The 72,089-nt window shown below is 45.0% G+C and overlaps 1 protein-coding gene across 1 annotated transcript; it reads left to right on the forward strand.

Moving 5' to 3' along the window:
• The first annotated feature begins 31,555 nt into the window (after nucleotides 1–31,555).
• Nucleotides 31,556–55,702, forward strand: LOC120978132 (olfactomedin-like). Its single transcript, XM_040406360.1, has 7 exons — nucleotides 31,556–31,751; nucleotides 31,968–32,094; nucleotides 50,745–50,871; nucleotides 52,759–52,911; nucleotides 53,272–53,487; nucleotides 53,569–53,719; nucleotides 54,879–55,702. The coding sequence occupies exons 1-7, from the start codon at nucleotides 31,556–31,558 to the stop codon at nucleotides 55,700–55,702; spliced, it is 1,794 nt and encodes a 597-aa protein (XP_040262294.1).
• Nucleotides 55,703–72,089: the final 16,387 nt, after the last annotated feature.

Raw genomic sequence — 72,089 nt, forward strand, 5'->3', positions numbered from 1 at the left:
AGACTGTTAGAATTTGTATTATGGCAAGAAAAAAGCAGCTAAGTAAAGAAAAACAAGTGGCCATCATTACTTTAAGAAATGAAGGTCAGTCAGCCGAAAAATTAGGAAAACTTTGAAAGTAAGGGCTATTTGACCATGAAGGAGAGTGATGGGGTGCTGTGCCAGATGACCTGGCCTCCACAGTCACCGGACCTGAACCCAATCAAGATGGTTTGGGGTGAGCTGGACCGCAGAGTGAAGGCAAAAGGGCCAACAAATGCTAAGCATCTCTGGGAACTCCTTCAAGACTGTTGGAAGACCATTTCAGGGGACTACCTCTTGAAGCTCATCAAGAGAATGCCAAGAGTGTGCAAAGCAGTAATCAAAACAAAAGATGGCTACTTTGAAGAACCTAGAATATGACATATTTTCAGTTGTTTCACACTTGTTTGTTATGTATATAATTCCACATGTGTTAATTCATAGTTTTGATGCCTTCATAGTCATGAAAATACAGGGAGTGCAGAATTATTAGGCAAGTTGTATTTTTGAGGATTAATTTTATTATTGAACAACAACCATGTTCTCAATAAACCCAAAAAACTCATTAATATCAAAGCTGAATATTTTTGGAAGTATTTTTTAGTTTGTTTTTAGTTTTAGCTATTTTAGGGGGATATCTGTGTGTGCAGGTGACTATTACTGTGCATAATTATTAGGCAACTTAACAAAAAACAAATATATACCCATTTCAATTATTTATTTTTACCAGTGAAACCAATATAACATCTCAACGTTCACAAATATACATTTCTGACATTCAAAAACAAAACAAAAACAAATCAGTGACCAATATAGCCACCTTTCTTTGCAAGGACACTCAAAAGCCTGCCATCCATGGATTCTGTCAGTGTTTTGATCTGTTCACCATCAACATTGCGTGCAGCAGCAACCACAGCCTCCCAGACACTGTTCAGAGAGGTGTACTGTTTTCCCTCCTTGTAAATCTCACATTTGATGATGGACCACAGGTTCTCAATGGGGTTCAGATCAGGTGAACAAGGAGGCCATGTCATTAGATTTTCTTCTTTTATACCCTTTCTTGCCAGCCACGCTGTGGAGTACTTGGACGCGTGTTGGAGCATTGTCCTGCATGAAAATCATGTTTTTCTTGAAGGATGCAGACTTCTTCCTGTACCACTGCTTGAAGAAGGTGTCTTCCAGAAACTGGCAGTAGGACTGGGAGTTGAGCTTGACTCCATCCTCAACCCGAAAAGGCCCCACAAGCTCATCTTTGATGATACCAGCCCAAACCAGTACTCCACCTCCACCTTGCTTGCGTCTGAGTCGGACTGGAGCTCTCTGCCCTTTACCAATCCAGCCACGGGCCCATCCATCTGTCCCATCAAGACTCACTCTCATTTCATCAGTCCATAAAACCTTAGAAAAATCAGTCTTGAGATATTTCTTGGCCCAGTCTTGACGTTTCAGCTTGTGTGTCTTGTTCAGTGGTGGTCGTCTTTCAGCCTTTCTTACCTTGGCCATGTCTCTGAGTATTGCACACCTTGTGCTTTTGGGCACTCCAGTGATGTTGCAGCTCTGAAATATGGCCAAACTGGTGGCAAGTGGCATCTTGGCAGCTGCACGCTTGACTTTTCTCAGTTCATGGGCAGTTATTTTGCGCCTTGGTTTTTCCACACGCTTCTTGTGACCCTGTTGACTATTTTGAATGAAACGCTTGATTGTTCGATGATCACGCTTCAGAGGCTTTGCAATTTTAAGAGTGCTGCATCCCTCTGCAAGATATCTCACTATTTTTGACTTTTCTGAGCCTGTCAAGTCCTTCTTTTGACCCATTTTGCCAAAGGAAAGGAAGTTGCCTAATAATTATGCACACCTAATATAGGGTGTTGATGTCATTAGACCACACCCCTTCTCATTACAGAGATGCACATCACCTAATATGCTTAATTGGTAGTAGACTTTCGAGCCTATACAGCTTGGAGTAAGACAACATGCATAAAGAGGATGATGTGGTCAAAATACTCATTTGCCTAATAATTCTGCACGCAGTGTAAAGAAAACTCTTTGAATGAGAAGGTGTGTCCAAACTTTTGGTCTGTACTGTATATACATTTTTATTTAATTTATTCACCTCATCTATCTAATTCACCTCATCAATTATATGAGCCCCTTATATTATACTTCATATAATACATTCCATTTGGGTTCCTTCTTACTATATTTGAGAATGATTTTATGTGCTATGGAGGATCCATCCCATGTTTTCAGTGTCACCTTTGTCTTTTATGGGGATACCCCTCCCCTGGGAAGTGTAATTCCTCTATATAAGCTCTATAGAAGTCATATACTGCCGGCCACTGAGGAAGAGGCATTGAGCCTCGAAACGCGTATGGTTATCCTGCAGTATTACAGTTTTGTGCAGCATCGAGCGAACCTGGGAAAACGACTGAAGAGATACCGCCGGTCATTCCAATACACACACCGCCCGATAACCTGCATCTCGGATCGTTTTATCTAAAGATTGAACAGCACGCAGCAGCTCCCGCCCACGTGGGACGCCACGCAACGGGCAGGTAGAGCTCGGCCGACAATCATTCCATCTTCCCAACATCGGGACGGGTAACGTAACCAACAATCTGTTATCTGCATAAGCTACTTGCTCCGATTTATTAAATATATCTCCTTACTCCTGGAGCGGCATACCACCCTTACAGTGGATATTAGTTTTCTAACATACAAGACAGCGCAAGTAACATCTAGTGTAATACAACTATAAGATAAAGAGCGCTTCTAACGTGGTATTGCCACCTAACAACAAGATCAATCGGAACATTCTCCTTTTCTTCCCCGTTATAGGGAAATATATATATATAGTCACCATCCGGTCCAAAATAGCCTTTCAAAACTAAAAGCAGGCTTTCTGTTGTACCAAATATACACAGAGCCGCCGATACACCACAACTCTGCACTGCCTCCTACTATTTATGAATGAATCTGGATTATTAATAACTTTGATGTAAATTGCTCCCCCTACTGGACACTAACAAGAACTATTTCTTGGATGTTTTACCAACAGTGAACAATCTATATATTGTAAACTTATTATCTTTTAATTAAATTTTTTATTTTTTAATTCTATTACCATTTTTAACCTTTTTCTTCCTTTTTAGTACCTTTCTTACACTGATTTGTGAATTTTAGCAGATCAACTATAACTTTTTTTTTAATTATGAGTGCCTCCCACATTTAAAATTTATTATAATTTACTATAATCAATATATTATAATCTATCTCCTTCTGCGACACATGGGTTAGTCGCTGGGTAGAGCACCTATTCAGATTTATTTCAGTTTGGAGCAGCCACTGACTCAGTTCATATATTGCGATTCATATACATGACCCCATCTATTTTGAGTGCCTTCCAGATTCAAGACTTTATCACAGTAGTCTATACAATGACTTTACTGACCCTCACAGAGCACCAGCCCTGACAAAGAAGGGTGTATGGCCTGTCCCTATTGAACCCTAGTCTGCACCCTATCCATGACTCCCAGTTTCAGCTGATGTGACGCCAGACTCATCAGAGGGAATACAAAAGGGTTCAAGCTAAACCATGAACTAAATCATCTAAGAAGGCATGGTAACCATATTTAACATGTAGCCCCTGCTAAGTTTACCATGAGTTTTACTTCAAACCAAAGAACTACAAAAAAAAGAATGGCTGAATTGATTTCTTTGCCATTCCATAAAAAACTAAATTGCATAAGGTAAACGCTAAATGGCAAAAACGAAACATACTCTACATCCTCGGGTCCAAAATGAGACATATCCTTGAAGGGTCACTTACTTTTTTAAAAACTTTCGATATGTTATACAGACATATCAAAAGTTTACATCGGCGGGGGTCTGATCTCTGAGGCCCCCATCAATCTCTAGAAGGAGGGGAGAAAAGCGCAGACACACTGCACTCTCTGCCTTTGCGGCAGAGAAGTGAATTGAGGCGGACCATAGAATTCTATGAAGGGGAGGAGCGAGAGCACAATATGCATGTGCTTCTCTACCTTCGTTCTAGAGATCAGTAGAGGTTTCAGCACTCAGACCCCCACTGATCTAAATTATGACAAGAAGAGAGCCAGGGTTTGATGGTACTCTGGGTCATTCAGGAGGGGAGGGATGGGTTGGGCAAAGGGTACTTCCTCAGCTGCTTTTTTTTTCTCTCCCCCGGTGTTCCTCGTGTCCCCCCCTTCCGCCTCCCCTCTCCGCTGGTAATTAATCTAGGCGATGGGTAGTGAATATTAACAGGTTTTTCTTTTATGAGAATAATCTCATTGAATATTTGGGGATTGAGTAGGGGGATAAAGAGGGTGGCAGTTTTTGACGCAATACAAAGGTCTCTCCCCGCTATAGTCTGCTTGCAAGAGACGCATCTGACAAGCGAGATTGTAGGTGGGGTGAGTAGACCTTTGATGCAGTATTCCTTTCATTCAGTTTACTCATCATATGTGAGAGGTGTCAGTATACTAATACATCGAGATATAGATATTAAAGTAGTAAGAACTGAGATAGATAAGGAAGGCTGTTAAATTTTTTGGGATTGTATACTAGAAGGGAAAGCATGGGTAATAGCAAACGTTTACATACCGCCACCCTTTAACCCCTTAGGGACGCATGACGTACCGGTACGGCATGTTTCCCAAGTCCTTAAGGACCCATGACGTACCGGTACGTCATGAGTTTAAAATGAGATTGCGGCGCTGCTGGGGTTAATCCGCACAGGATGCCGGCTGAAATAATTCAGCCGGCATCCTGTCACAACGCCGGGGGGGGTCATATGACCCCCCCCCCCCCCCCCCCGTATCGGCGATCGCAGCAAACCGCAGGTCAATTCAGACCTGCGGTTTTCTGCGCTTTTGGCTGATTCTGATCCCCGCGGTCCCTGACCTGACCGCGGGGATCAAACTTAAAAATGCTGCATATACATTTTTTTACACCCCCCCTGCACCCCTGAATGGTTTTATGGCGGCGGGTGGTGCAGGGGGGGTGTTGCGGGCGGTGCAGGAGGCAGGTGGTGCGGCAGGCGGGATCGCGATCCCCCGCCCGCCTCCCCTTGAATAATCGTTGGTGTACAGTGGTATACCAGAGTGTCAGCACATTGCTGACACTCTGGTATAAACGGCTGACATCTGTGATGCGATGTCAGCCGTTTAACCCTTTCCATACAGCGGTCCGTACGGACCGCTGTATGGAAAAAGTTAACAGTAAGAGGGAGCTCCCTCCCTCTCCCATCGGGGGGCTGCTGTGCCTTTGCAGCCCCCCGATGGAGAGGGAGAGAGCCCCCAGACAGCCCCCAGAGAGCCCCGTCCTTACCCTTCCCCGTCTGCGAAGTTCTGACAACTACTGAGCAGACGGGGAAGGTTCCTATGGCAACAGGACGCCGTCTCAGGCATCCTGCTGTCCATGGTGCTGAACAGATCTGTGCTAAAGGCATAGATCTGTTCAGACAAAGTGTAAATAAAATACAGTACAGTACAATATATAGTGTACTGTACTGTATTATACAGACATCAGACCCACTGGATCTTCAAGAACCAAGTAAGTTTGGGTCAAAAAAAAGTGAAAAAAAGTGAAAACAAAGTAAAAATCAAAAAACACATTTATCACTGATTAAAAATGAAAAAAAGAAAATTCCTTACACATGTTTGGTATCGCCGCTTCCGTAACGACCTGATCTATAAAACGGTCATGTTACTTTACCCGAACGGTGAACGCCATAAAAATAAAAAATAAAAAACTATGATGAAATTGAAATTTTGCCCACCTTACTTCCCAAAAAAGGTAATAAAAGTGATCAAAAAAGTCGCATGTACGCCAAAATTGTAACAATCAAACCGTCATCTTATCCCGCAAAAATCATACCCTACCCAAGATAATCGCCAAAAAACTGAAAAAACTATGGCTCTTAGACTATGGAAACACTAAAACATGATTTTTTTTGTTTCAAAAAAGAAATCATTGTGTAAAACTTACATAAATAAAAAAAAAGTATACATATTAGGTATCGCCGCGTCCGTATCGACCGGCTCTATAAAAATATCACATTATTTAACAGGTGACCACCGTAAAAAAATAAAAATAAAAACAGTGTAAAAAAAGCCATTTTTTGTCATCTTACGTCACGAAAAGTGTAAAAGCAAGCGATCAAAAAGTCATATGCACCCCAAAAGAGTGCCACTAAAAGAGCCATCTCATCCCGCAAAAAATGAGACCCTACTTAAGATAATCGCCCAACAACTGAAAAAACTATGGCTCTTAGGCTATGGAGACACTAAAACTTTTTTTGTTTTAAAAATGAAATCCTTGTGTAAAACTTACATAAATAAAAAAAATTGTATACATATTAGGTATCTTTTAATTCAAATAGCCTAGTTGCCTAGACTAGTAGACTCCCGTTTCTGGTCAAATTAAAACGGAGCATTTATTTCATTTTATTTATAAGAAAGTAACATAACGGGAGAACAAGGAATAGTTTAAAATTCTAGGTGTGGTAGGGTACTAGTGGCTGGGATAGGGGTTACTTCACCCTTATAATCAACCTCATGGCATCCGTTTGTCCCACTTTTCCCTTTTTCCTAAGCAGTAGTTTTACTTTTATTTGTCTAGGTGGGCATGATGCTAAGAGTGCACTTGTTCATTCACCCTGAGTCTCTAGGGTCTAGTGTTTCTCTTTTGTGCAATTCACAGCCACTGGTGTTCAGGCACGATCGAGTCTGCAGTTACTCCGTGCTGCAACACTTGGTCCTACCTACTCCTAATCTAAAAACTAACATAAGAGCTCCCCCAACATGTTTCACCACCGAATGTGGCTTCTTCAGGGGATGGAGCTACTGTCAACAAGAACGCTTTACCACTACACCCTTTTAAACATTAGGGGAGGGTCATAACTTATTCCATGGCCAAACATTGCCTTGCATTCCTGTCTGACAGTCCGGTAACCCAATCCATTACCTTCGTGATGTTTTGCAGTCGTTCCGTCACTTCCTTTATTCATGTGATGGCTCTGCGCTTGCGTGAGACCTCTAAACCCCGATCCGAGAAGCCGTTAGGGTATACGCATGCGCAAGGTCTTTGACTTTTTCCTGTATATCGTCCCTGCGCTTGCGCAGGAACTTTAACTTTTTAGCTCAAGGAGGTGTATCAAAGCGCATGCGTTAGAACTTAGATTTTATTCTACTCGCAGTATGTTATCTTGCGCATGCGCCCGATCTTTAACATTCCGATCCGAACCCGCAGGAATATGCGCTTGCGCAAAATCTTTAACTTTTTCCGGTATATCATCCCTACGCATGCGTAAAGAGTCTAACTTTAAGTTAAAGGGTTACATTACAGCGCATGCGTTGGATCTTGGATTTCCTTCTGCTCGCAGTATATAGTATTGCGCATGCGTGGAATCTTTAACATTCCGGTCTGGAGTATCACATAAAAATACTTATATCTAGACCTGCCTCCTAAGAGGTATAATGGTTTAGACCTTAGTGTGGAATTTAGTTTTTAGACTGAGAATATAAAGATACGGCTCATATATTGGGGTTCAAAGTTCATTTGGCGACGTTTCTCTATTGCCATTATATATGTACATACCTCTTGCCTTCAAATTATGAGGATAATATCATTGTTCTATATATGAATTAAATATTCTTATCATTTTATTACTTCCTTCATAATATATATGTATTTTCATTAGATGACTACACTTGCATGTAACCTGGGGTGATATTGTTTCCCAGCTCTTCATCTCTTTATACCATTCTTTTTACATTATCAGTTCTTATGTACATATATAATTCCCATGAGCCCCATCTCCATACATTTGCCTTTTATAGTTATTATTTTTTGTTTTTATTTGGGAGTTCACTGATATTTTCATCTTTTATCCCTGTTTTGATAGTGAGGAATACGACTGAATCTAATTCCATGGACTGAGGGTTACTATCTTTCTTCTACCAGATATATATTTCTCTTAATTCCTTCTTTTTTTCTTTTTTCCTTTGTAATATTATTTACTTTTTTGAGGTGTACCTCCTAATATCTAGATAAAGGCTGTGAAGGAAAATCCTTCATTAAGGCCCTGTGGGCTCATTGTCCCCAGCCTATGTATCCAACGAGCCTCACTTTGTAATAATTTTTTGTCAAGGTTGCCACCCAAGGGGAGATCATGTCAAACAAATCTTATAGATTTTTTTGACTGGGTGAATAAAATAATAGACGGTGGAGGTGCAGTAGACATCGCATATCTAGATTTTAGTAAGGCTTTTGACACTGTCCCACATAGAAGACTTATCAGTAAACTGCAGTCATTGAGCATGGACTCCCATATTGTTGAGTGGATTAGGCAGTGGCTGAGTGACAGACAGCAGAGGGTTGTAGTCAATGGAGAACATTCAAAACAAGGTCATGTTACCAGTGGGGTTCCACAGGGATCTGTACTGGGACCGATTTTGTTTAATATCTTCATAAGTGATATTGCAAAAGGCCTCGCTGGTAAGGTTTGTCTTTTTGCTGATGACACAAAGATATGTAACAGGGTTGATGTTCCTGGAGGGAAACGCCAAATGGAAAAGGATTTAGGAAAACTAGAAGAATGGTCAGAACTCTGGAAACTGAAATTTAATGTGGATAAGTGCAAGATAATGCACCTGGGGCGTAAAAACCCAAGGGCAGAATATAGAATATTTGACACAGTCCTGACCTCAGTATCTGAGGAAAGGGATTTAGGAGTAATTATTTCAGAAGACTTAAAGGTGGGAAGACAATGTAATAGAGCAGCACGAAATGCCAGCAGAATGCTTGGATGTATAGGGAGAGGTATAAGCAGTAGAAAGAGTGAAGTGCTTATGCCGCTGTACAGAACACTGGTGAGACCTCACTTGGAGTATTGTGCGCAGTACTGGAGGCCATATCTCCAGAAGGATATAGATACTCTAGAGAGAGTTCAGAGAAGAGCTACTAAACTAGTACATGGATTGCAGGATAAAACTTACCAGGAAAGGTTAAAGGACCTTAATATGTATAGCTTGGAAGAAAGAAGAGACAGAGGGGATATGATAGAAACTTTTAAATACATAAAGGGAATCAACTCGGTAAAGGAGGAGAGCATATTTAAAAGAAGAAAAACTACCACAAGAGGACACAGTTTTAAATTAGAGGGGCAAAGGTTTAAAAGTAATATAAGGAAGTATTACTTTACTGAGAGAGTAGTGGATGCATGGAATAGCCTTCCTGCAGAAGTGGTAGCTGCAAATACAGTGAAGGCGTTTAAGCATGCATGGGATAGGCATAAGGCCATCCTTCATATAAGATAGGGCCGGGGGCTATCCATAGTATTCAGTATATTGGGCAGACTAGATGGGCCAAATGGTTCTTATCTGCCGACACATTCTATGTTTCTATGTTTCTATGCGCAATACTATATACTGCGAGCAGAAGGAAATCCAAGATCCAACGCATGCGCTGTAATGTAACCCTTTAACTTAAAGTTAGACTCTTTACGCATGCGTAGGGATGATATACCGGAAAAAGTTAAAGATTTTGCGCAAGCGCATATTCCTGCGGGTTCGGATCGGAATGTTAAAGATCGGGCGCATGCGCAAGATAACATACTGCGAGTAGAATAAAATCTAAGTTCTAACGCATGCGCTTTGATACACCTCCTTGAGCTAAAAAGTTAAAGTTCCTGCGCAAGCGCAGGGACGATATACAGGAAAAAGTCAAAGACCTTGCGCATGCGTATACCCTAACGGCTTCTCGGATCGGGGTTTAGAGGTCTCACGCAAGCGTAGAGCCATCACATGAATAAAGGAAGTGACGGAACGACTGCAAAACATCACGAAGGTAATGGATTGGGTTACCGGACTGTCAGACAGGAATGCAAGGCAATGTTTGGCCATGGAATAAGCTATGACCCTCCCCTAATGTTTAAAAGGGTGTAGTGGTAAAGCGTTCTTGTTGACAGTAGCTCCATCCCCTGAAGAAGCCACATTCGGTGGTGAAACATGTTGGGGGAGCTCTTATGTTAGTTTTTAGATTAGGAGTAGGTAGGACCAAGTGTTGCAGCACGGAGTAACTGCAGACTCGATCGTGCCTGAACACCAGTGGCTGTGAATTGCACAAAAGAGAAACACTAGACCCTAGAGACTCAGGGTGAATGAACAAGTGCACTCTTAGCATCATGCCCACCTAGACAAATAAAAGTAAAACTACTGCTAGGAAAAAGGGAAAAGTGGGACAAACGGATGCCATGAGGTTGATTATAAGGGTGAAGTAACCCCTATCCCAGCCACTAGTACCCTACCACACCTAGAATTTTAAACTATTCCTTGTTCTCCCGTTATGTTACTTTCTTATAAATAAAATTAAATAAATGCTACGTTTTAATTTGACCAGAAACGGGAGTCTACTAGTCTAGGCAACTAGGCTATTTGAATTAAAATATAAGTTGTTTATTCCGGGTCTAAAGGGTCTTTGAAAATTACATATTAGGTATCACCGCGTCCGTGACAACCTGCTCTATAAAATTACCACATGATCTAACCTTTCAGATGAATGTTTTAAATAACAAAAAAAAACGTGCCAAAAAAGCTATTTCTTGTTACCTTGCCGCACAAAAAGTGTAATATAGAGCAACCAAAAATCATATGTACCCTAAACTAGTACCAACAAAACTGCCACCCTATCCCGTAGTTTCTAAAATGGGGTCACTTTTTTGGAGTTTCTACTCTAGAGGTGCATCAGGGGGCTTCAAATGGGACATGGTGTCAAAAAAACCAGTCCAGCAAAATCTGCCTTCCAAAAACCATATGGCATTCCTTTCCTTCTGCGCCCTGCCGTGTGACCGTACAGCGGTTTACAACCACATATGGGGTGTTTCTGTAAACTACAGAATCCGGGCAATAAATATTTAGTTTTGTTTGGCTGTTAACCCTTGCTTTGTTACTTGAAAAAAAATATTAAAATGGAAAATCTGCCAAAAAAGTAAAATTTTGAAATTGTATCTCTATTTTCCATTAAATCTTGTGCAACACCTAAAGGGTTAACAAAGTTTGTAAAATCAGTTTTGAATACCTTGAGGGGTGTAGTTTCTTAGATGGGGTCACTTTTATGGAGTTTCTACTCTAGGGGTGCATCAGGGGGCTTCAAATGTGACATGGTGTAAATAAACTAGTCCAGCAAAATCTGCCTTCCAAAAACCAAACGGCGCACCTTTCACTCTACGCCCCGCTGTGTGGCCGTACAGTAGTTTACGGCCATATATGGGGTGTTTCTGTAAATGGCAGAGTCAGGGCAATAAAGATACAGTCTTGTTTGGCTGTTAGCCCTTGCTTTGTTAGTGGAAAAAATGGGTTAAAATGCTAAATTAGGCAAAAAAATCAAATTCTCAAATTTCATCCCCATTTGCCAATAACTCTTGTGCAACACCTAAAGGGTTAACGAAGTTTGTAAAATCACTTTTGAATACCTTGAGGGGTGTAGTTTATAGAATGGGGTCATTTTTGGGTGGTTTCTATTATGTAAGCCTCGCAAAGTGACTTCAGAGCTGTAGTGGTCCCTAAAAATTGGGTTTTTGTAAATTTCTGAAAAATTTCAAGATTTGCTTCTAAACTTCTAAGCCTTGTAACATCCCCAAAAAATAAAATATCATTCCCAAAATAATTCAAACATGAAGTAGACATATGGGGAATGTAAAGTCATCACAATTTTTGGGGGTATTACTATGTATTACAGAAGTAGAGAAACTGAAACTTTGAAATTTGCAAATTTTTCAAAATTTTTGGTAAATTAGGTATTTTTTTATGCAAAAAAAATATTTTTTTATGCAAAAAAAATATTTTTTTTTACTTCATTTTACCAGTGTCATGAAGTACAATATGTGACGAAAATGACACTGGTAAATGGCCTGGATAAGTCAAAGCGTTTTAAAGTTATCACCACTTAAAGTGACACTGGTCAGATTTGCAAAAAATAGGGCTGAGTCCTTAAGGGGTTAAAACAGAGGTCCTACTTAAAATTCACGACCTTGCCCTTAAGGCGGGGGAAAAATCACTTTTGGTAATGGGAGATTTTAATAATGCAATGGGTGGTGAATTAGATAGATGTAGATTAGGGAATATGCAGGGGAAATGCACCGATCTAAATTAAAAACTATTACAGAAGAACTGGGTTGGATCGATATTTGGAGAGTAATAAATCCAAGTTTAAAGAGATATTCATGTTTTTCTAAAACGCACAGGAGTTTATCACGGATTGATTTAGTTTTCACAAATAATAAAGGTTCATTGGATATTGAACGAGTTAGGTATGGACAACGGGGCATTTCGGATCACAACCCCATTATTACTAGTTTAAAAAAGGGTAGAAGGGAAAGAAAAAGAGGGATGAAAATAAGTAAACATCTCGAGAGAGATTAGGGAATATTTTGACACAAATGAGGGCTCTGCCGAAACTAAGGTGGTCTGGGAGGCTGCAAAGGCCTTCATTACAGGGATTTTCACAAAATATACAATAATACATAAGAAGGGCATAAGGAAGAAAATATTGGAATTAGAACAAGAGGTGGAGAGGTAGGAAAAAAAATATGTTAAAGACCCCACAGAACAAAATTATAAAGAATGGCTAGATAAAGCAACCAAAATGGAAGATGAATTGTTTTTGATGGCAGAACAACAAAAGGAAAATTACGTTAGGGATAATTACATCTACGCACATATTCCCGGCAAAAAGCTAGCTGCCCTCGTAGCAGCCCAGACACAAAAAAATAAATATATACATTGTCTAGTAAACAATCAGGGGCAGAAATTTGTGGAGCAAACAGCCAAGTTAGATCTACTTAAGGAATATTTTGCAGATATATATAGTAGCAAGATAAAAGAAAATATGGTGCAAATACAGCAGTTTTTGGATAAAACCGTTATTACCTCATTAACCCCAGAACAAAGGGAAGATTTGGAAACCCCCCTGGAACCCATAGGCAGGGGCGGACTGACCGGTCGGGCACTTCGGGCATGGTCCGAGGGCCCGGGCGGGATGGGGGCCCGCCGCAGAATAACATTATGTGTTAATGTTATCCCCCAGGGCTCCATTTGCGACTAGAGCCGCACCGCAGCTCTGAATACAGCGGCGGGCACAGACAGAAGCTGAACTATCATGTTCACTTCTTATCAGCAGCGCAGTGGAAGAGTCTCTCCCTCCCCCTGTGCTGCCGCGGCCAATAAGTAGAGGGACAGGGGGAGGGGCTGTGGCCACTGCGCCACCAATGAATATAACTGAGCTGTTAATACAAATACAGGAGGCGGGTGCCGGAATCAAATAGCGGCACCCGATCTCTATGACAGGGAGCGGCACCTGAGGGGTTAACTGCCGCTGATCGCAGCTCCCTGTCATAGAGGGCGGGTGCCGCTATTTGATTCCGGCACCCGCCTCCTGTATTTGTATTAACAGCTCAGTTATCTTCATTGGTGGCACAGTGCGCCCCCCCCCCCCAGTATAATAAACATTGAGTGCGCCCCCCCCCAGTATAATAAACATTGAGTGCGGCCCCCCCAGTATAATAAACATTGAGTGCGGCGCCCCCCCCAGTATAATAAACATTGAGTGCGGCGCCCCCCCGCAGTATAATAAACATTGAGTGCGGTGCCCCCCCCCCCAAGTATAATAAACATTGAGTGCGGCGCCCCCCCAGTATAATAAACATTGAGTGCGGCGCCCCCCCCCCAGTATAATAAACATTGAGTGCGCTCCCCCCGTATAATAAACATTGGTGGCGCAGTGGGCAGTGCCAATGAGGGTTAAAATAAATAAATAAAAATTAACTCACCTCCTCCAATTGATCGCGCAGCTGCCGATCTCCTGTTCTTTCTTCAGGACCTGTGGTGACGTCACTGAGCTCCATCACATGGTCCATTACCATGGTGATGGATCATGTGATGTATCATGTGATGAGCACAGTGATGTCACCACAGGTCCTTTGACAGGTCCTGAAGAAAGAACAGGAGACTGGCTGCTACACGATCAATTGGAGGAGGTGAGTTAATTTTTATTTATTTTTTTAACCCTCATTGGCACTGCCCACCAATGTTTATATATTTATTATACTAGGGAGGGGGGCGCACTGCGCCACCAATGTTTATATGTTTATTATACTAGGGAGGGGGGGGGGCGCACTGCGCCACCAATGTTTATATGTTTATTATACTAGGGAGTAGGGAGGGGGGGCGCACTGCGCCACCAATGTTTATTATGTTGGGGGGGGGATGCACTGCGCCACCAATGTTTATATGTTTATTATACTAGGGAGGGGGGGCGCACTGCACCACCAATGTTTATTATGTTTATTATACTAGGGAGGGGGGGCGCACTGCGCCACCAATGTTTATATGTTTATTATACTAGGGAGTAGGGAGGGGGGGCGCACTGCGCCACCAATGTTTATTATGTTGGGGGGGGACGCACTGCGCCACCAATGTTTATATGTTTATTATACTAGGGAGGGGGGGCGCACTGCGCCACCAATGTTTATTATGTGGGGGGGGGCGCACTGCGCCACCAATGTTTATTATACTGGGGTGTTGGCGGGGGCGCACTGCGCCACCAATGTTTATATGTTTATTATACTAGGGAGTAGTATAGGAGGTTTTTTTCTCCCAGGCTGTGAGCTGTGCGCTGTGATTGGCCAGCGCTGCAGCCTAGGAGAAGGAGACGCCCACAGGACAAGGGAAGACCCGCCTACTATAACTTAAAAAGCAAAGGTACCGGAGCCTATAACGGGAGAACGGAGCGGCGCCCGGGGATAATAGTAAGTGCAGTGAGATCCCTGGGAGCCGCTCTATATGGCAGCATACTCAGTTCACATAGTTTATACAGGTGAAAGGTCCTCTTTAAGTTTAAATCCCCCCTTTCCCAATTTTACATATAAAATATATAAACAATAAATAAACATATTACATAGCGCTGTGTCCGAAAAGTCCAAACTATTAAATTATTAAAAAATATCTCCTATGCGGTGAGCATTCGCCATTTTTAGTCACCTTGTCACCCCAAAAAATAGGATAGGACTGTTCTATTATGGGCCGAACGTTTCATAAAATGCAAAATGCACGCGGCTTTTTTTGGTGTTTTTTTTTTTGCACGGTATTGAGTATCGCAATACTTTTTTATGGTGACGAAAGCGAATCAAAACTTTGGTATCGAAACAACCCTACGCCAATCTGATCGGCGTAGCGTTGTCACGATACCAAAATTTTGATTCAGTTTTGATTTGGCGACTAAAAATGTAATTTGGCTCCTAAATTTTTCAGTTCAGGAGCCAATGGCTACTAGGTATTTTTTTTAGTCTGGAGCACTATGCCCAGCACCCCGATTTCGAATGTTATGCTGGCCTGGTAATGGCAGCGGGGCCCGGTGCAGTCACTGTATTCTATTACACCGGGCCCCGCTCACTGTAATACTAATATTCATATGTGAACAACTTGAAATCCTCTGCGATCCTCTCCCTCTCTGTACTCACAAACTCAGTAGCAGGCCGGGCGGCATCGCAACTCACTGACGTCACGCGCCTGCTCCTCCCACTATGAATTAAGTAGGAGGAGCAGGCGTGTGACGTCAGTGAGTTGCGCTGCCGCCCGGCCAGCTACACCAGATGCCGGCCCCCAGACCCTGTATTGGGGGTCATTCACTCACAGCGACACTGTTATGGGGGGATCTGTGGATGACACATATATAGCATAAGGTGCTATATATGTGTCACTCACAGAACCCCCCACAACAGTGTCACCCACAGAGCCCCCACAACAGTGCCATCCACAGAGCCCCCACAACAGTGCCATCCACAGAGCCCCCATAACAGTGCCATCCACAGAGCCCCCATAACAGTGCCATCCACAAAGCCCCCATAACAGTGCCATCCACAGAGCCCCCATAACAGTGCCATCCACAGAGCCCCCATAACAGTGCCATCCACAGAGCCCCCATAACAGTGCCATCCACAGAGCCCCCATAACACCTTTTGGTTCAAAATATTTTATAATTTGGCTATTCCCCACCCCTCTTGTAATTGTTCCACTACTTGTGGGCTGCGCAGGAATGAGTTCAGTCACTTCGGTGCGCAATCCCGTCCTGCAGCGCGTGATCCCGCAAGACCCGCCGCTGTAGGTCACGGGTCTCGTGGGATCACGCGCCGCAGGATGGGATTGCGCACCGAAGTGACTAAACTCATGCCCATGTAGCCCGCAAGTAGCGGATCAGTGGAACAAGTACAAGGTGGGTGGGGGGATGATCTGTGGGGTTGCTCAGACGGCTAGGCCCTTCACAGTAGTTATTAACCCCTTTCAGCAGTCCCCCATTCACTGAAGGGGGGACTGCTGAAAGGGGTTAATAACTACTGTGAAGGGCCATCCCCCTTTCACAGTAGTTATGCCCAGATATGTGCCCCCTTCACAGTAGTTATGCCCACACTGCTTCTAACAGAGGCTCACTAATGGACGCTGAGATTAGATCACCCCATACGAAAGCATTGAATCAATGCTTTCCTATGGGGAAAAATCTGACCCTGGAGGTCATCATGTAGAGTGTGAGGACGTCCAGTGTCAGATACCGGACCAAAGGTCTGTTTTACTCCAGGAAGCCCTCAGGTGGCTGCCAGCGACTAGAGGCCGACTTATTGCTGGGACGTTAACATTGCAGTTTCTCTAGAACATTGCAGCTCGATTTGCAAAAGGGACACTGTACCCAGACCACATCAATGAGCTGAAGTGGTCTGGGTGCCTCTTGTGTCGCTTTAACTTTGAAATCTTATTAAAGATTGTGTAGGGTGTGGCTGGAGGCAGGACAAGGGTGGGGCTTGCAGCAGAACATGGGTGGGGCCTGTAAGGGGGCCCTTGATTTATTTTGCCCGGGGGCCCTGAGGGTTCTCAGTCCGCCCCTGCCCATAGAAGTGGATAAGAAGTAATATCAAGAATAACTAAAAACAAGATCCCCGGACAAGACGGCATTCCATTTGAAATTTATGCTCAATATAGAGAAATACTGATCCCAAAATTGCTAACAATGTGGGCAGCCTCCAGGGAGACGGGGAGATTGCCCGATTCCCTGAGGGAAGCCCTCATTACACTCATTTTGAAACCAGGGAAGGACCCTACCTTCCCGGATTCATATCGCCCAATTAGTCCATGAGGATCAGTCGGGCTTCATGTCCGGGAAAACTACATCTGAAAATATCATCAGATATTTTATGAATGTCCAATTGGCAGGGGCGGACTGACCGGTCGGGCACTTCGGGCATGGTCCGAGGGCCCGGGCGGGATGGGGGCCCGCCGCAGAATAATATTATTTATTATCAGCAGCGCAGTGGAAGAGTCTCTCCCTCCCCCTGTGCTGCTGCTGCCGCGGCCAATAAGAAGAGGGACAGGGGGAGGGGCTGTGGCCAATGAAGATAACTGAGCTGTTAATACAAATGCAGGAGGCGGGTGCCGGAATCAAATAGCCGGCACCCGACCTCTATGACAGGGAGCTGCACCGAAGGGGTTAACTGCCGCAGGTCGCAGCTCCCTGTCATAGAGGTCGGGTGCCGCTATTTGATTCAGGCACCCGCCTCCTGCATTTGTATTAACAGCTCAGTTATCTTCATTGGTGGCGCCCCCCCACCCCTCAGTATAATAAACATTGAGTGCGCCCCCCCCCCAGTATAATAAACATTGAGTGCGGCGCCCCTGCCCCCAGTATAATAAACATTGAGTGCGCCCCCCCCAGTATAATAAACATTAATTGCGCCCCCCCCCCCCCCCAGTATAATTAACATTGGTGGCGCAGTGGGAAGTGCCAATGAGGGTTAAAATAAATAAATAAAAATTAACTCACCTCCTCCAATTGGTCGCGTAGCTGCCGGTCTCCTGTTTTCTTCAGGACCTGTGGTGACGTCACTGAGCTCCATCACATGGTCCATTACCATGGTGATGGATCATGTGATGTATCATGTGATGAGCACAATGATGTCACCACAGGTCCTGCGTCCTGAAGAAAGTACAGAAGACCGGCTGCTACGCGATCAATTGGAGGAGGTGAGTTAATTTTTATTAATTTTTTTAACCCTCATTGGCACTGCCCACCAATGTTTATATATTTATTATACTAGGGAGGGGGGGGCGCACTGCCCACCAATGTTTATATATTTATTATACTAGGGAGGGGGGGGGGCGCACTGCCCACCAATGTTTATATATTTATTATACTAGGGAGGGGGGGGCGCACTGCCCACCAATGTTTATATATTTATTATACTAGGGGGGGGGCGCACTGCCCACCAATGTTTATATATTTATTATACTAGGGGGGCGCACTGCCCACCAATGTTTATATATTTATTATACTAGGGAGGGGGGGGGGCGCACTGCGCCACCAATGTTTATATGTTTATTATACTAGGGAGGGGGGGCGCACTGCGCCACCAATGTTTATTATACTGGGGTGTTGGGGGGGCGCACTGCGCCACCAATGTTTATTATATTGACCTTCTACTACACATTCTGCATTAAAGAATGCTATTATTTTCCCTTATAACCATGTTGTTATAAGGGAGAGTAATACAGTGAATAGACTTTCATCCTAGCAACCATGCGTGAAAATCGCACGGTTCAACCGGAAGGATGGATCCGGCATTCAGGCAAATCTTCAGTTTTTTTCGCCAGAGATAAAACCGTAGAATGCTGCGGTTTTATCTTTTGCCTGATCAGTCAAAAAGACTGACCTGAAGACATCTTTTCCGGTATAGAGCCCCTGTGACGGAACTCTATGCCGGAAATGAAAAACGCTAGTGTGAAAGAACCCTAAAATTTTAAGTTTAAATGCCCCCCTTTCCCAATTTTACATATAAAATATATAAACAATAAATAAACATATTACATAGCGCTGCGTCCGAAAAGTCCAAACTATTAAATTATTAAAAAATATCTCCTATGCGGTGAGCATTTGCTTTTTTTGGTGTTTTTTTTTGCACGGTATTGAGTATCGCAATACTTTTTTATGGTGACGAAAGCGAATCAAAACTTTGGTATCGAAACAACCCTACGCCAATCTGATCGGCGTAGCGTTGTCACGATACCAAAATTTTGATTCAGTTTTGATTTGGCGACTAAAAATGTAATTTGGCTCCTAAATTTTTCAGTTCAGGAGCCAATGGCTACTAGGTATTTTTTTTAGTCTGGAGCACTGTGCCCAGCACCCCGATTCCGAATGTTATGCTGGCCTGGTAATGGCAGCGGGGCCCGGTGCAGTCACTGTATTCTATTACACCGGGCCCCGCTCACTGTAATACTAATATTCATATGTGAACAACTTGAAATCCTCTGCGATCCTCTCCCTCTCTGTACTCACAAACTCAGTAGCAGACCGGGCGGCAGCGCAACTCACTGACGTCACACGCCTGCTCCTCCTACTTTATGAATGAAGCAGGAGGAGCAGGCGCGTGACGTCAGTGAGTTGCGCTGCCGCCCGGTCTGCCTGCTACTGAGTTTGTGAGTACAGAGAGGGAGAGGATCGCAGGGGATTTCAAGTTGTTCACATATGAATATTAGTATTACAGTGAGCGGGGCCCGGTGTAATAGAATACAGTGACTGCACCGGGCCCCGCTGCCATTACAGCACCAGATGCCGGCCCCCAGACCCTGTATTGGGGATCATTCACTCACAGGGACACTGTTATGGGGGGATCTGTGGATGACACATATATAGCATAAGGTGCTATATATGTGTCACCCACAGATCCCCCCCCCCACAACAGTGCCACCCACAGAGCCCCCACAACAGTGCCACCCACAGAGCCCCCACAACAGTGCCACCCACAGAGCCCCCACAACAGTGCCATCCACAGAGCCCCCACAACAGTGCCACCCACAGAGCCCCCACAACAGTGCCACCCACAACAGTGCCACCCACAGAGCCCCCACAACAGTGCCACCCACAGAGCCCCCACAACAGTGCCACCCACAGAGCCCCCATAACAGTGCCATCCACAGAGCCCCCATAACAGTGCCATCCACAGAGCCCCCATAACAGTGCCATCCACAGAGCCCCCATAACACCTTTTGGTTCAAAATATTTTTTAATTTGGCTATTCCCCACCCCTCTTGTAATTGTTCCGCTACTTGTGGGCTGCGCGGGAATGAGTTCAGTCACTTCGGTGCGCAATCCCGTCCTGCAGCGCGTGATCCCGCAAGACCCGCCGCTGTAGGTCACGGGTCTCGTGGGATCACGCGCCGCAGGATGGGATTGCGCACTGAAGTGACTGACATTGAATCAATGCTTTCCTATGGGGAAAAATCTGACCCTGGAGGTCATCCTGCAGGGTGTGAGGACGTCCAGCGTCAGATACCGGACCAAAGGTCTGTTTTACTCCAGGAAGCCCTCAGGTGGCTGCCAGCGACTAGAGGCCGACTTATTGCTGGAACGTAAACAATGCAGCTTCTCTAGAACATTGCAGCTCGATTTGCAAAAGGGACACTGTACCCAGACCACATCAATGAGCTGAAGTGGTCTGGGTGCCTTTTGTGTCGCTTTAACTTTGAAATCTTATTAAAGATTGTGTAGGGTGTGGCTGGAGGCGGGGCATGGAGGCGGGACAAGGGTGGGGCTTGCAGCAGAACATGGGTGGGGCCTGTAAGGGGGCCCTTGATTTATTTTGCCCGGGGGCCCTGAGGGTTCTCAGTCCGCCCCTGCCAATTGGAGCCCACAAACAGGGGAGAGCATATGATTTTAACTATAGATGCCTCCAAAGCTTTTGATACCATAGAGTGGCTCTTCCTAATTGCAACATTGAAGAGGATGGGATTTGGAGATATATTTGTTTCTTGGATCAAATTGTTATACACTGAAATCTCCGCAAGGGTGATTTTGAACGGAGAACACTCGGATAATATGGCCATTGGCAGGAGGGTTAGACAGGGATGTCCCCTCTCCCCCCTGCTATTCGCTATAGTCATGGAACCCTTAGCGGATATGATTAGACAAGATAAAGAAATGGTGGGTTTTAGGTTTGGATCCCATGAAGAAAAGATCGCATTATATGCAGATGATATTATGCTGTTTGTGGGCTCCCACTGATCATTAGTTAGGATTTTTGCAGATATTTGATGATTATAGTAAATATGCCGGACTAAATATTAATTGGTCCAAATCGGCCTGTATCCCGATTGATCCCTTGAATAATTTAACACCGGGGCTATTGGAAATCAAGAGCGCATCCCTCCTGGTATTTTGACCTCGGCTTCCACCTGACTATTCTTTGCGGACTCCTTTGGTACTTCTCGACTCTCCTGGTATTTATGACCCCGGCTTCTCCTGACCATTCTTTGCTTATCCCTCTGTACTGCGTTTTCCTCTTGGTTTTGACCCGGTCCGTTCACTATCCGTTATTTGTCTTGTCTGTCCTTCCCGTATGTATCCTAAGTTAGGGACTGCCGTCCAGTTGTCCCCTGTCATCAGGACTCGTGAGGCAAGTAGGCAGGGCGACATTTAGAAAAGAGGGAAACATTTATTTTTTTTTATTTTTTTTTTTCTCTCCCTTCGGGGGGAAAGAGCAGCTGGAGAAGGGAGTTGGGCAAGTTATGTATATAGGTTTGTATGCATGTGGATTTATAATATATTAATGTGATATGTTGTTTTATAATGCAATATAACAAAGCGATTATTGAAGATGTATGGAATTTGAAATAACAATAAAGACTAATTTATAAATAAAATAAAAACTATGACAAGAACCTCTAAAAGTTGCCAATTATGGTGCAAATCTGGGATTGCGCAGTAATTTGCAACTTTTTTTTGCCACAATACTGATAACTTTCCATCGTTATATTTTTAATGCCACCATTTTGGGGTAAATCTTATGTATGTAATCTTTACCAATTTTTTGTGGTGATACTGTGAAAAAACAGCAATTGTGCCTTTCAGTTTTATTTAGATGGTGTTCCCCGTGGGATATAAATCACACAATATGCTTACTCTGTGGGTCAGTAGTAAGTACAATTCTACCAATACCAAATTTAAAGTTTTCACTCCAGAAGTCTTCAGGGAGGAAGCATCGACAAACTCTCTGCTTTAGGGCTCGTACACACGACCATATGTCTTTTTCAGTGTTTTGGGCCGTTTTTCCCGGATCCGTTTTTCAGGGTTTTTTTTTTCAGTAGTGTTTCCGGTTCCGTTCCGTTTTTCTGTATGGCATATATAGTAAACAGTAATTACTGTATTTTTCGCCCTATAAGACACACTTTTTCCCCTAAAAAAAGTGGGGGGGGAAATGGCAGTGTGTCTTATGGGGCGAATACTGCCATTTACACTGATACATCGCCTACCGCAATGCTGCACAGCGCTGCGTGCGTTGTATCAGCAGGGAGGGAGGAGGGGTGGGGGCCGGCATCTGGTGTTGTCACTGTATTCTATTACAACGGGCCCTGATCACTGTAGTATTAATAGGTAATGTGTAGGCATGGGCGCTGTTTTAAACTATAGTAATCATCTGCAGCATAGAGAAGTCCATGTAGTACGGTACTCACTTCAAACTCCTGTAGGCAGGCCGGTCGGGCGGCGGCAGCGTATAGTCATTCACTAGGCCACGCGCCTGCTCCGCCTGCTTCATTCATAAAGTGGGAGGAGCAGACGCGTGACGTAGTGAATGACGTAACGCTGCCGCCGCCCGCCTGGCCTGCCTATAGGAGTTTCAAGTGAGTACCGTACTACATGGATTTCTCTATGCTGCAGAGGATTAATAAAGTTTAAAACAGCGCCCATGCCTACACATTACCTATTAATACTACAGTGAGCAGGGCCCGGTGTAATAGAATACAGTGACTGCACCAGGCCCCACTGCAATTACAACACCAGATGCCGGCCCCCACCCCCTGTATTGGGGGTCATTCACTATTTTACACAGGGACACTGTTATGGGGGGTGATCTGTGGATGACACTGTTATGGGGGGATCTGTGGATGACACTGTTATGGGGGGGGATATGTGGATGACACATATATAGCATAAGATGCTATATATGTGTCATCCACAGATCCCCCCCATAGCAGTGTCATCCACAGATCCCCATAACAGTGTCATCCACAGATCCCCCATAACAGTGTCATTCACAGATCCCCCATAATAGTGTCATCCACAGACCACCATTAGTTCAAAACCCACCAAAAGCACACCTTTTGGTTCAAAATATTTTTTTTCTTATTGTCCTCCTCTAAAACCTAGGTGTGTCTTATAGGGCAAAAAATACGGTACATAGAAAAATTGGGCTGGGCATAAAATTTTCAATAGATGGTTCCGCAAAAACGGAACGGATATGGAAGACATACGGAGTACATTCCGTATGTGTTCCGTTTTTTTTTTGCGGACCCATTGACTTGAATGGAGCCACGGAACGTAATTTGCGGGCAATAATAGGACATGTTCTATCTTTCAACGGAATGGAAAAATGGAAATTCGGAAACAGAATGCATACGGAGTACATTGAAATGAATGGTTCTGTATATGGACTGTATACGGAACGCAAAAAACGGCCCGTATACGGAATGCAAAAAACGTTAGACCCTTAGACCTCATGCACACGACCGTTGTGTGTTTTGCGGTCTGCAAATCGCGGATCCGCATAACACGGATGGCGTCCGTGTGCGTTACGCAATTTGCGGAACAGCACGGACAGCCATTGATTTAACTGCCTATTCTTGTCCGCCAAACACGGACAAGAATAGGACAGGTTATATTTTTTTTGCGGACCACGGAACGGAGCAACGGATGCGGACAGCACACGGAGTGCTGTCCGCATCTTTTGCGGCCCCATTAAAGTGAATGGATCCGCATCCGAGCCGCCAAAACTGCGGCTCGGATGCGGACCAAAACAACGGCCGTGTGCATGAGGCCTTACACAAACTCCTGTCGTCCAAGTCACCTCCTGAAAACATCCTAGTATTTCAATTTTTGAGGAGGAAAATTATCTGTTCAGAGGACATATTGTATGAGAATCAGGTGACTCAGCTCTGGGACTGATTCAAACAGAGAAGCTATAGCAGACGCTCTGCTCCTATCTCGACACAGCAGGAAATGGCTAGAAATACCACTCAGCCAATCACTGGCTGCAGCAATGACCCGCCTCAGCCACTGATTGGCTGACCAACTTTTTCAACAGGAAGTTGAGCGCTATGGGGACCGGGCACCATCAGAAACTGAGGGGGATTGGTGAGGTCACTATAAACTTGTTTATTAATTTTACCCATTTGCAGGCCATGGCACAGCTTCCTTTATAGGGCTGTAGTACACCTTTAAGACCTCCATATACTCAAGAGATAATTTGTTCAAACAAGCTGATTTCAGCTGGACTGGCCGACTATCTTATGTGGAAACATACATCTGCACTCACCCCCAAGATGATGTTCGGAGAAGGAAGGTTTGCTGAATTTTACGCCTGATCCTTTTGTTTTTTTACTCCCCTCTCCCCACTAACAACACATGCAGTCGACAGCAATTGACAGCGTATGAGCACGAAAAGCCATGGCTTTATTTAAAGTCTACTGTAGATGTCAGTATAGCTTTACAGAGTTATGTTTGTACAGTTGAGAAACTTTGTAGATTTAGGTATCATACACAAGACCATGAGCATGACTCCAACTACAATCGTATATATAGTTATTGTATTATATTGTTATGTATTTTATATGTATCTAGCTGTTTGTACCAGTAAGGAATGGAAAGCTATGGTTGGCAAGGAACAGGGCTAACCACCCTGTTTCTCCCCTCGTGATACGAGTGAGCTGGTCCTACTTCCTGCCAAGAGGGGGAGTTCCAGAGCAACCTGAATGAGGAGAGGAAGCACACTGCTGAGCTCCTGCTCCTAAGAAGTGTAGTGTCCCACTAGGTAAAGGTGGGCACTACACAAGGGTTAACATGTCTTTTGCATTACTGTGATATTTAATTATGCATTTCCCTGTGTTATCTGGGTGTCAGGCCTGTTAGGGTGTAGTTTAGCCTCCTAGACATTAGAGGGAGCTAGAGAGCCCTAAGTATATATAGGTAGGCCCAGACAGGGGAGAAGTAGTTCAGTCCAGGTGGCTAGAAGTGTAACCTAGTCAGCCTGAAGATCCTGAGGCTAAGCTTAGCTCAGAAGATTACCCCAGAAGAAGAACTTACCTTCTGGGAGAAACCTGCAGCCATCTGCATACCAAGCAAGGACAATACAACCAGCTCAGATAAGTAAGCTGATGGGCAGAGGTACTATAAAATAGAAGCAAAGCAAGGGTCAATACGGGAGGAAGATTATTTTACCAAGGATTAAAGCCAGCATTTAGGCATCCGGGCCTTGGGATACAGCCAGCCAGAATAGCTGTGGAGATAGTGCAGCCTGGACTGTGAAGCATTAATTGTATACCCTCCAAGTATCTTGCAAGATTATACCTGCCATTATTGAATGTAAGCCTGCTTGTGGAACATATGCTAAAAGGGACTGCATCATTACAAAGTTTGGACTGTTTTAAGTAAAGCAACGTTTGGTTCATCATGCCATCTGTGTACCTCAATTACTGCTCCTATAAATCGGTGTGCCACCGTTACAGGCACTGGCGTCACGATCCTTAAAGGGACCTTGCCCCAGGCACCCAAAATACCTGTAACATCCAGGGCACCTCATCCACCATCAGGCCTGGTCCCAACATACAGAGTGTGCCCCAGAGGAACTTGTGTCTACCTCTCCTTCACTGCCGCATGCCTGCCCAGGGTTCTCCAATACAGTGAGTAACCCTCGATTGCCCATAACCGTGACCTCACAATCGCAATACTCTGCAGGTCTGGCGTGCTGCATAAATTGGCGTCACGAACAGGATTCGATCATATTTGCGCCATTGTGGATTACAAAACTGTGTGCCATTATCCACCTAAAAAGTGACTAAGCCCTACTGTTTATTGAAAATTGCTGGGCCAGAGAACTGTGCTAATTTGCGGTGGGAAACTGTGCTTTTTATGGACTGTTTTGCTGTTGTGGAGCCACCGCTTGCTGTCAGTGAATAGACAGCGTTTTGCTCAAAGATGGCCGCTTAACCTGACTGGATTAAAAAGTGTGCCTCGTTGTACCCGTTTGGCGCGAAAAAGTACAAGGTGAAGTTATCGCCCAGCCTGCAAGGAGGAAGAAACGCTGCCCTGTCGGGAAAAAGTACTGCCTACCTGAATCCCGGAGCTGCAAGAGGCCACGCCTACCTTCTGACGCTGAACGTGGGACTCCCGTCTGACGTAGCCACGCATCTCGCAAGACTTGGAGCGAGCACCGCCGGAGTAAGTACTAACTTTACCCTTCACCGGCCCCCTTCTGATTACTATACCGGAGCAGCCCCGACCCCTGCTAGGGTACCGGAGAGGGTCCTCCCTTAGCGGCAAGAGACTTTACTTGAAAAAAATATATATAACTCTGACATTGTAGCTCCGGTCCGCTCCGCTGCCATTTAAAGGGCCATACCCATCTAGTAACACTATGTCCGCACCTGAAGGAGCGGGGCAGGCGGCCCCAGAGATGCCTTCTGAAGTGCCCGCAACTGACAATAGGGCACCTGCCGCCGCGGCAGCATCAAGCCTGATGCCATTAACCATGCCGTATTATTTTGGGGCCCCCTGGTTTCCGCGATATTCAGGGGAAGCCCACAAATTAAAGGACTTTAGGGACCAGATACTGGCCTTATTCCGGCTCTATCCTATATCTGCTGAACAACAAATGGAGATCCTCCTAGCTCAGTTAGAAGGGGCCGCCCGCAGGGAAGTCATGTCCTGGCCCCGTTCTGAAAAGAGTAGTCTGGAGCAGATTTTTGATCGCCTCGGCACCACATTTGAGGCCAGAATGGTGTCCGAAGTTAAAATGTGATTCTTCAGCAGGAAGCAGCAACCTGGGGAGTCGCTCCGTGATTTTGCTCTGTCCTTGCAAGAGACCCTGAGGGCTGTGGTCCAAGTGGACCCCAAGGAAGCTGAGGATCAGGACAGGACTCTTAGAGAACAGTTCATTGCAGGTATAAGTACGGAGCATTTAAAGGGCCAACTGAGGATGCTGTCAGCCCAACATCCCAATTGTGCATTCTTGGACTTTAAAGAGCTGGCCATCAGCATTCTAGGCCAAAACCCGGCTGCAGGGCCAGCAGCCTCGCCTGAACCTCAGGTTTGTCAACCAAAAACTGTTAATGTGGGGCCGGCTGGAGTCAGTCAAGCCACCCAGGCTCCAGTAACAGATGTAGTGGCAGCACTAATGGAGCAAGTGAACCATCTCACTCTGAGCTTAGAGAAAGTATGCAAGAAAATAGAGGAGTGGGAAAGACCATTACTGTTAGAAGATGAAGGCCCTTTTTCTCCAAGGCTCCCACCTGTATATAGGGATGTATACCCAAAGGAGCCTGATGGACGACCGAATTATCGGTCTAGAAATAGAAAGCAGCTTGTTTGCCACTATTGCAAAAAATATGGACATACTGAATCAATGTGCTGGCAGTTAAACGGGCAACCCCTGAGGCAGAGGACCGCCCCTCGGGAGGTAGAACAGTAGGTATAAAGGATCCAAGCTAAATGCCTAAATACATGGGATCCCGTCCAAAAATTAAAATATGTATCAACGGGATACCCTTTGAAGCCCTGCTGGATACGGGGTCACAGGTCACCACCATCCAACGACCTGCCTTTGACAAGTTCTGGGATCCAAGTCTCCTCACCCTGCCACCAGAGTCCTGGCTAGACATCATTGCCAGCAACGGGAAGCCAGTGAAAGTCCATGGGTACTGGGAACCTACTCTTCAGGTGGGAGAGGCCACCTTACCACAGCAAGGTGTGATTGTGGTACAAGCAGGAGATAAAGGAGGACACCCTGTGATCCTAGGGACTAATGTCCTTAAAAACTGTTACTCCAAAATGCTTGAAGCATTGAACCAAACTATATCCTCAGCCTCGCCTGCTTCCAGAAGGGTCATTCAAAAGACTATCAGCGTGCTGTGCGCTCAACAAATGTTCGCCAACAAAAAAGGGGAAATTTGTACTGTCTGGATCCGGGACAACCGGCCGGTAATCCTGCCTCCGAATTCCCAGATTATCCTGTGGTGCCGTGCGGTGTTAGGGATCCAGGGTCAGGACTATCAAGCCCTAGTGGAACCTATCCAGATTGAGAACCATCCCTTCGTACGGACAGCCAAGAGTCTGGTGACCGTGTCCCAAGGTAAAGTGCCTGTCCGTTTAATTAATTTTGGTGATCACCCCGTTACTCTTTTTAAGCACTGCCCTGTTGCTCAGCTTTTCCAGGTGTCTTTCCAGGATGTGATCCGTCTGCCTGCCACTGAGGCGTTCCAGACCACACAGAGAAGCAGCACCACCACCAACACCTCGACAACATCCTGGTAGGAAGAGCTTCATGTGGGGAACGAATCCACCCCGAAGGAGCAAATAGAGGGAGTTCTGAAGCTAGTGAGAGAACATCACAAGGCTTTCAGCAAGCACTCCACGGACTATGGAGACGTCAGTGTAATCCAACATACCATATCCACTGGCTCTCATCCTCCTATCAAGGAGAGGCACAGACCCATACCACCTACTACCGATCAGTCTGTGAAAGAGATGATACAAGAGATGAAAGACTCTAATATAATCCGGGACAGTTACAGTCCCTGGGCTGCGCCCTTAGTCCTTGTCCGAAAGAAAGATGGCAGTATAAGGTTCTGCGTGGATTACAGAAAGATCAATCAAATTACCCACAAAGATGCTTATCCATTACCATGCATTGAGGAGTCCTTGACTGCCCTGGGGTCATCAGCTTATTTCTCCACCTTGGACTTAACTACTGGGTACTGGCAAGTACCTATGGCCCCAGAAGATCGAGAAAAGACTGCTTTCACTACACCTATGGGCCTGTTTGAATCTAACTACATGCCGTTTGGACTGTGTAACGCTCCAGGGACGTTCCAACGGCTGATGGAACGTTGTTTAGGCCATAGGAACTTTGAAACCGTATTGTTATATCTAGATGACGTCATTATATACTCCAAGACGTATGAGGACCACCTAGAACACCTGGTGGAAGTGTTCCAAGTCCTTACCAAATATGGCCTTAAAATTAAGCCATCTAAGTGCCACCTGCTGAAACCAGCGGTAAAATACCTAGGGCACGTTGTCAGTGCCGAAGGAGTACAGCCTGATCCTGATAAATTTGCTGTTGTCTGCAATTGGCCTACTCCTACCACCGTAAAAGAGGTGAGAAGCTTTCTCAGCTTTGCAGGGTATTACAGGCGTTTCATCTCTCATTTCGCACAAATCGCGGATCCAATCCAGGAACTCCTGAGGGGGCACCCCAAGAAGAGTCCTAAGACTCCTATTCCTGTTGAGTGGAGCGAAGAACGAGAGATTGCCTTTCAGCTCCTAAAGAAGAAGCTGACCGAACCCCCTGTTCTGGGTTACCCAGATTATCAGAAGCCGTGCCACCTCTACACAGATGCCAGTAAAAGAGGCCTGGGGGCTGTGTTGGCTCAAGTGCAAGATAACAAAGAGAGGGTAATTGCCTACGCCAGCAGATCCCTGAAGGGAGCTGAGAAGAACGACCAGAACTACAGTTCCTTCAAGCTGGAGTTTCTTGCCTTAGTGTGGGCTGTGACCGAAAAGTTCAAAGACTATCTCGCGGCCACACCATTTGTGGCCTTCACGGACAATAACCCCCTGGCGCATCTGAATACAGCCAATTTAGGGTGTCGGGATTCGAACCCGTGACCATCCACATCCCAGGCGGTAGCCCTGCTTACTAGGCTACCGTCCTCTCTGGACATTCCTCCCTGAAGCCTATTAGTTAACCTCAGTCTTGCCAAGCCTTGCTCATTACCCTTGATTCCCCACACCTGGTACTTCCCTATATAAGTCCAGCCCCTTGCACTCCAGTTTGCTGATTATTGAGCTCCTGAGCTCCAAGCTTCTCCTCATCTGCTGCTCTTGCTACTGCTGGAAGTCCACTGCTGACCAGGAATTGGCTACCGACTACTCTTCTGCTTGTCCCTACCTACTGAACTGCTACCACCGTTGCCATCCGGATTGTCTGACCACGCTTACTGCCGCCTGCCCTGACCCACCGCCTGCCTACCGACTACGCCTCTGCCAGACTTCCTGCACCTACTACCCGCCTGCGGTCCTTGCCACTGGGCTCCACTCCTACCTCCAGCAAGCGGTCCTCTGTCTCAGGTGAGCCTGTAGGACTGTTACATAGGGGCTCTGGAGCAAAGATGGGCCTCCCTCCTTGCCAACTATGACTTCACGGTGAAATACCGGGCAGGCCGCTCCAATGACAATGCTGATGCCCTGTCTCGGCTATCCACTACAGAAGCCCCAGATGAACCAAAAGATGCCTGGGAAGAAGTGGAAATGCCAGCGTTATCCACTGAAAACCACCCCGCTGCTGATCCTTCCTCATCAGATATTCCTGAGTCCAGAGGCGACCAAGAAAGGTGGATTAAGCTCCAGTCCGAAAGTAGAGTCCTCGTGGAACTGCTCGACTTCCTTACCAGTGGGAGAACTCCTGAGAGAGTCCGCAGAAAGGGTGCAGACCCAGAACTGATGAGACTGTGGAGACATCGCCACCAACTTTTCCTTCAAAATGGCCTATTGCTTAGAAGGAGCCTGGATCCAGTGTCCTGTGATAGGATACATCAAATCATCCTACCACGTCGAGATGCCAGTCTGGTGCTAGAAATGTATCACAACCAGTCTGGACACTTCGGCGTGCAGAAGACTGAGGCCACCATTCGCAGAAGATTCTATTGGATTGGGATGAGAGAAGATATTGAGAAATGGTGCCGAGAATGCACTGCCTGTACTGTGGGGCGAACTGAACGTCATGACCAGAGGGCGCCTCTCCATTCTATCGTAAGTAAAACTCCTTTAGAACTTGTTGCTATTGATCATGTGAAGTTGGAGCCGAGTCGCTCAGGGTATACTTATGCCATGACCATTATTGATCACTTCACTAAGTTTGTCGTAGCAGTGCCTGTGAAAGACCTGACAGCTAAGACTACAGCAGAGGCGTTCTGGAAGTATTTCCTTCTGTCCAGAGAGTATCCTCTGCCCAGAGAGAATCCTCACCGACCAAGGGTCTGCGTTTGAGTCACAGCTGTTCCAAGAGATGTGCCTGCTGCATAATTGCCAGAAAGTCCGGACCACCGCCTATAATCCGCAAGGTAACGGACTCTGTGAAAAGATGAATCAAACTCTCATTGAAATGCTGAAAGCAGTACCCCCAGAGACAAGGGGTAATTGGCCTACTCTGCTGCCACAACTCATGTATACCTATAACAACACAATTCACTGCTCCACCGGTTACACACCTTTCTATCTGATGTTCGGCCGTCAAGGGAGGTTGCCTGCTGATCACTCCCTAGATATACAAGTGCCTGATGTCATTAACCCACTACCAAAGACTAATTGGGTAGTGGAGCACCAAAGACGTCTCCTCAATGCCAAGGAGATCGTTCAGGAACGCATGGAAAATACCCGGGAACGACAACAAAGAGACTATGACCTGGCTGCTCATGCAGAACCCTTAGCTCTGGGAGACCTGGTGTGGTTGAAGAACAACCATAGAACCAGTAAATTGGACAGCAAGTGGGAAAGGATTCCCTATGTCGTTTCTGCCATTCCTAACGCTGAGGCTCACATTTACCAAATCTCTAGAGAAGGTAAAGGCTCTCAAGTTGTACATAGAAATCGTTTAAAGCCCTGTATAGAAGGAGAACCTGCAGCAGAGGACATTGAACCAGAGTCTCCTGATCCTGAGTTGCCAGCCCAACCTGCTTATCCTATGCAGGCTGATGAGAACCTGATACATGATAAAGATCCACTTCATTGGTTTCTCACTCCCTGGTTAAACCTGGTAGTACCTGCTCCTGTTCCAGTTGTTTCTCCATCCCAGGATGAACCCATTTCAGCTCCTGTTATTTCTTCGCCTCAGAGTGTACCTGAAGGAGCTCCAGAGCCTGTGGACTCCTCCAACCCTCCTGAACCAAGTCAGGAGGAATCTCCGCAAGTTTAGAAGGTCCACGCGGTCTACCAAGGGGCACCCACCTGTGAGATTTGGGGACTACATTATGGGCCCAGGTAGCCCCTCACGGGAAACCCCTGTTTAACCCTCTACAAGGCTTGGGTACGGACTCATTGTGTTCCTTGAGCTTCTAAGAATTGTTATTTGTTCTGCATTTTCTATGGACTATTATTATGGACTATCCTGGTATCATTGATACGCTGCACCAGGTCAGCGCCCCTGGTCCCTTACAATTATCCTGAGAGAAGAGAACGACGCCCCTTGTCACCGCACTTTCAGTGAAACTGTTTATTATATTTCAATTGCTAAAGTGGTGATTACTGTGTATGCCTGTTCTCCATTTTTGTCTTTCAGGCTGCAGTATCCAGCTGGGCAGGGCCCCTCCATGTTGCGCTGAGGACGGGCAACATTGTAGCATGGATATATGTAGTGTCCCACTAGGTAAAGGTGGGCACTACACAAGGGTTAACATGTCTTTTGCATTACTGTGATGTTTAATTATGCATTTCTCTGTGTTATCTGGGTCAGGCCTGTTAGGGTCTAGTTTAGCCTCCTAGACATTAGAGGGAGCTAGAGAGCCCTAAGTATATATAGGTAGGCCCAGACAGGGGAGAAGTAGTTCAGTCCAGGTGGCTAGAAGTGTAACCTATTCAGCCTGAAGTTCCTGAGTCTAAGCTTAGCTCAGAAGATTACCCCAGAAGAAGAACTTACCTTCTGGGAGAAACCTGCAGCCACCTGCATACCAAGCATGGACAATACAACCAGCTCAGATAAGTAAGTTGATGGGCAGAGGTACTATAAAATAGAAGCAAGGGTCAATACGGGAGGAAGATTTATTTACCAAGGATTAAAGCCAGCATTTAGGCATCCGGGCCTTGGGATACAGCCAGCCAGAATAGCTGTGGAGATAGTGCAGCCTGGACTGTGAAGCATTAATTGTATACCCTCCAAGTATCTTGCAAGATTATACCTGCCATTATTGAATGTAAGCCTGCTTGTGGAACATATGCTAAAAGGGACTGCATAATTACCAACTGTATGTACAAAGTTTGGACTGTTTTAAGTAAAGCAACGTTTGGTTCCTCATACCATCTGTGTACCTCAATTACTGCTCCTATAAATCGGTGTGCCACCGTTACAGGCACTGGTGTCACGATCCTTAAAGGGACCTTGCCTCAGGCACCCAAAATACCTGTAACATCCAGGGCACCTCATCCACCATCAGGCCTGATCCCTACATACAGAGTGTCCCCCAGAGGAACTTGTGTCTACCTCTCCTTCACTGCTGCATGCCTGCCCAGGGTTCTCCAATACAGTGAGTAGCCCTCGATTGCCCATAACCGTGACCTCACAATCGCAATACTCTGCAGGTCTGGTGTGCTGCATAAAGATTCTCCAAAAATAATAACTGCTAAATACAGCCTCAAGCAAATCCATGAGAAGACAGACAGGAGAGTGAGCAGCTACTATCAGCATTAAAAGACACTGCTGGAAGGTGAGGGACTACGGCTAAGACACCCATCACCCAGACTACTACTAGGTCAGTACAATACAAATGCTAAATTGCAGCCATCCAACCTGCCTCCATATTCCTTCATCAGGGCCACTATCACTCCCATTCTCTGCAACGGCTCCTCCAGGGCTCGCTGCACATTCACACATGCTTCGCAAACCATGGATCTGCAAAATATAGGTGTGTGCAATGGCCCATAGAAATGAATGTGTCAGTGTTAAATCGATAAAAAATGCATATAGCACGCAGATGAAAAATATGGTCCTATGGATAGGGCATAAAGGGAAGTAATATAGGATGATGACCTCAGCAGACGTAACGTACACTATGGAAAATTGTATCTGAGATGTGTGAGTACAGATTGTGCTCACATTAGGTGTCATATTCTCCAGTTCATGATATAAACAGGCGGTGATTTCCTGCTAAATGTCTCAATATTTCCCGGCTAATCACCGTTATATAACCACCGAACAATGGGATGTTTGGTCTGCTGCAGAGGAATTATGTTACAGAATACACCCGGCTAATGTATCATGGATTTAGGGAATTCTAGGAAGAGAGATAGAACAGAGACAGAAAGAGAAGACAGATTATGAACAAACTGGACCGTATTCAGAAAAAAATGTTGCAAAAGAATCTATTGTTTTTCGGTGGTAAATTGGCCACAATTGAGGTGTCATCATAATGAATTATTAAAAATATGCAACCGTTTTGTGTTTGCAGCACTCAGGCTGAGCTGTCTGCCTATGGTCTATGCCTATTTTTTTACTAAATTTGTGCATACATTGCTCAGCTCATCAATGACCTTAATTCCCCCCCCCGTCCCCCCCTTCCCTCCTCTGTCTAAAACAGGCGATATGCTGTTCAAGCGCGACTGTCGAATGACCATGTGGCTTTGCAGGGTGCATTCATTAATTCGATGGAAATAAACACTCTTTTCTTGCAAAACCACAGACAACCACCATGCCAGTCCACAGGTTAAGGGGGTTGTCCCATGAAAAATATTCAACTTTTTTAAAACCAGCTCCAGGATGTGAATACTTTTGTAATTGCATGTAATGAATTATTTAGCCTACCCACTGGGTTATTCAATAAAATCTATCTGCATAGCGCCATCTGCTGTTTGTTCTTTTCCTCATTTCTCTGTCTACCTTGCTGAGGTGGACGCACATGCTCAGTTCCATCCTTCTACTGCTACCGCCCTGTCTTCTGTTAGAAGCTGTGACAGCTGCTGCAGAAAGGACACACCCTAAGAAAGGACATGCCCCCAGATAAAGGACACACACCCTAAGAAAGGACACAACTCCTGAACTGCCAACTTGAACAAATCTAACTGAGTAACTGGAGCAATGAATGGGGAGATCTCTGGACCCATGTGAGGTACAGGGCTGGTTCTAGCTTTGTTAGGAAGAGACTGTCATGTACTATATGATGTCTGATTTTCATTTTTTACATTAATCATGGGATAACCCCTTTAACCACCTCCCGACCGCCTAACGCACGGATGCGTCCGGAAGGTGGTTGATTCATTCCTCCTGGACGCATCCGTGCGTCATCTCGCGAGACGCGAGATTTCCTGTGAACGCGCGCACACAGGCGCGCGCGCTCACAGGAACGGAAGGTAAGAGAGTTGATCTCCAGCCTGCCAGCGGCGATCGTTCGCTGGCAGGCTGGAGATGTGATTTTTTTAACCCCTAACAGGTATATTAGACGCTGTTTTGATAACAGCGTCTAATATACCTGCTACCTGGTCCTCTGGTGGTCCCCTTTGTTTGGATCGACCACCAGAGGACACAGGTAGCTCAGTAAAGTAGCACCAAGCACCACTACACTACACTACACCCCCCCCCGTCACTTATTAACCCCTTATTAGCACCTGATCACCCCATATAGACTCCCTGATCACCCCCCTGTCATTGATTACCCCCCTGTCATTGATCAACCCCCTGTAAAGCTCCATTCAGACGTCCGCATGATTTTTACGGATCCACTGATAGATGGATCGGATCCGCAAAACGCATCCGGACGTCTGAATGAAGCCTTACAGGGGCGTGATCAATGACTGTGGTTATCACCCCATATAGACTCCCTGATCACCCCCCTGTCATTGATTACACCCCTGTCATTGATTTCCCCCCTGTAAAGCTCCATTCAGACGTCCGCATGATTTTTACGGATCCACTGATAGATGGATCGGATCCGCAAAACGCATCCGGACGTCTGAATGAAGCCTTACAGGGGCGTGATCAATGACTGTGGTTATCACCCCATATAGACTCCCTGATCACCCCCCTGTCATTGATCACACCCCTGTCATTGATCACCCCCCTGTAAAGCTCCATTCAGACGTCCGCATGATTTTTACGGATGCACTGATAGATGGATCGGATCCGCAAAACGCATCCGGACGTCTGAATGAAGCCTTACAGGGGCATGATCAATGACTGTGGTGATCACCCCATATAGACTCCCTGATCACCCCCCTGTAAAGCTCCATTCAGATGTCCGCATGATTTTTACGGATGCACTGATAGATGGATCCGATCCGCAAAACGCATCCGGACGTCTGAATGAAGCCTTACAGGGGCATGATCAATGACTGTGGTGATCACCCCATATAGACTCCCTGATCACCCCCCTGTAAAGCTCCATTCAGATGTCCGCATGATTTTTACGGATGCACTGATAGATGGATCCGATCCGCAAAACGCATCCGGACGTCTGAATGAAGCCTTACAGGGGCGTGATCAATGACTGTGGTTATCACCCCATATAGACTCCCTGATCACCCCCCTGTCATTGATTACACCCCTGTCATTGATCAACCCCCTGTAAAGCTCCATTCAGATGTCCGCATGATTTTTACGGATGCACTGATAGATGGATCGGATCCGCAAAACGCATCCGGACGTCTGAATGAAGCCTTACAGGGGCGTGATCAATGACTGTGGTTATCACCCCTGTCATTGATTACACCCCTGTCATTGATCAACCCCCTGTAAAGCTCCATTCAGATGTCCGCATGATTTTTACGGATGCACTGATAGATGGATCCGATCCGCAAAACGCATCCGGACGTCTGAATGAAGCCTTACAGGGGCATGATCAATGACTGTGGTGATCACCCCATATAGACTCCCTGATCACCCCCCTGTAAAGCTCCATTCAGATGTCCGCATGATTTTTACGGATGCACTAATAGATGGATCCGATCCGCAAAACGCATCCGGACGTCTGAATGAAGCCTTACAGGGGCGTGATCAATGACTGTGGTGATCACCCCATATAGACTCCCTGATCACCCCCCTGTCATTGATTACACCCCTGTAAAGCTCCATTCAGACGTCCGCATGATTTTTACGGATCCACTGATAGATGGATCGGATCCGCAAAACGCATCCGGACGTCTGAATGAAGCCTTACAGGGGCATGATCAATGACTGTGGTGATCACCCCATATAGACTCCCTGATCACCCCCCTGTCATTGATCACCCCCCCTGTCATTGATCACCCCCCCTGTCATTGATCACCCCCCCTGTCATTGATCACCCCCCCTGTCATTGATCACCCCCCCTGTCATTGATCACCCCCCTGTCATTGATCACCCCCCCTGTCATTGATCACCCCCCCTGTCATTGATCACCCCCCCTGTCATTGATCACCCCCCCTGTCATTGATCACCCCCCTGTCATTGATCACCCCTCTGTAAGGCTCCATTCAGACATTTTTTTGGCCCAAGTTAGCGGAATTATTTTTTTTTTTTCTTACAAAGTCTCATATTCCACTAACTTGTGTCAAAAAATAAAATCTCACATGAACTCATCATACCCCTCACGGAATCCAAATGCGTAAAATTTTTTAGACATTTATATTCCAGACTTCTTCTCACGCTTTAGGGCCCCTAGAATGCCAGGGCAGTATAAATACCCCACATGTGACCCCATTTCGGAAAGAAGACACCCCCAGGTATTCCGTGAGGGGCATATTGAGTCCATGAAAGATTGAAATTTTTGTCCCAAGTTAGCGGAACGGGAGACTTTGTGAGAAAAAAATTAAAAATATCAATTTCCGCTAACTTGTGCCAAAAATTTTTTTTTTCTATGAACTCGCCATGCCCCTCATTGAATACCTTGGGGTGTCTTCTTTCCAAAATGGGGTCACATGTGGGGTATTTATACTGCCCTGGCATTCTAGGGGCCCCAAAGCGTGAGAAGAAGTCTGGTATCCAAATGTCTAAAAATGCCCTCCTAAAAGGAATTTGGGCACCTTTGCGCATCTAGGCTGCAAAAAAGTGTCACACATCTGGTATCGCCGTACTCAGGAGAAGTTGGGGAATGTGTTTTGGGGTGTCATTTTACATATACCCATGCTGGGTGAGAGAAATATCTTGGTCAAATGCCAACTTTGTATAAAAAAATGGGAAAAGTTGTCTTTTGCCAAGATATTTCTCTCACCCAGCAAGGGTATATGTAAAATGACACCCCAAAACACATTCCCCAACTTCTCCTGAATACGGCGATACCACATGTGTGACACTTTTTTGCAGCCTAGGTGGGCAAAGGGGCCCATATTCCAAAGAGCACCTTTAGGATTTCACAGGTCATTTACCTACTTACCACACATTAGGGCCCCTGGAAAATGCCAGGGCAGTATAACTACCCCACAAGTGACCCCATTTTGGAAAGAAGACACCCCAAGGTATTCCGTGAGGGGCATGGCGAGTTCCTAGAATTTTTTATTTTTTGTCACAAGTTAGTGGAAAATGCTGATTTTTTTTTTTTTTTTTTTTTTTTTATACAAAGTCTCATATTCCACTAACTTGTGACAAAAAATAAAAACTTCCATGAACTCACTATGTCCATCAGCGAATACCTTGGGGTGTCTTCTTTCCAAAATGGGGTCACTTGTGGGGTAGTTATACTGCCCTGGCATTCTAGTGGCCCAAATGTGTGGTAAGGAGTTTGAAATCAAATTCTGTAATAAATGACCTGTGAAATCCGAAAGGTGCTCTTTGGAATATGGGCCCCTTTGCCCACCTAGGCTGCAAAAAAGTGTCACACATCTGGTATCTCCGTACTCAGGAGAAGGTGGGGAATGTGTTTTGGGGTGTCATTTTACATATACCCCTGCTGGGTGAGAGAAATATCTTGGCAAAAGACAACTTTTCCCATTTTTTTATACAAAGTTGGCATTTGACCAAGATATTTCTCTCACCCAGCATGGGTATATGTAAAAAGACACCCCAAAACACATTCCCCAACTTCTACTGAATACGGAGATACCAGATGTGTGACACTTTTTTGCAGCCTAGGTGGGCAAAGGGGCCCATATTCCAAAGAGCACCTTTCGGATTTCACAGGTCAATTTTTACAGAATTTGATTTCAAACTCCTTACCACACATTTGGGCCCCTAGAATGCCAGGGCAGTATAACTACCCCACAAGTGACCCCATTTTGGAAAGAAGAGACCCCAAGGTATTCGCTGATGGGCATAGTGAGTTCATGGAAGTTTTTATTTTTTGTCACAAGTTAGTGGAATATGAGACTTTGTATGAAAAAAAAAAAAAAAAAAAAAAATCATCATTTTCCACTAACTTGTGACAAAAAATAAAAAATTCTAGGAACTCGCCATGCCCCTCACGGAATACCTTGGGGTGTCTTCTTTCCAAAATGGGGTCACTTGTGGGGTAGTTATACTGCCCTGGCATTCTAGGGGCCCAAATGTGTGGTAAGGAGTTTGAAATCAAATTCAGTAAAAAATGACGAGTGAAATCCGAAAGGTGCTCTTTGGAATATGGGCCCCTTTGCCCACCTAGGCTGCAAAAAAGTGTCACACATCTGGTATCTCCGTACTCAGGAGAAGGTGGGGAATGTGTTTTGGGGTGTCATTTTATATATACCCATGCTGGGTGAGAGAAATATCTTGGCAAAAGACAACTTTTCCCATTTTTTTATACAAAGTTGTCATTTGACCAAGATATTTATCTCACCCAGCATGGGTATATGTAAAAAGACACCCCAAAACACATTCCTCAACTTCTCCTGAGTACGGCAATACCAGATGTGTGACACTTTTTTGCAGCCTAGGTGGGCAAAGGGGCCCATATTCCAAAGAGCACCTTTCGGATTTCACAGGTCATTTTTTACTGAATTTGATTTCAAACTCCTTACCACACATTTGGGCCCCTAGAATGCCAGGGCAGTATAACTACCCCACAAGTGACCCCATTTTGGAAAGAAGAGACCCCAAGGTATTTCGTGATGGGCATAGTGAGTTCATAGAACTTTTTATTTTTTGTCACAAGTTAGTGGAATATGAGACTTTGTAAGAAAAAAAAAAAAAAAAAAAAAAATCATCATTTTCCGCTAACTTGTGACAAAAAATAAAAAGTTCTATGAACTCACTATGCCCATCAGCGAATACCTTAGGGTGTGTACTTTCAGAAATGGGGTCATTTGTGGGGTGTTTGTACTGTCTGGGCATTGTAGAACCTCAGGAAACATGACAGGTGCTCAGAAAGTCAGAGCTGCTTCAAAAAGCGGAAATTCACATTTTTGTACCATAGTTTGTAAACGCTATAACTTTTACCCAAACCATTTTTTTTCTACCCAAACATTTTTTTTTTATCAAAGACATGTAGAACTATAAATTTAGAGCAAAATTTCTATATGGATGTCGTTTTTTTTGCAAAATTTTACAACTGAAAGTGAAAAATGTCATTTTTTTGCAAAAAAAATCGTTAAATTTCGATTAATAACAAAAAAAGTAAAAATGTCAGCAGCAATGAAATACCACCAAATGAAAGCTCTATTAGTGAGAAGAAAAGGAGGTAAAATTCATTTGGGTGGTAAGTTGCATGACCGAGCAATAAACGGTGAAAGTAGTGTAGGTCAGAAGTGTAAAAAGTGGCCTGGTCTTTCAGGGTGTTTAAGCACTGGGGGCTGAGGTGGTTAAGAACCTAGGTCCTAAATCTCCAAAATGGTGGCTTTCAGGGAAGTCCAACTTGGTGGGAAGCAAGTGGTAGGGGATGCAGTGAGAGAGACGACATCACCGTATGATCACTGAGGGGTATGACCCTTGGGACCGCCACCTATCCTGAAAATAAAGGGGTCACAGTGCTAATTGACAGCTGAATCCTTTTCTATATTATCCCAATCACTTCAATGGAGCTGTGCAGGGTAAAACAGTAAGGCCGCATGCACACGACTGTGGTGTGTTTTGCGGTCCGCAAATCGCGGATCCGCCAAACACGGATGGCGTCCGTGCGCGTTCTGCAATTTGCGGAACGGCACGGACAGCCTTCAATATAAATGCCTATTCTTGTCCACAAAGCGTGGTCAAGAATAGGACATGTTATATTTTTTTGGCGAGGCCACGGAACGGAGCAACGGATGCGGACAGCACACGGAGGGCTGTCCGCATCTTTTGCGGCCCCATTGAAGTGAATGGGTCCGCATCCGAGCCGCCAAAACGGCGGCTCGGATGCGGACCAAAACAACGGCCGTGTGCATGAGGCCTAAAGGTGACATAATGCTGCACCCTTCTATTCTCTGGACTGATGGAGATCCTGGAGGTCCATCCTGCACTGATCATACCTAGTGACATACCTAGTGATATGCGCATACCTACCAACAGTCCCAAATCAGACATCGCATAGTGCACGACAGTCTCTTTTTAACAAAGCTAGAACCTGCCCTGTACCTCACATGGGTCCAGAGATCTCCCCATTCATTGCTCCAATTGTTCTTCTAGATTTATTTCAAGCTGGCAGCTCAGGGGGTGCGTCCTTTCTCAGGGGATGTGTCCCTTCTGCTACAGCTGGTGGCAGTTGAAGGATGGAACTGAGCACGTGTGTCAACCTCAGTGATCAGGACAGAGAAATTAGAAAAAGGACAAACATCAGGTGGCGCTCTACAGATAGATTTCAGTGAATAGCTCAGCGGCTATGCTAAATTCATATTTACATGTAACTACAAAAGTATTCAGAGGCGTACAGTACCCCATAAACTGCTACAGGGGCCAGTTTAGGGGTCTTTAAAACACCAAGGTTGTACGGAGCGTAAATGCAATGCAAAATGTACCGTAAATTGGTACAAATAAAAAAACTAATGACCACAAACCTAATCCCCTGTATGCAAAATACGAGAATATGACAACGTAAAGCACAATGGGGCTATAATGCAGTACTTATAGGACCATGACATTAGGTGCTATAATCCCCGACACTTGTCACCATACACCCGTAATCCTGCTTTCTACAAGCAGGTCATTGATACGTGCTTACTACACCCTGTAATCATCTCGAGAACATCATTTTAGGATCAAGATAACATAGCTGTAAGAGAGCAGGGGGAGGGGGTCGGAGTGCGCTGGGGGCTCAGCATCCACCTATATAACTCCCAGCATTGTGGGCACAAAGCACTGTCGGCTTATCCCAAATGAAGATGTATCTCTGCCTCCTGACACTGGTCCTGCTCCACGGTGCAGTCGGATTTGTGAGTATATGGCTTCTTTCTTAGAGCAATGCCGTCCGTTTACATATTAGCAAAGTTCCCCCGCATCTATAACCATGAAGGGCTCACGCACTTGTGGCTACAGCCTAATTTTCACAGAGGTGCCTTGACGGTGTCTGTAAGTGCCTCTGATGTCATATGACATGACGCTGCGTCTGACGCAGAATATGTCCGCACACACAGGCTATAGACGACCCGGTTGGATTAACGGTCATCCTTCCTATCCCGTTTTATAATGAGGGTCAAAAACAGGGCATATCGAGATTCATTCTGAGCTTTGATTTTCAGAGCTCCAAATCCCCAACATAGACAATTATAGGATATGAGCCACCACTAGAGGGAGCTTAGGAGCTTAAAGGATACTTAAAAAGTTCACTTATAGTCCCGCAAATGCAGTAAAAAATGAAGCACATACATCTTTCGCTGCACCGCTGGTCCGGTCCTTCTCCTGCTGTCTGGCTACAGACTGTAATGGTGACTGCTGCAGCCAATCTCTGTCTTCAGCTGTAGGGGAACAGGGATTGGCTTCAACGGTTATATGATGCCGTATACCTGCGGTCTGTAAAGAGACGGCGAGAAAAGGACTGTCGAGACAGAAAATGGTACGTAATGTTTTTTACAGCATTTGGGAGTATTAGTAGGATTTTTAATTATCTTGGACAACCCCCTTCAAAGGGGTTTTCTGGGACTTAACTATTGATGACTTTTCCTTACACCAGATGTAGCGCCTGGTTACTGCGGCGCTCCTCAGATTGTGCTGCAATACCCAGGCACATCCACTACACAGGGTACAGGGCGGTGCAGTTCTGTGCCCAGCTCCCCATCTGATATTGATGACCTATGCTAAGGGTAGGTCATCAGTAGTTAAATTCTGGAAAACCCCTTTAATGCATACTATTGTCAAAAAGTTCCTGAGTTCCACCAGTGGTGACTGCAGGAAGCCCCCGTCCTCTTATGTATCACTGTGCCTATGCAGCCTTAGAGCTCTGCTATACAGATATAGTTAGAAATGAATTGGCAAGAATATTGGACCTAAAACAGCAGAACATTGTGATGTGGTGGCCATAAGTGGACTTGTGGGACATTCAGACCTTGCTGGGGCTCCTCTTCACTACAAGCATCACAGTTTTATTAAAGGGAACCTGTCACACTTTACATGCAGTCCAGTCTGCAGGCAGCATGTTATAGAGCAGGAGAAGCTGAGCAGACTGATATATAGTATTTTATTCACTCGTACTATGCTTAGGAATCCGGTGGGTGGTCCTATCAGTGATTGACAGCTGACATCTGTATGACTGTGCATACAAAGGTAGCTGTCAATCACAGATAGCACCGCCCACTGGACTACTAAGCATGAAAGAGCAGAGATATAAATGAAGGAAATATAAGATAAAAGGGTTTTCCGAGATTATAACTTTCCTTCAATAACTTCCTTCCTTAAAAGGGTTTTTTCCGAGACATCAGTATCTGATCGGTGGGGGTCCCGGGTGTCGGAAACAGCTGTTTGAGAAGGCACTAGCGCTGCTCCTGTGAGCTCACCAAAAACAGTGCCATACATTGTATAGTGGTTGTGTTTGGTATTGCAGCTCACACCCATTCACTTCTATGGAGCTGAGCTGCGCCTAGGTCATGTGATCGATGAACGCATTGGCACTAGGCCTAGGGAAAGCAGCGAGACAGCTGTTCAGAGGGGTGACCCAGGTGTCCGACCACCACTGATCAGATACTGAGGACCTAGCCAGAGGAGTCTTTACGTCTCGGAAAACCTCTTTAAGGAAGGAAATTTTTGAAGGAAATACAAGCTAGCTGTCAATCACGGATAGGACCACCCGCTGGACTCGAGCATAAAAGAGCAGAGATGTTAATGAAGGAAATACAAGCTATACTGAATCATTCCTTCAAAATCAATCTGCTCAGTTCCTCCTGCTCTATAACCTACCGCCTGCAGATCAGACCCCGGGGGTCAGTGGGACAGGCTCCCTTTGAAGAAGGATTCAGGGTCACCTTAATTGCATGAAAAGCATGAAAAGAAGGGAGATTAACAAGGAATGAGCCCATAGAGTTCTAGAACCAATGCAAGGACATTTCCCTATTTACATTGTTTTCTATGTGCACCCCTGAACCTATTTACTAACACTGGCCACGTATCCCTGGCTACAGGTCACATTGTATAGTTTATAGTGATTGAATATCTACCAATACATGGTGTTTGCACCACGCGCTTCAAAAAAATGGCGACTTCATTGGCAATTTACAATGCAGTAATATTAAGTCTATGGGCTACCAAGTAAATGGATATAAACTTTTAGCTATATCGGGCTTCCTGAAGTGTGCTGACATACTCAGTACTGCTGTATATTGAAGTACGGTCATGTATTTGGAGAAGGAGAATGTGCATCTAGATTTATAGGATTTGCAATGTCAGATATTCATTGCACTCTGCGTAATATTGTGAAAATCAACTGCATTTGCAACCTTGGTAAATCTTTTAATGTATAGACAAAAAGCATACAAACATACGCACATGTATTTTCACCACACAGCAATGAATGTGCTGTAAGGGCTCATGCACCTGACCGTTGGATGTTTCGCGGTCCGTAAATTGTGGAACCGCAAAACACAGATAACGGCCAGTATGGAACGGAACTGCCGGCCCCTAATAGAACAGTCATATCCTTGTCCGTAATGCGGGCAATAATAGAACATGTTCTATTTTATTGCGGAACGGACATAGAATGCACATGGAGTCATTTCCGGGGTTTTTTGCAACCCCATTTAAGTGAATGGCTCAATATACGGGCAGCAAAAAAAACTGAATGGACACAGAAAAAAAAAAAATTTGTGTCCATGAGCCCTAAATCTGGATCTAGACTGAATCTATAGCACACCTACCGAAAGCCTTGTTTTCCTGAGACTGTCCCAGGAACCTGAACATATAGGGATCGGGCCTATTCAAACTGGCATGAATATGGTATCTCTTGTATTACTGAATTAAACAAAGACGTGGTTAAACAGCCCCACAAACAACATCTTGTTTTATTTTTGTCAGTCCTCCAGCATAATTTGACAACTGGATGATACCAGATGGGGGATGGGGGATGTGCTTATACAGTCAGACATTGTGCGATCAGTGCTAACAGTGCCAAACTGTGTATGGACATGCCATTTTGACAGCAACAACAAAAAAAAGTTAACACTGAATTGTCAATGCATTCATACTATTTCTAAGAGGAATAACAGAGTAATGTCAGATCGCAGTTATAAGAAAAAATGACCCAGAATTGTTATTTCATGGGGAATACTAGTAGTTGCTAAAACAAACTTGTCAGGAGAGATGACAGATCTGTCACCATTGACCAACCCCCCCACCCCACCGTGGACTACTATAATGGCTAGATAGCTGAGAAGACACTGATTCACAATATATTTCATCATTCTAGCCATTGCACTAAAGTACTTAGGGGGAACTACTTCAACCTGCTCTGTCTCAGGCTATAGCGCAGCTAGAGCTGCAATATAGGTTTTGTTTAAAAGAGGTTTTCTATGATTTTGATATTCATCACCTATCCTCAGGACAGGTCATCAATATCTTATCTGTGTGCATCCAACTCCCAGCACCCCTCACCGATCAGCTGTTTGAAGAGGCCACAGCACTCCGGTGGGCTGCGGCCTCTTCTTAGGCCAGTGACGTCACATGGTCTAAACGCATCTCAGTCCCATTCAAGTGAATGGGCCTGAGCTGAAATGCAAAGCACAGCTACTATCCAATGTACAGTGTTGTGCTTGGTAAGCAGTGAGGAGATCGCAGTGCTCACAGGATCTCTACGGTCTCCTCAAATAGCTGATCAGCGGGAGTCCTGGAAGTCAGCCTGCCGCAGATCAGGTATTGATGACCTATCCTGAAGATAGGCCATCCATATCAAAATGTCAGAGAACCCCTTTAAAACTAGCTGCTATACAGCCTGTAGTAACAGGCTGAGCAGTGAGAGCTGCAGGTATCTATCTTGGCTGTATCACTGCTAAGGCCAAGTTCACACTTCAGTTATTTGGTCAGTTACTTCTATCAGTTATTGAGAGCCAAAACCAGTAGTGAAGCCTACTCAAGATTTGCACATATTCTGTGTTTTTGACCTGAATCTGGTTTTGGCTCACAATAACTGATGGAAATAGCTTTAAAAAAAAGACCTACATCACATCTCTAGCTGCAATGCAGTCTGAGATAGAGCCTTCGCTAGCAAGGTCCTATCTAAGATGTCCTTGGCGAGACAAGGACCCTGTGATTTTTTTTTTTACTGGAAATTCAGCAGAGAAACATCATCCAACCTCTGGAAGTAGAAAATCAACTTCATACCCATCTTCCACTGTGCCTTCAATAACATGGCTGCCTGCAAGATGAAGGAAAGAATAATCTATGGTACGTTCCTTTGCCTTCTTTGCTATAAACCTGGTACAATGCACAGTAATACTGAGTATTTCTGCACACTTCCAGCCATGTTGTATGTAACAAATCTAGCTAACTTTCTGATAAGAACCATGTAGAGTAGGAATAAGCAAAATTAGCAATTTCACCAACTTGGATTTGGTTGGAAGTGCTAGGAAATACTCAGAATAACTATGACATTATACTGGCAATACATTCTGCAAAAAAAATTACATTCATTCTTGGAAACTGCTTAAACTGTTGAAACTGTACGTAATGAATACATCAGAGGCAATCATATTGGTCTCAGAAGACCGCACACAATAAAAGGGCATAAAGGGATTTTCCAGTGTTTTTTTTTAATCTGCCCCAAAGCCAGTGGGTCTGGAGAAATCGATACTTACATGGCCCTTAGGCTACTTTCACACTAGCGTCGGGGCTCCGCTTGTGAGCTCCATTTGAAGGGTCTCACAAGCGGCCCAGAACGCATCCGTCCAGCTACCAATGCATTCTGAGTGGATGCGGATCCGCTCCGGAGAATGCATCAGTCTGGCAGCGTTCAGCCTCCGCTTGCAGCGTTCGGGTGTCCGCCTGGCCGTGCGGAGGCAAACGGATCCGTCCAGACTTACAATGTAAGTCAATGGGGACGGATCCGTTTGAAGTTGACACAATATGGCTCAATTTTCAAACGGATCCGTCCCCCATTGACTTTCAATGTAAAGTCTGGACAGATCCGTCTGAACAACTTTCGGACTTAGAATTTTTTCTAAACTATAATGCAGACGGATCCGTTCTGAACAGATCCAAACGTCTGCATTATAGGAGCGGATCCGTCTGTGCAGACATCAGACGGATCCTCTCTGAACGCTAGTGTGAAAGTAGCCTAACTTAAGTTCTACTTCCCATAAATAGAAGAAGCCTGTGAGTCCTACTTCATTAGATTACTCATAGAGAATGCCTATGAGTCCTACTTCCCCCGCCCACTAATAGAGAAAGCCTGTGAGTCCTGTCAATCATTGTATCTATGAGTGGGAGAAAGCAGGACTCACAGGCTCTCTCTATGAGTGTAGAAGGGAAGCAGAACTCAAAGGCTTTCTCTATGAACAAACGGGTCAAGAAGGAGTCACAGGCTTTTTCTATGAGTGGATGGGGAGCAGGACTCACATGCTTTTTTTGTATGACTGAGCAGTGGAAGCAGGACTCACTGACTTTCTATATAAATGGGAAGTGGAAGCAGGACTCACAGGCTCTTTCTATGAGATTTTGGGATTCATGACTCATGGACTTTCTCTATTAGTGAGTGGAGGATGCATGACACTAGCATTCTCTATGAGTGGTTGGCGGAAGCAGGACTCAGGCTTCTTCTATCAGTGGTCTTTCTATATGAGTGGTTGAGGGAAGCAGGACTCACAGGCTTTTTCTATGATTGGTTGTGGGAAGCAGGACTTACAGGGTTTCTCTATGAGTGGATGGGGGAAGCAGGACTCACAGGCTTTTTCTATGAATGGGCAGGGATAGGACTCACATGCTTTCTCTATAAGTGGGCAGGGGAAGCAGGACTCATAGGTTGTGTTATGAGTTTGGTTGCAGTTAAACTGCATTTACATTGAAGTATTAATTAAAATCATAGAAAACAATATATCTCTGGGTTCAGCTTCCCCCACACTATGCAGCCCTCACATAGGAGACCTGAAAGATTTACTTTAATGAGACACTCAACCCTATAGCCTATTCATAGAAGAAATCAGTGAGCATTTCAAGAACTACATACATAAATATAAATCTGAAAATATGGGTGACAAAGATGCTAAATGATCTTAAAATCAAAGATGGGGCTACCAATTTGTTTGCAATCCTCTACATAATTTTCCTTTTCTTCTCTTTCCTACATGCAGAGAATTGGCCATCAAGACTCCAACAATACCCAGCAGTCTGTGGGCTGGAAAATTTCATTCGAAAAACTGCCGTTGGCAATAAGACAGAAGGCTTTAATGTGAACTGAAATAATAACTATTTTGTATCTTTCTTTCTCTTTTGCTTTCGACCTTTTTCTATATTAGCATTTTTGTATTTATGCTGTTCCAGGTGGATGATAAAAAAAAAAAACTCAGGTCAGAAACAATCAAAAATAACAAAGAAGCATTACTCACCTTCACCAATCCCCCATTGCTGCTATTCTGATACTGCCCCGGGTCCTAGACTGAACATACAAGTTTAGTGGACTGCTCACTCTCCGGTAATTCAAGCTGTTTCCTATGTATTTAGCCCAGGACTAGGAAATGAAGAGCAATAGAGACCAGAACAGCAGCGGCGGGGGATCAGTGAGGGTGAGTAATGCTTTTTTTATTTTTATTTTTTATTCCTTTAAAGACCATTTTTTTATTCTCCTGTAAAACCCCATTTAAAAACATACTGGAAATATAAGATATTGTTCTTCAATTTCTGAGAAGTTAATTCAAAAAGAGACAACCTATATGGCGGCCTTGTCTATAGTCACGTTAGTAGAAATGGTGGCTCATTTTAATATACTGTATCATGAAAACTGAAATACAGGAAAAAAGTCTTTGTGGTGTAAAACTGAAAAAAACTGAAATTCTGCCATAGTTTTTTGTGTTTTGTTTCTATGGCATTCATTGTGCTATAAAAATGACACATTACTTTTTTATGCGGGTCGATGCGATTACAGCGATACTAAATTTATATTGTTTATCTTTTGTTTACTACTTTTAAAAAAATACTAAAAATTTAAAAAACTGCTCTGTGACTGTATATTCTGACACCCATAACTGTCTATAGAGCTGTGTGACAGTTTGGCGTACATACGACTTTTGATCACTTTTTATTAAAAAAAATTCGGTGGACAGGGTAACTGGCAATTTGGGCATTTTAATTTTTTTTATGTTACGTTTACTGTGTAATATAAATATTTTTTTTTATAGTTTTGGACATTTTCAGACGTGGCGATACCAGTTATGTTTATTTTTTTAAATTGATCATTTACTTTTATAAATACAACTGGCAAAGGGGGTGATTTGACATTTGAAGCGCTTTTGCTATAATTTTTTTTTACTTTTATTTTTGATCCTTGGATCACGTATACTATAGACTGCAATAATTTAGTATTGCAGTCTATGATGATTCTGACGTAATCCTAATAAACCCTGCCATGGGGCAGAGCTTAGTAGGAAGTTACAATGGGTGGCCTGGGACCCTTAACAAGGCCCCAGGGTACCATGACAAACAATTGGCACCCCATAATTTCTTGAAAGGGTCAGAAAGTTTCCTATCCCTCTGACTAACTGCTCAGATGATATAGTTGCAATAAACTGCATCGTCTGATGGGCCTAATTGTCTGTGATCAGAGTTATCTCCAATCCCTAACACTGCCCATGGTTGTCAACACTGTAATACAGTTGTAACCCTCTGGTTATGGTGCAAGCTCAACCCCTGAGCCAGTGCCATATTTAAACTCCCAACATCCACCGTATATATCTAGGGCAGATGCCGGGAATAGGTTATTACATGCTGTGTTTTGCAGAACATTTTTTTGGGCAGCCATAGAATAAAATTACTAAATTCCTGCAACCACAAGGGGAGCTTACTGGATACATATTTACACAGCTGCCATTATATGGATACCAATGAGTGCATTTTCTTTATATAAAACGTATTTATGCAAAAAAAAAATTTGGCGGGAAGTAGGGTTTGATTAAATATTTTGCACGAATTGGCTTCTGCAGCTTCTATTCATCCCAATACATAGCAGGCTGCAGTATGCCATTCACAGTAAATATCCATAAGAGGGATGAAGTAGCCAAATAGTGAACATTTTTAAAAAAAAAAACTTATTGCAAAATGGTTTTTAACCAAAAATAAGTGCATTGAAGCATAGAAATTGGCACCAGAAGGTCGCCATAACCTTTGAAGTCAATGATTGCAAACTAAACACATATGCGGCAGCTGGCAAGCTCTCTTGTGGAAGATCTCCCCTATTTCAGGAGATCCAAGGACAATCTGGGAAAGCAGCCTTTTTTCCCACAGCACCCAGTTTGTCCCAGTGGACTAGAACAATACCTTTCAATTCCAGTTCAAGTGCTTTTATCCTTTCCAGTGTATTGCAATCTCCTCCACTTCATATAAACCCATTGTATCACTCAGTCCTCCATGTTACATCCTTCCGCAGACGTTACCTGATGAAAAGGTTCCATAAAACCAACAGCAATGTTCACAATGCTACGGATTTGGTACAGGACGGTGAGACATCCCAGGAAGACAATGAAGCCAAAGTAAAGCAATGCTATTATTGGCTGGTGAGAAGGTCACAGATCAAAAATGCAATAGCAATGAAATGGTTAACCATTATTTTACATTTAACCGCTATACAATTTACTGATTCTGAATTATGGCTTGTATTATGCTCCAGAGCTGCATTCACAATTCTGCTGGCTGTTCCTGAGTTCACAGGCTGTCATCCATGGTGCTGCACTGGATGAGTTTCCAGAATACTGTTTAGTACCTTGTGTAAAGGTTACACAAACTTTACTGCCCCTTAAAGGGTTGTCCTCGTCCATATTCCCAATTGGTGCATATAAACATAATATAGGGGGAACAGAGAACCACTAAAGCAGCAGCTCTTGCTGTGGTGGTCTTAGGCTTCCCATGTATTACATGGGAGGCTATTTATTTGAGGGGCTGCATGTAATACGGCATTTCCCCTGTAGTGGCCGCTGTAGGGGAAATAGTCACCTAACAGCATAACATCTTGTCAAAATCCACTGATTGATGGGGTTTCGGGTGCAGGATTTGTGCCATAGACTGGGGCTGCGTCAGCTTTCATTATAAAGGGGGTGTCTTTGGTAATACAAATCCTTTAATAGAAGGGGACACTGGGGGGGAAGATCTCAGCAGCTTGGAGAAGTATGACAGCACATATATAGATAGAAATGAGCTAGAAGAAATATAAGAAAAACCTTTGTTTTATGTAGATCATATTCAAAGTGGTGTTGTATGGGAATACACATTCAAAGGGCTGTGCAGGATTAAAAATCTGGGTATGCTTTACCTAAAAACAGCGCCACCCATGTCTAAAGGCTTTGTTTAGTATTGCAGCCCAACTGCATTCACTTTATTGGCAATGAGCTGCAATATCAGTAACAGACCTCAGACAAAAGTGATGCTGTTCCTGGAAACAATAGCTGGCACAATTCGCCTCTGCTACGTCTGTATGTATAGTACATATATCAATATATATATAGTCAATCATTTCTTGTATCTGTATATCTTGTATATGTAGTGTGCAATGTATTACCAAATCTGAATAAAATTACAATATGCAGTACTGTGTGCTTGATATCATCTATTATTTATCCCATCTAATATCTATTGAGTATCTATTTATCTGTTTCATTTCTATCGATCTAATATCTATCTATCTATCTTTCTGCGTATTTCATATCTATGTATATGTATCTCTATCTATTTCATATCTATGTATATGTATGTATCTCTATCTATCTATTTCATATATATGTATCTAATTATCTCATTTCTATCTATCCATCTGTTGTGTATCTCATATCTATATCTATCTCTCATATCTATGTATCTATCTCATTATCTATCGATCTATCTAATTTCTATCAAACTATCTAATTTCTATCTATCCGTCTAATTATCTATCTCTATAATCTATATCTAATTTCTATCCATCCATCTTTCTGTGTATCTCATGTCCATCTATTTCATATCTATGTATCTATCTAATGATCTCATTTCTATCTAATTATCTATCTTATTTCTGTCTAATTATCAAATTTATCTCATCTATCGTCCCACTGATGGGATATAGATGACCTAGCTTGAGGATATATATCATCTAGATTCTCTACATCTAGATACCTATAACCTTACTCCAAACAATTGAACGTCGATCGGCTGGTATATCGTCGATCGGTGCTTGCTGGGGGCTGAAATTGGTTGTGAAAAAGGACCCTTAGAGAGAGGCACATCAAACTGAGACTATCAAATCATATATTGGAGATATTACCATGTGGAGGTTCAATACAACTCAATGGAAGAGAAATCAATACATTTCTATGAATATGTGCCATACTGAGTTTCAGATGATCTTTGATGTTCCATTATGCTACAGTCTTTAGATTTATTTAATGGAAACCTCTGTGTACCTTTACTTCCAGGTGGCTCAAAATGTTACAGGGAAGGTAAATGGAGGGGACCACTGTGTATGTGAAGTTCTACTACCAGATAGCTCCTTTCCAGCCATGAGGGTGGGCACCCTAGAGGATGAAACTCAACAACTGATCAACCGTGTGGAAGATGAAATGCAGAAGGTGAGCATAACCTTCTCTTATGGTGGTATTGCCCACTGATGTCTATAGTACAAAGATCAAAGCAGTGTATATTTAGTGTCTGATCAAATGTACCCACTGATAAACTGACAGTATATAACAATGATGGGCATACTGACCTCTCCACTGTGCCAATGTTCTTCATGGGAATACTGTGAGGAATAGCTAAAAGATGGAGCCTGGAACTGCAACTTGTCCCATTCATGAAGATTAGACACCCACCAAAGAAATGCCCTATCCTAAGGGTAGACAATCAATGTTATAGTACATGAGATCCGCTATAATTATATTGTCTAACCTATAATGAGTACTACCAACCTTACCCTGTTTCATATTATACAGCTAGAAGAGCAGGACATCAGACTGGATGCCTATATGGAAAAACTCATTAACCTAACCAAGAGACTGGAAAAGTTGGAGAAGATGCGTCCTGAAGGCCTAGTAGAAATTAACTTTGATGTCCTAAAGAAAGAGATCAAAGAGATGGAGATGGTCATCTCACAGCTGAGAGGCAGAGTCAACGGAAGTAACGCTCACGTGGAAGACCTGTATAAGGAGGTATGGTCCATCCTACATCTAACGTTTGATCTTATCACATTAGATTCCAGGTGTAATTTCTTCATTAATTTGTACCTCTAGGTGAAGAATATCTCAAAGTCAGTTGGACAGCTGGAGACTCTTGACAAGAACAATGTCCTCAAAGCTCAGAGAGACATGGAGGTTCTGAAGAAACGTTTTGCAGATTGTGAGAAAACTATTAAGATGAAAGCTGCACCCATGGTACCACTTGGTGAGTTGGTCATCATGTCCTCAAAGTAAAATAAATACTGTGGGACAGGTCCTTAGGATTCACATAGCAGGAATCTGAAAGCACAAAATACTCTCTTGCAAGATTCTTTTCAGCCAGCATAGATGGAGCACAAACAGGGCTTGGACTCTATGGATATTCACATGATTAACAGACATGGCTAAATGTAGCACAGTTAAAGGGGCTATTCCTATTGTATCCTATTGAGGGGGCACTGCCTCCGACCAGAGAAGGAAAAGTTCAGTCTCCAGAAGCGTCAAAGCTTCTTTACTGTAAGAACTGTGAATCTGTGGAATAGACTTCCTCAGGACGTGGTCACAGTAGAAACAGTGGACAGTTTTAAAAAGAGTTTAGATGAATTCTTAAAGTAAACAACATTAATGCTTCTGAAAACGTGTAAAAATCTGAGTCTCAATTCCTTCTGGGATTCGCATCCCCACTTATCCCGTGGTTGAACTTGATGGACTTATGTCTTTTTTCAACTGTATTAACTATGTAACTATGTAACCCGTTTGGTAGATGAGGACTTGATGGCAATCAGCTGATAGTTGCAGAATCCAGCAAAACATATTTCCTGCAGTGGCCACTGCAGGAGAAATGTGGTATTACATGTGCCCATTCAAATGTAATACATGGTCACCCTGAGTCCTCCAGGGTAGGGTCAGCTCTTTGAAACTATGGTTAATAGGCAAGAATCTGACTCTTCTAGATAACCATATGCCTTAATAGGACATATGGACAATTTTATTTCATTAATGCTTACAACAAAGGACCACATTTCATGTATACGAGCATTGTATGCAGCTAAAACACCTAATCTCCTTACAAGAAATATATTTTACCCTGAAGAGCACCACCTTTCCTACGGAGATCCCCATATTCAAGGGCCCATTGTTCCTATGGGAAATCCGAACTTGCCAGTGATATCTTACTGCATCCAGGTGGTAGAGTATGTTGAGCCAATACCGTAGAAAAACTAAATGCTCTACATGTGACACTTACCATAGAATTTCATACCAACAATATCAGTGCTCCAGGTAAAGGATCCCAAGTACACTGCAGTTATTGAAGATATGCCATATAAATCATATATCAATCCATCTGTCTATATCTAATAACAGAGTGATATTTTTCCCTCAAGGATCTTGTCAGCACCATGGCTTATCACTTATCAGCAAACCCAACCTTCTGCAACTTAACTGGAAGGGAGTCGCCTTCAAGTCTGGAGCATGGGGTAAGGATGCAGCATGGAACGCCACTAAGAAGTCCTTGTATTGGGTTGCTCCTCTTAATCCTGACGGCCGAATTCTAGAGTCCATACGTATTTATCCATCCTTGAATGATATACAGCTGTACAAGAACTCCATCGACCTGCCCCTCTCTGTGCTCATCAATAACAGATGGAATCATACTTTTGGAGGTCAGGGCGCAGGAGTGATCGTCTACAACGGCAATCTGTACTACAACTGCTACAACAGTCATGACATGTGCAGAACAAACTTGAACAACGGGGTCTACCAAAGAAAAGCTCTACCCAATGCCGTATTCAATAACCGATGCTCCTATTCTGGAGTCAGCTACCAAGAAATGGACTTTGCTTCGGATGAGAAGGGTCTGTGGGTGATATACTGCACTGAAGCAAGTGCTGGAAAAATTGTGGTGGGTAAGGTCAATGTAGCCACCTTTACGGTGGAAAATTCCTGGACCACCACACTGAAGAAGACAAATGTGACCAACGCCTTCATGATGTGCGGAGTCCTCTATGCCACTCGCTCTGTAAACAAAAAGACGGAGGAGATCTTCTATATGTTTGACACCAAGACTGGAAAGGGAGAGCAGATAAGCTTCATGATGGAGAAGATGTCAGAGAAGGTGCAAAGTCTGAGCTATAACGCAAATGAACGCAAGATATACATGTATAATGATGCCTATCTGGTGCACTATGATGTTATGCTCCAGCCTTGAGCTGTCTAGTATGTCTACTATCTCGCCTAATAGAGCTCTTATGTTCTCCTCTGTGTTCCTTTTGACTAAATGTCCTTTGATTGTAATCAATATCCTCAAATATCAAGGTCCATCATGGCTTATGAGATATGTTCTCCACCTCGCCTGTTACATAGACACAACACTGTACACAGTAAGATCTTCTGCCTTCTGGCCTTCATCCATCAGACTGGTCAGCTAGGTTTCCTATAGATATTAGTCACCTTTACAATGCATAACATACTACATGCACTCCTGTACCACAGGCATACATACTGCCAGCAGTATAACCTACCTTACTTCCATCCTTTTACCCTTGTCTTGTCTCTTTAAATTGTTCTTCTGCCTTGTCGTGTCTTTTCTCACCACCTTGTCAGACCTTTTGGAGGACTGCAGGGGGAAGGATGCCAAATGAGTCAGTCACTTTGATGTTTGTTCAAATGCAAATGATTTATAAGTGCATATTATAATAATAATAATATAATCAAAAACTGTGGATTTTCTGATTGCAAGTCAAAAATAAACTATATGAAAAGTGAATGTGGCCTGTCTCATTACAAAGTGCTTAGAGCTAGGTGACTACCCGCTGGCATAGTGTTCATATGTGGCTGATTATAATTTGATTACACCAGACGATTTGTTCAATGCTCAGACATTGGATTATTATCAGTAGGGAATCAACTTTGGATGCAGGAGCTCCGTATAGTATTAGAATGTATTGGCTCCGATGAGCCGAAGTTATTGCTTTGCGAAGTCTCATTAATTTCTACTGTAAAAAAACATTTCCCGAACTTGGGTTTGGTTCCAAGTGGTACCTTGGAACCTAACCCGAGTTCGGGAAATGGTTTTTTACAGACTTCGCAAACCAATAACTTCGACTCCTCGGAGCCAATACAGTCTAATACTGTACGGAGCTCCTGCTCCGTACAGTATTAGAACGAAGTTTTATGCGAATGGACTTTCGGATGTTTCATCCGGAGTCAATTCGCTCATCCCTAATTATCAGTATAAAGCCTTATTCACACGTCAGTGTTTTGGTCAGTCATTTCCATCAGTGACTGTGAGCCAAAACCAGGATTGGAGCCTCCACAGACATAAGGTATAAGGCAAAGATCTGTGTTTAGAGCCGCACCTGGTTTTGGCTCAAAATCACTGATGGAAATCACTGACGTGTGAATGAGGCTTTAGGGGTCATTCAGACAACCGCAAAACACGGTTGCCACCCGTGTGCGTTTCGCAATTTGCGGACAGAACAGGTGGCCCATTATAGAAATGCCTATTCTTGTTCGTGATTGTAGACAAGAATAGCTGTATATTTTTTGCGGGGCCGTGGAACGGAACAACGAATGCAGACAGCAGACGGTGTGCTATTGAAATAAATGGGTCCGCACCGGTTCCGCAAATTTGTGGAACAGATGCGGACCCATTCAAACGGTCATTTGAATGAGCCCTTAGGCTGAGTTCACATCATTGTTTAACTTTCCATTCTTTTGATCCGTCAGAAGAAGAGAAAAAAAAAACAGGATCCTTTAAAAAAAAACTATCCTGTTGCATCAGTTATGCATTGGATTGCATAGGATAAAAAAAAATTTCAGGATCCTGTAAAAAAAACGGATCCTCTTGCGTCAGTTGTCCTCAGTTTAAACCATTTCTGTCTGAGATCCGTTTTTTTACACGGGAAAAAAAAAATCTTGCATGCAGTACTTTTTTCCCGTCTAAAAAAAAAAGGATTTCAGACAGAAATGCCTCAAACGGATGACAACTGACGCAACAGGATCCGTTAAACGGATCCTATGCAATCCTATGCATAAATGATGCAACAGGGTCTGTTTTTTTTTTTACAGGATCCTGTTTTTTTTTTGTTTTTTTTTTCTTCTGATGGATCAGAAGAACGGAAAGCTAAACGGTGATATGAACACAGCCTTAGAAATGTATTGATCCATATTAATCACTAAAATGGCTGTAATATCATAAAGCGATCACTAGTGGGCTACATACTTCACTTTTGGGAGAGTGTAGTCTTGATTCTTCCAAAAAGTTTTATATGCTTTCCATAAAAATCCTCTCAATTTTCTAGATCTCTGTGGACAAAAATCTGTCCGGGACATGTGGTGGACACATAACTGCTTGGCTTGTTACAGTAGCATTAAAGTTATCAAAGACAACTGCAAATAATGGCGCAATGTGCTAATAAATATACATCATAACAATATTATATGACCGTATTCTGAGATACGAGCGAGGCTGCATCATGCAATCAATTTTACGTTTCATAAAATGTCCTCAAGGAGGCTGCAACAATAAAATAGGATATGCTTTGGGGCGATCAATAGGGTCATACGTTACAGGAGGCCTAGATTGTCACTGATTTTACCCAAATGCAAAACCTATAGCCAGGGCCACCCCCACTGACTTCAGGCCTTACAATATATGACATCCCATTACAGAAGATCAACATACCCCCCTATAGATGTGTAATTATGCTATGTTATACATAAGTCCTGCCCTCGAATATCTGCCCTCAAGATGGATTTTTCTGCGACTGTTGCGTCGCAGTCGCAGCATGTTGCATGTTGCAGCGCGACACCATAGACTGCCATTATAAAAATTGTCGCGCGACATTGGTGCAACAAAATGTTGCGCTACAAATGTTGCAGTGTAGTTGTGCCCTATCTGTCGCGCGACAAATGTCGTCGTGTAGCCTTATAGTTCCATGGAGCCCTCATAAATAGCGTCAACATGCCCCATGAATAGTACCAAAGAGACCCAGAAATAAAGCCAGAACATCCCATGAGTAGCATTAGAACCCTCCATTAATGGTCACCATGAATAGTCCTAAAGAGTCGACATTAATAACGCCACACCTGCCCTGTGCCAGAGAATATAATGAATTGTCGCAAAGAGACGCCATAAATAGTGCCAGTCTTTCCCTTATAAATAGTGGCAGAAAAAAAAAACATGAATAGTCCTAAAGAGCCCCCAATAACCGAGAACCGCTATACACAGACCTGGAGTGCCCAGTGCACCATAAATGGTTCCAGCGTTCTCCCATGAATAGTCCCAAAGAGCCCCCAATAACCAAGAACCGCTATACACAAAGCTGGAGTGCCCAGTGCACCATAAATGGTTCCAACGTTCTCCCATGAATAGTCCCAAAGAGCTCCCAATAACCGAGAACCGCTATACACAGACCTGGAGTGCCCAGTGCACCATGAATGGTTCCAGCTTTCTCCCATGAATAGTCCCAAAGAGCCCCCAATAACCAAGAACCGCTATACACAAAGCTGGAGTGCCCAGTGCACCATAAATGGTGCCAGAGTTCTCCCATGAATAGTCCCAAAGAGCCCCCAATACCCGAGAACCGCTATACACAGACCTGGAGTGCCCAGTGCACCATGAATGGTTCCAGCGTTCTCTCATGAATAGTCCCAAAGAGCTCCCAATAACCGAGAACCGCTATACACAGACCTGGAGTGCCCAGTGCACCATGAATGGTTCCAGCGTTCTCTCATGAATAGTCCCAAAGAGCCCCCAATACCCGAGAACCGCTATACACAAAGCTGGAGTGCCCAGTGCACCATGAATGGTTCCAGCGTTCTCTCATGAATAGTCCCAAAGAGCTCCCAATAACCGAGAACCGCTATACACAGACCTGGAGTGCCCAGTGCACCATGAATGGTTCCAGCGTTCTCTCATGAATAGTCCCAAAGAGCCCCTAATAACCAAGAACCGCTATACACAGACCTGGAGTGCCCAGTGCACCATGAATGGTTCCAGCGTTCTCCCATGAATAGTCCCAAAGAGCCCCCAATACCCGAGAACCGCTATACACAGACCTGGAATGCCCAGTGCACTATGAATGGTTCCAGCGTTCTACCATGAATAGTTTCATGGAGCCCCCATAAATAGCATCAGCATGCCTCATGAATAGTTCCAGAGAGTCCTAGAAATAAAGACAGAGCATCCCATGAGTGGCATCAGAACCCCTCTGTTAGTAGAGCCAGAGGTTCCCCAGAAGTAGAGCCCCCTTTTAAAGGGCATCTGTCAGCAGGCTGGGACTGGCCCACAGGGGTACAGATGAATCCCCCGGTGGGCCCCTGAGCAAGGTGGGCCTCTAGTCTCCCACCCCTTGCAGAAGTGGCACATGACACATTAGACTTACTGCACTACATACATATATTCAATGTACAGCACCTTAACCAGCCTGTGTTCATATAAAAAACTTCATAGATTATTAATGAAACTCCCCAGTTTATTATTCTGGACATGATCAGAGCTGAGAAGACTTCTAGGTATAGAGGAAAGCTACCAGTGTCCTCTTCTCACCAGGACCTACCTTCTCAAAGTCGCTGCAGGGACCCCCATGTTCAATCATCCGGTAGCATCTTGCTGCTGTGTGAGCAGGTAATATTTGAATGTATAAGTATGCTGGGACGTTTACTGGTGGGCCCCAGGAACCCCAGTCCGACACTGTCTGTCAGCAGATCTGTACCTATGACACTGGCTGACCTGTTACATGTGCGCTTGGCAGCTGAAGACATCTGTGTTGGTCCCATGTGCAGCACGCCAGACCTGCAGGGTATTGCGAAGTGAGGTCACGGTTATGGGCAATCTAGGGTTACTCACTGTTTGGAGGAGAACCCTGGGCAGGCATGCGGCAGTGATGGAGAGGCTGGCACAATAGTCCTCTGGGGCACTCTCGGTATATAGGGACCAGGCCTGATGGTGAATGAGGTGCCCTGGGTGTTGCAGATATTTAATGTGCCTAAGGCAAGGTCCCTTTAAGGTTCGTGACGCCAGTGCCTGTAATGGTGGCACATCGATTTGTAGTTGTAGTAAATGAGGAACACGGTGTTATGGTGAACCAAACTTTGCTTTACTGACAACAGTTCAACTTTGTACAGGTGGTAATCAATACAGTTCCATATAGTTGGTTCTCATCATAAGCAGGCTTTCACATAAATGGCAGGTAATGTTCTTTGCAAGATACTCAGAGGGTAATATCGACACTCCCAGACCAGGCTGCACTATTCTTCAGATATTCTGGCTGGCTATATCCCAAGGCCCGTATGCCCTAATACTGGCTTTTATCCTTGGTAAACAATCTTCCTCCCGTATTTATCCTTGCTTTACATAAATAATTCCTCTGCCCTTCAGCTTACTTGTTTTAGCTGGAAACACTGGCTCTGCTTGGCTTGTGGGAACTGCAGGTTTTTCCCAGGAGGCAAACTTTTCTCTTGGGGTGAATCTTCTGAGCTAACATAGGCTCAGGAAACTTCAGGCAGGCTATGCTCCTTCCCTAGCCTCCTGGTGGCAACTAGAAGCCTGGGCTGTCTAGCTGCATGTCAGGAGGAGGCCCTCAGCTTGTCTCTGGCTGGTGCCCTCTCACTTCTGTCTCCACAGACTGCTGACTACAGACTAACTCCTCCCTGTCTGGGTCTGAATATATATACTAGGGGCTCCCTATCTCCCTCTAGTGTCTAGGATGCTAAACTACACCCTAATAGGCCTGCTACACACATTACAGGGAAGAATACACATAAAAACATATGGAAATACATTAAAATGGACTGTTAAATACACTGCCACTGTCCCACAGGAGGTGGAGAACAACGTGCCCCAATTGACCCTTGTGTAGTGCCCACATTTACCTAGTGGGACACTACATACCCCGTTGCTGTAACGTTGCCCGTCCTCGGCGCAACACAAGGGGCCCTGCCCAGCTGGGAAACTGCATCTGAAAGACAAAAATAATGCAAATCAGGAACACACATCTACATTTGCAAATACACATATAAATATCAGGCAGCTCCGCTGGCTAAGGAACAAGTCCGGTGAAAAGGGGCGTCGTTCTCTTCTCTCAGGATAGTATAAGGGAACAGGGGGTGCTGACCTGATGCAGCGTATCAGGGATACCAGGATAGTACATAATAAGATTGAAGTAAAATTGTCCATAATAAAACAGCATCTCAGAGGCCCACATAAATTAGAGTCATCTCTGGGCACATTTTCTTGAAGTATGAGTTGCATATAAAAGTCACAGCACATAAAAAAATCCACATATTTAAAAAAAAAATGGCATATAAGATAGGTGCTGTAATGTCCCTTAATCAACCTGAAAAGGGGGTTAAAAGGGTTAAGGTGCAAATAAAATAATACAGCACAACTTGGCTTTAAGTCTTTGAAGCAGGCAGGAGGTCCTGTAAACAGTATGGCCTTGTAGCAATTGGTAATTTCAGTGGCCTACCACCACCACTGAGCCGTGGGTAACTGACAGCAGCAACATAGGACCACAACAAAGGACTCCTGTCCTGAAAGGGTTAAATCCTCTTTAATAGAGTCCCTTGGCAAAAGCAATCAGCATGATGGCCTTGCAGGCCTACTCACAGGGGCATGTCAAATCCACTTGGCATAACAGTGGTATTCCCTGGTTCCATTTGCAAATTGGGCCTATATTGGGATTCGACAGACGGATGGGCCCACAAAACGGTATTGGGAGGTAACTGCAGCATAAAAGGACCCCTAATTGGTATTGGCCCCATAGGCCTAGGGGTAATTACAGTTGGTGACCGCATCGGTCCAGGCATAATTATCGTGGGCTGCTGCACTGGTCTGGGCACCGCCGCTGCAAGCAGTTCTGTAGGTTCAGGGATGACTGACTCTACGCGGCGGTGTACGGCATAAGAGGACCTCCTTGGGGGCCTTACTGCAGCTGCAGACACTATGGGTGGCCGACTGGCAGGGACAGGTACCCTTACCTCAGACCCAGCGATGTCCGAGTACTGGAGTCTACTTTCCTCTTTCCTTGGTGGAGTCCGGATCCTGGCGGTAGCAAGCCGGCGCAGGCCTCGCAGCTGTTCCTCTAGTCGGACGATTTGGTCATCCAGGCTCTCGGGTACAGCGTTTCTGTCTTCCGATGACGCTGTCGGCACAGGTGGAGTAGTTGAGGCATCCGGCGCAGCTGCTGCAGTCTCAGGTGGGGCGTCTGGTCTTTTCCCTTTTTGGATGTTATCCAGTGTAGCATGAAATCGCTCCAAGTTTTCTAACTCTTTTATAGTCTTTTCCCTGCGGGGCAGCTCAGGGGACGGATACGGGCTCACCCACTTTTCCACCACTGTTGGTTGCCAGAAGACGTTCGGGCCAATGAAGGAGCCCCGCTCTTGAAAGGCATTATGGGCAGGTTCTGGAGAGCGCTCAGGTCCGCGCTCGCAGCCAGTATAGTCCTCGTCTTCTTCCCAGTCCTCCGGCTTCTTTTTGGGACGGGTCACAGCAGTGGCGTAAGGGCCTCGCAGGCCCTCGGCAGGGGTAAATTCCACCTCCTCTCCCTCGCGGAGGTTGTGCATGTATTCCGGGAGGTAGCTCCGCTTGACGGACCTCCGGTTAACATAGAGATCCCTGCCGGAAGTATAATCCTTTATGAAGCCGAAGCCTCTGTCTTAATCAAAGGCCACTACTAACCCCTTTCTCCTTTCCAGGTGGGGTTGGTTGTCAGTATGGCGCTCGTGCACAGACTTGGCCAGTTCTTCAAAATAGATCTTGGTTCTGGTCGTCTTGTTTATCGCGGCCTACCGTATCTCTGCCATAAGTGCTGACCACTTAAATGAGGGCTGGTAAAAGTCTCTCCATGAGCCATAGTAGGGCTCAGGCTGCATCCTCGGTGGCGGGCAGGTGGGTTTCTCCGGTCCCGGAGAATAGGCCGGTGGAGCATCCTCTTGCTCCAGATCAGTAGGATTCATTTTCAAATCGCCAGGTGCCAACATCCCTGCAGAGCAGGCTTCACTAGTCAACATGCTCGATCCTTCTCTGGAGAGCGACAGGGCGGCACCAATAATTATAGATAGATCCTCCCATTGCACTGGGAGGCCGCCCCCCAGGTACTCCAGCATAGGGGAGGCGGAGTCCATTATAGCAGACATGCAAATGTCCAGACAGGGCGGTGGCGCAGACATATAGCCTTTCCTGCACTTTTCAGCAGAAGGAGACAATTTTTTCCGCCAGCAAAGTATGAAGATGACGCAGCAATAAATCCAGTCAGGTTAAGCCGCCATCTTTGAGCAAAACACTGTCTATTCACTGACAGCAAGCGGTGGCTTAATAAACAGCAAAACAGTCCATGCAATAATACACTGCTCAAAAAAATAAAGGGAACACTTAAACAACACAATGTAACTCCAAGTCAATCACAGTTCTGTGAAATCAAACTGTCCACTTAGGAAGCAACACTGAGTGACAATAAATTTCACATGCTGTTGTGCAAATGGGATAGACAACAGGTGGAAATTATAGGCAATTAGCAAGACACCCCCAAAAAAAGGAGTGGTTCTGCAGGTGGTAACCACAGACCACTTCTCAGTTCCTATGCTTCCTGGCTGATGTTTTGGTCACTTTTGAATGCTGGCAGTGCTTTCACTCTAGTGGTAGCATGAGACGGAGTCTACAACCCACACAAGTGGCTCAGGTAGTACAGCTTATCCAGGATGGCACATCAATGCGAGCTGTGGCAAGAAGGTTTGCTGTGTCTGTCAGTCTAGTGTCCAGAGCATGGAGGCGCTACCAGGAGACAGGCCAGTACATCAGAAGACATGAAGGAGGCCGTAGGATGGCAACAACCCAGCAGCAGGACCGCTACCTCTGCCTTTGTGCAAGGAGGAACAGGAGGAGCACTGCCAGAGCCCTGCAAAATGACTTCCAGCAGGCCACAAATGTGCATGTGTCTGCTCAAACGGACTCCATGAGGGTGATATGAGGGCCCGACGTCCACAGGTGGGGGTTGTGCTTACAGCCCAACACCGTGCAGGACGTTTGGCATTTGCCAGAGAACACCAAGATTGGCAAATTCGCCACTGGCGCCCTGTGCTCTTCACAGATGAAAGAAGGTTCACACTGAGCACATGTGACAGACGTGACAGAGTCTGGAGACGCCGTGGAGAACGTTCTGCTGCCTGCAACATCCTCCAGAATGACTGGTTTGGCATTGGGTCAGTAATGGTGTGGGGTGGCATTTTTTCGGAGGGCCGCACAGCCCTCCATGTGCTCGCCAGAGGTAGCCTGACTGCCATTAGGTACCGAGATGAGATCCTCAGACCCCTTGTGAGACCATATGCTGGTGCGGTTGGCCCTGGGTTCCTCCTAATGCAAGACAATGCTAGACCTCATGTGGCTGGAGTGTGTCAGCAGTTCCTGCAAGACGAAGGCATTGATGCTATGGACTGGCCCGCCCGTTCCCCAGACCTGAATCCAATTGAGCACATCTGGGACATCATGTCTCGCTCTATCCACCAACGTCACGTTGCACCACAGACTGTCCAGGAGTTGGCAGATGCTTTAGTCCAGGTCTGGGAGGAGATCCCTCAGGAGACCGTCCGCCACCTCATCAGGAGCATGCACAGGCATTGTAGGGAGGTCATACAGGCACGTGGAGTCCACACACACTACTGAGCCTCATTTTGACTTGTTTTAAGGACATTACATCAAAGTTGGATCAGCCTGTAGTGTGTTTTTCCACTTTAATTTTGAGTGTGACTCCAAATCCAGACCTCCATGGGTTGAAAAATTTGATTTCCATTTTTTTATTTTTGTGTGATTTTGTTGTCAGCACATTCAACTATGTAAAGAACAAAGTATTTTAGAAGAATATTTAATTAATTCAGATCTAGGATGTGTTATTTTTGTGTTCCCTTTATTTTTTTGAGCAGTGTATAATCTTCACACTGCAATTATTACAGTCCTTTGGCCCAGAAATTTTCAATAAACAAGTAGGGCTTGGGCACTTTATAGGCTTATAATGGCACACAGTTTTGTAATCCACAATGGCGCGGATATGATCGTATACTGTTCGTGACGCCAATTTATGCAGCACGCCAGACCTGCAGGGTATTGCGAAGTGAGGTCACGGTTATGGGCAATCGAGGGTTACTCACTGTTTGGAGGAGAACCCTGGGCAGGCATGCGGCAGTGATGGAGAGGCTGGCACAATAGTCCTCTGGGGCACTCTCGGTATATAGGGACCAGGCCTGATGGTGAATAAGGTGCCCTGGGTGTTGCAGATATTTAATGTGCCTAAGGCAAGGTCCCTTTAAGGTTCGTGACGCCAGTGCCTGTAATGGTGGCACACCGATTTGTAGTTGTAGTAAATGAGAAACACGGTGTTATGGTGAACCAAACTTTGCTTTACTGACAACAGTTCAACTTTGTACAGGTGGTAATCAATACAGTTCCATATAGTTGGTTCTCATCATAAGCAGGCTTTCACATAAATGGCAGGTAATGTTCTTTGCAAGATACTCAGAGGGTAATATCGACACTCCCAGACCAGGCTGCACTATTCTTCAGATATTCTGGCTGGCTATATCCCAAGGCCCGTATGCCCTAATGCTGGCTTTTATCCTTGGTAACAATCTTCCTCCCGTATTTATCCTTGCTTTACATGAATAATTCTTCTGCCCTTCAGCTTACTTGTTTTAGCTGGAAACACTGGCTCTGCTTGGCTTGTGGGAACTGCAGGTTTCTCCCAGGAGGCAAACTCTTCTCTTGGGGTGAATCTTCTGAGCTAACAGAGGCTCAGGAACTTCAGGCAGGCTATGCTCCTTCCCTAGCCTCCTGGTGGCAACTAGAAGCCTGGACTATCCAGCTGCATGTCAGGAGGAGACCCCCAGAATATCTCTGGCTGGTGCCCTCTCACTTCTGTCTCCACAGACTCCTGACTACAGACTAACTCCTCCCTGTCTGGGTCTGAATATATATATACTACATGCTCAACCCGCGGCTCTCCAGCTGTTGTAAAACTACAACTCCCACAATGCCCTGCTGTAGGTTGATAGCTGTAGGCTGTCTGAGAATTCTGGGAGTTGTAGTTTTGCAACAGCTGGAGGGCCGCAGGTTGAGCATGCCTGTACTAGGGGCTCCCTATCTCCCTCTAGCGTCTAGGATGCTAAACTACACCCTAATAGGCCTGCTACACACATTACAGGGAAGAATACACATAAAAACATATGGAAATACATTAAAATCGACTGTTAAGGGGCTTCCGGTTCCGGCGCTGGTATGAGGAGTCGGCGCTTAGCGGAGCTCCGCCACCTTCCCCGACAACTTTACCCTCCGATCGCCGCCTGCGGGCTCAGTTAACCACACGAAGTGTGGTGAGTGTCGGAAGACAGTTTACCTTGTATGGAGAGGTACCTGCTACGTAGCGGGAAGAAGCCGGAGGACGGAGACGAGCCGCGGCCAGAGCGGCTGCACAAAGAGGCCAAGATGGCGGCCGAGAATGAGGTCACGCCGCGAGCTGCTGAACCGAATCAGCCTTTGCTATCCTCGCAGGAGGACATGTTCCAACATACCCCGCTACCAGCTGCGGATCTCAAGAGGCTGGCAATAGAGGTTGCTGCACACCTGGCACCTGATCTCAAATCCACGCTGGCAGCGACGATACAGGAATCCCTTACAGAGCTGCAGGAAGCCTACAACCAGCAGGGGTACCGCATAGATGAGCTTGAACAGAGGACGTCCTGCGTGGAAGAAGATCTGCAAGGCGCGCAGTCGTGAATGAAAACGCTGCTGCAGACGGTGAATGAGCTAAAAGATAAGGTAGATGACCTTGAAAACCGCTCACGCCGTAGTAATCTCAGGTTAGTGGGTCTCCAGAGGAAATACCGGGCTCAGAGCTTAAACATATATGTGAGTCAGAACTCCCCAGAGCGCTGGGACTGTCGATTCCTCGCAAAGTGGAAAGAGCGCATAGATTGGGGTCAGGGCCGGATTAACGTAGGGGCTGATGGAGCTGCAGCTCCAGGCCCCTACCATAAAATAGGCCCATCTGCCAGCCAAAAGGCCGTCGGGAGGGTTAAAAGTCCTCTGTTGTACACAGCGCAGCCTCACATAGCGCACAGACAATGCAGAGACGCTCACCTCACGCTGGCAGCAGGAGCCTGAGGGAGGGACTCGGGAGGAGCGTAATATGATCCTAGAGTGGAAGCTGCTTCTACCAGCCCCTCCCCGCCCACCAACCAATCAGAGCTGAGGCAAGGCAAGCACTAGCAGCTCTGAGTCGTCGGAGTAGTACAGGGAGTCTTCACAGGTCCTGTAAGGGAACTGCACAATGTAAAGTGTAGTTCCCAGGTTAGAACAGTGCATCTGCCAGGACCTGTGATGACATCATCTTCAGCATCACAGGTCCTGCAGAATCTAGCAAAGGAACTGCACCAAAAATGGTGTAGTTCCTAGGTTTGAAAGGTACATCTGCCAGGACCTGTGATGACATCATCACAGGTCCTTCAACCCCTAACAGCAAGTATTAGAAGTTCACAATCAGCTCTGCATTGATCCATACAGACTGGAATGGAGTGGTAAGAGGAGGTCCTCCACTTTTCATCATTTACCCCCCCCCCCCCTTCCATGCCCTGTTTTTACTCATGGCTCACTCATGTATAATACTTCAGACAGGTACAGTGACCACAACCTCATGTACTTCACACACACAGTGACTATAATGCATAACTGACCACATATTTCTATAAACACTGCATCTACAGTATTATACCTTGTTTGCCTCACATATATACACACACACTGCATATACACTGCTCAAAAAAATAAAGGGAACACTTAAACAACACAATGTAACTCCAAGTCAATCACACTTCTGTGAAATTAAACTGTCCACTTAGGAAGCAACACTGAGTGACAATCAATTTCACATGCTGTTGTGCAAATGGGATAGACAACAGGTGGAAATTATAGGCAATTAGCAAGACACCCCCAATAAAGGAGTGGTTCTGCAGGTGGTGACCACAGACCATTTCTCAGTTCCTATGCTTCCTGGCTGATTTTTTGGTCACTTTTGAATGCTGGTGGTGCTTTCACTCTAGTGGTAGCATGAGACGGAGTCTACAACCCACAGAAGTGGCTCAGGTAGTGCAGCTTATCCAGGATGGCACATCAATGCGAGCTGTGTCAAGAAGGTTTGCTGTGTCTGTCAGCGTAGTGTCCAGAGCATGGAGGCGCTACCAGGAGACAGGCCAGTACATCAGGAGACGTGGAGGAGGCCGTAGGAGGGCAACAACCCAGCAGCAGGACCGCTACCTCTGCCTTTGTGCAAGGAGGAACAGGAGGAGCATTGCCAGAGCCCTGCAAAATGACCTCCAGCAGGCCACAAATGTGCATGTGTCTGCTCAAACGGTCAGAAACAGACTCCATGAGGGTGATATGAGGGCTCGACGTCCACAGGTGGGGGTTGTGCTTACAGCCCAACACCGTGCAGGACGTTTGGCATTTGCCAGAGAACACCAAGATTGGCAAATTTGCCACTGGCGCCCTGTGCTCTTCACAGATGAAAGCAGGTTCACACTGAGCACATGTGACAGACGTGACAGAGTCTGGAGACGCCGTGGAGAACGTTCTGCTGCCTGCAACATCCTGCATGACTGGTTTGGCATTGGGTCAGTAATGGTGTGGGGTGGCATTTCTTTGGAGGGCCACACAGCCCTCCATGTGCTCGCCAGAGGTAGCCTGACTGCCATTAGGTACCGAGATGAGATCCTCAGACCCCTTGTGAGACCATATGCTGGTGCGGTTGGCCCTGGGTTCCTCCTAATGCAAGACAATGCTAGACCTCATGTGGCTGGAGTGTGTCAGCAGTTCCTGCAAGACGAAGGCATTGATGCTATGGACTGGCCCGCCCGTTCCCCAGACCTGAATCCAATTTAGCACATCTGGGACATCATGTCTCGCTCTATCCACCAACGTCACGTTGCACCACAGACTGTCCAGGAGTTGGCAGATGCTTTAGTCCAGGTCTGGGAGGAGATCCCTCAGGAGACCGTCCGCCACCTCATCAGGAGCATGCACAGGCGTTGTAGGGAGGTCATACAGGCACGTGGAGGCCACACACACTACTGAGCCTCATTTTGACTTGTTTTAAGGACATTACATCAAAGTTGGATCAGCCTGTAGTGTGTTTTTCCACTTTAATTTTGAGTGTGACTCCAAATCCAGACCTCCATGGGTTAAAAAATTTGATTTCCATTTTTTTTTTTTGTGTGATTTTGTTGTCAGCACATTCAACTATGTAAAGAACAAAGTATTTCAGAAGAATATTTAATTAATTCAGATCTAGGATGTGTTATTTTTGTGTTCCCTTTATTTTTTTGAGCAGTGTATTAAACAGTATTATAGATTCAATATGTACAGATATATAATATATATTGCAGTGTACTGATATGTGAGGTACAAGGTATAATAGATGCAGTGTGTACAGATATATTGTATATACAGCAGTGTACTGATATGTTAGGTACGAGGTATAATAGATGGTGTGTACAGGTATATTGTATATACAGTATTGGATTGATATGTGAGGTACGAGCTGTAATTTATACCTCATATATCAGTACACTGCTGTATATACTATATACCTGAACACACTGCATATATTATACTGCGTACCTCACATATCAGTACACTGCTGTATACGCTATACATCTGTACACACTGTATCTATTATGCCTCTTTTGTGTGCCAGGCCTGTTTTGTAATCCCAATCCGGCCCTGATGGCATAAATTATCAAACAGCAGCGAACATAGTTCATGGAACAAAGAGAGAGGCCTGGAGCGGGTAGTGGGAGGGGCTATAAAAGGGGAATGGGGGCCCAATTTAGATTCTTGCTATGGGGCCCAGTGATTTCTATGTACGCCTTTGACAGGAGCAGAGAGATAAGAGAAGTGACAGATGACACAGAGTTTAGATTACAGGTTGAATTAACCCTTTAGGATCAAATTGGCTTCTCAGAAGATATATATGTTAAAGGCATCTCATTCAGTAGCTATATAACTAAGGGTGGGTTCACATCTCCTTTATGGATTCCGTTAAGTGGGGACTGTGGGGACTATTTTATTATCAGCCAGTGACTGTTACTGTAATACTGTTATCAATTCAGCACATAGTTTTCCCTGTGCTTTTACATTTCACTTCACTTGGTTCGTTGTACTACTGTCAGTGTCAGACTGTTGTCACTGTGGGCAACAATGCACAACAGACAACAATGCACACCACAGTGACAGCTCCTGAGTCCTCCTGTCCGGCGTCAGCCTCAGCTTCCCTTCACTATCACTATAATCAATCACTCTTCCTGATCCTGACTCACTCATAGAGAGCTGAAGAGCCGACTGAGTCAGCAGCAGCAAGTGAATCGAATGTATAGCATCTGCGCATGCGCACCGCCACCTAGAGTCTTCGGTTCACTTGCGAGTCAGCTCAGCAGTCAGTGACTCAGCAAGTGAACCGAAGATCCGATTCATGAATCGGTTCATTTGAATTAGCTGATTCAAATGAACCGATTCATCTGAAAGATCCGAACTTCCTATCACTACTGAGGTCATATCCGGCGGGCCGCGGCATTACAGTTACAGCACCAGCTGCTCTGACGTCCTGCCACCGGATATACGTCACAGGATATCCGGCGGCAGGACGTCAGAGCAGCTGGTGCGGTTCCTGTAATGCCGGCCCGCCGGATATGACCTCAGTGCGCCCGCGGTTATCCCTCCTGCACGCTGCGCTGTGTACAACCTGCTCAGCAGTTTCGACCAGCACACGGCCCACAGCGCTCAGCCACACCAGCCGCGAGACAGCAGGAGCTTCTGGAGCAGGGCAGGTATCAGATAAACTCATCCAGTTGGAAGGGAGGGCAATCATAGTGCTGTTATGATTTATGGACACAGCTCTCAGCATGCTTAGCCAGCCTTCTATCTGGCTTTGCATCTTGAGAGTCACAGTCCACAGGCTGTTTCTGAGCCTGTGGACTGTGACTCTCAAGAAGCACAGCCAGATAGAAGGCTGGCTAAGCATGCTGAGAGCTGTGTCCATAAATCATAACAGCACTATGAAAATTACTGACTGGCTAAGCATGCTGAGAGCTCAGTCTCTATAACATAACACATTAAAGAAATTACTGTTTCTAGCTGCTAGTCCACAGTCCACAGTCCACAGCAGCTAGAAACAGTAGTTTCTTTAAAGGGATCCTGTCACCAGGTTTGACCCCTGTCAGCTAAAAATATGCTGATGTTCAGGGCGTCTTCATGATTCCTAATGTGGGCTTATAAATGTCATCTGTGGGCTTATTTAGCTAAAAACAGCTTTTACTAACCTGTCAGTCAAACAAATAAGGTGCCCAAGGGGATGTTAATGGGTGCAAGATGCCCGCCGCACCCACCGCCGTTCGTGCCCAGCGCCGCCTTTCCGGACTTCTGCACAGCCTCCTAATCCTCTGTGCCGCCTCTCGCTCTCCCTCCCTCCCCCCTCCTTCTGCTGTAAGATATCGCGCTTGCGCACAGGGCTCTGCCTGATGCGCCCGTGCAGACTTCTCCATTTGGCTTCTTA

This window comes from Bufo bufo, chromosome 8 (genome assembly GCF_905171765.1).
Source record: "Bufo bufo chromosome 8, aBufBuf1.1, whole genome shotgun sequence".
Taxonomy (NCBI): domain Eukaryota; kingdom Metazoa; phylum Chordata; class Amphibia; order Anura; family Bufonidae; genus Bufo; species Bufo bufo.

Excerpts from the sequence above, each read along its gene's own strand:
- LOC120978132 (XM_040406360.1), top strand. The coding sequence starts at position 31,556 with ATGGAAAATACCCGGGAACGACAACAAAGAGACTATGACCTGGCTGCT. Across the intron at positions 53,488-53,568 it reads TGGAAGACCTGTATAAGGAG|GTGAAGAATATCTCAAAGTC; the intron begins GTATGGTCCATC and ends TTGTACCTCTAG. Across the intron at positions 53,720-54,878 it reads TGCACCCATGGTACCACTTG|GATCTTGTCAGCACCATGGC; the intron begins GTGAGTTGGTCA and ends TTTTCCCTCAAG.